At 40.2% G+C, this 70,608-nt stretch overlaps 5 protein-coding genes across 5 annotated transcripts in view; 1 reads left to right on the top strand and 4 right to left on the bottom strand.

The window, feature by feature from the left end:
- LOC103101444 (C-C motif chemokine 4-like) overlaps positions 1-5,628 on the top strand; it is an 11,514-nt gene extending 5,886 nt beyond the window's left edge. Inside the window, exons 2-4 of the mRNA XM_007485503.3 lie at positions 2,008-2,163; positions 3,999-4,143; positions 5,379-5,628. Of these exons, the coding sequence (XP_007485565.1) occupies positions 2,091-2,163; positions 3,999-4,143; positions 5,379-5,499 (339 nt within the window). The 5' untranslated portion in view covers positions 2,008-2,090 and the 3' untranslated portion in view covers positions 5,500-5,628. The remainder of the gene's footprint in view (positions 1-2,007; positions 2,164-3,998; positions 4,144-5,378) is intronic.
- An 11,020-nt stretch (positions 5,629-16,648) lies between these two features.
- On the bottom strand, positions 16,649-21,940 carry LOC107651025 (C-C motif chemokine 4-like). The gene is made up of 3 exons (XM_056819439.1): positions 21,725-21,940; positions 20,179-20,305; positions 16,649-16,828 (listed from the first exon to the last, which is right to left on the bottom strand). The coding sequence occupies exons 1-3, from the start codon at positions 21,792-21,794 to the stop codon at positions 16,729-16,731; spliced, it is 297 nt and encodes a 98-aa protein (XP_056675417.1). The 5' UTR covers positions 21,795-21,940; the 3' UTR covers positions 16,649-16,728.
- Positions 21,941-29,468: 7,528 nt separating this feature from the next.
- Positions 29,469-38,265, bottom strand: LOC103101147 (C-C motif chemokine 3-like). Its single transcript, XM_007485502.3, has 3 exons — positions 38,033-38,265; positions 30,415-30,514; positions 29,469-29,664 (listed from the first exon to the last, which is right to left on the bottom strand). Exons 1-3 carry the CDS (start codon positions 38,103-38,105, stop codon positions 29,568-29,570), a joined length of 270 nt encoding a protein of 89 aa, XP_007485564.1. The 5' UTR covers positions 38,106-38,265; the 3' UTR covers positions 29,469-29,567.
- A 3,700-nt stretch (positions 38,266-41,965) lies between these two features.
- On the bottom strand, positions 41,966-45,886 carry LOC103100967 (C-C motif chemokine 3-like). The gene is made up of 3 exons (XM_007485501.3): positions 45,239-45,886; positions 42,510-42,612; positions 41,966-42,162 (listed from the first exon to the last, which is right to left on the bottom strand). Exons 1-3 carry the CDS (start codon positions 45,306-45,308, stop codon positions 42,033-42,035), a joined length of 303 nt encoding a protein of 100 aa, XP_007485563.2. The 5' UTR covers positions 45,309-45,886; the 3' UTR covers positions 41,966-42,032.
- Positions 45,887-46,934: 1,048 nt separating this feature from the next.
- On the bottom strand, positions 46,935-51,067 carry LOC100020928 (C-C motif chemokine 4-like). Its single transcript, XM_007485500.3, has 3 exons — positions 50,896-51,067; positions 47,895-48,021; positions 46,935-47,123 (listed from the first exon to the last, which is right to left on the bottom strand). The coding sequence occupies exons 1-3, from the start codon at positions 50,963-50,965 to the stop codon at positions 47,024-47,026; spliced, it is 297 nt and encodes a 98-aa protein (XP_007485562.1). The 5' UTR covers positions 50,966-51,067; the 3' UTR covers positions 46,935-47,023.
- Positions 51,068-70,608: the final 19,541 nt, after the last annotated feature.

Below are 70,608 nucleotides of genomic sequence, written 5' to 3'. Positions count from 1 at the left end.
GTTGATACCTACAGGATATAATTATTAGAAATTTGAGGCATAAAAACAAAGAAACAGAGACTCTTGATCCAAAAGGCAAATTTTGGTCATGGTGGGAATGTCTAGCTTATTAGATTTGTATAAGACCAACAAACTGTCTCCAAGGTTGTCACACTGATGACCAGGCACATGGCTGATTGCTAATTTCAAAATGGTGCTGACTGATATTTGCAAACTCTTTCCTGAGGCTGCTGACCCTTGGGAAATAAAGACACAAGCCTGTGGAATGTCAGAAATACTGGTTCTCAGCTTTAAAAAGTTACATTTAGGGGGGCAGCTGGGTAGCTCAGTGGATTGAGAACCAGGCCTAGAGACGGGAGGTCCTAGGTTCAAATCCGGCCTCAGCCACTTCCTAGCTGTGTGACCCTGGGCAAGTCACTTGACCCCCATTGCCTAGCCCTTACCACTCTTCTGCCTTGGAGCCAATACACAGTATTGACTCCAAGACGGAAGGTAAGGGTTTAAAAAAAAAGTTACATTTAAAGGTACTTCAAAGAAGAGGATAGGCCTTGATCAAAATTGTTGGGTAGGTGAAGATCCATGTTCAGGGCTCCAGTTTCCTCTTTCTATGAGCTTCTCCTTCCTGAAAAATGTCTACCCCCAAGAGAAACCCTACATAGGATTATCTTCAGAATTATATACTTCCTTTGAAACCCCTATTCTTTCAGTAAGTTGTCCCAGGAAAAAAGCTGATAGATTAATACATACTCAAGTGTGAACCGACGATTCAAAATGACTTAACATTTAGCCTCCCAGGATGCTGGGATTTTCAAAAGAGAATGTCTGGAGAAAGCAAGGCTGCAAACATATCTGTTTGACGTTTGCAACCCAGACTCAACTTATTTTTTTAGCTTCATGATATAAATTGGCTTCTCGATTTTCCCAGCACACAGCCCTTGTATCTTTGCCCTGCCTGTCCTCTCTGTCTGGAAGGCATTCAGTCCTCAATTTTGCCCTTTAAAATCCTTCCTTTCCTTCAAAACTCAGCTTATTAACTCCTACATGAAGCCTTTCCTGATCTCTATAGCTGCTAGTGCTTTCCCCCCTGAAAATCACTTGTATTTGTTGTAGATATAACTACTTATGCATGTTTTCTCCTCTGATAGAACTCCTCAGTCAGAGTTAGTATGCTAACTCTTGAGAGATAATTCAGGAAGAATACCAGTGAGAGGTCTGTTGAGAGAGCTGGGTGAGTTCAAGGTCCACGCGCATGGCTGGTGGTCAAGTTGTATCCTGTGAGGGAATATGGGTACTGGGTCTGGAGACAAGAGCTGGCCATGGTGCCAGGAGGGTCTCTCCCTTGTGTGGAATTGAAATGGGAGGGCTGATGTCTCAGGTACCTCATGGCAAGCTCAGGAAGGTCTTGGTGTTATCTGAGTGAGATCTGGTCCTCCCTCTACTCTGTCTGCTTGCAGCTTCACAGAAAAAGATGTCTCTCTCTCCCAGGACTTGCTGACTCAAGCCTTGATTAACACCAGGTCTATTAGCCTTCTCTCTCATCTGATTGGAGGGCTGGAGTATCAAATTCTTCCTAATGGCTTTTTTTTTAGAGAGGGAAGAACCTGGGCTATCAATTCCTCACCTTTGGCTAGCCTGCTTGGTTTTTAACTCAATAGAACACCTCCCTTAGTTTTTTGTTCCAGCCAGTCCTGATGCTCCCACCTTTTCCTGCCTTTTTGTGTGTGTGTGTGTGTGCTGTATCTTCCTTTAAATTGTATGCACCTTGAGGTCAGGTACTATCTTTTAAAAAATGGTTTCTACAGTTCTTAGTACAGTGCCAGGTACTTAATCAATGTTTGTTGGATTGAATTTATTGCAGTGGCTTAGATGGCTCTATTCCCCAAAGCCCTAATTCATCTCTAAATCAAACTTCAGTTACTTTATTTTCAAAGCATGGTGGTCTGCTCAACTAAAGAATCAATTTTCTATGAATATTGATTCTGTTCCCTTCTCTTGTCATCCCTACAGAACTCACCCAAAACAAGAGTCCTAGTCACTAAGGAATCGAGCATCCCCACTTTTGCTAGGCTCCTAAACTTCTTGTTTTAACCATGAAGTTCTTGGTGGCTGCCCTCTCTGTCCTTCTTCTTGTTGACTTCTCCTTAATGATGGCAAATAAGTCAGGTAAGTTCTCTTTCCTTTAAAAAAAGTTGTTTTTTTTCAATTACAATGTAGAAACAATTTCTGACAAATGGTATCCAGCATTTTGTAATTCAGATTCTCTCCCTTCCTCCCTTCCCCTCCTCCCCAAGGTAATACATAATTTGGTAGGTTATTCCAGTGCTTCCCCCCCGCCCCATATGTATTTCCAAATTACTCATGCCACGAAAGAAGGCACGCATCATATATACAATAAAAAACTCAGGAAGGAAATAAAGTGAAGGATGATGTGTTTTGAATCTTTTTTTTTTTTAAATCAGGTATGGGGTTTATCTTAGAACTTTGTGAATAATAATTTAGTTCTTCACAATTGATCATCATATAATATTTCTTTATACAGTGTTCTCCTGATTTTGCTCACTTCACTTTACGTCAGTTCATATGTCTTTCCAGATTTTTCTAAATGCATCCTGTTCCTTCTTTTTTCTTTTCTTCTTCCCTCTCTCCCTCCCTCCCTCCCTCCCTCCCTCTCTCCCTCTCTCTCTTTTCTTTCTCTCCCCCTCTCCCCCTCCCTTCCTCCCTCCCTCCCTCCCTCTCTCTCTTTTCTTTCTCTCTCCCTCTCCCTCCCTCCCTCCCTCCCTCCCTCCCTCTCTCTTTCTCTCTTTCTTTCTTCCCTTATCTTCCATCTTGGAGTCAATACTGTGTATTGGTTCCAAGGCAGAAGAGTGGCAAGGGCTAGACAATGGGGGTTAAGTGACTTGCCCAGGGTCACACAGCTGGGAAGTGTCTGAGGCCAGATTTGAACCTAGGACCTCCTGTCTCTAGGCCTGGCTCTCAATCCATTGAGCTATCCAGCTGCGCCCCCCCCCCCCCCCCCCCCGTTCATTATTTCTTATGGCTCAGTAGTATTCCATTACAACCCTATACCACAATTTGTTCAGCCATTCTCCAGTTGGTGGACACTTCCTCAGTTTCTAGTTCTTTTCCACTACACACAAAGAGATGTTTAAAATATTTTTGTACAAGTAGGTCCTTTCCCCCTATCTCTGATGTCTTTGGGATACAATTTCCCAAATGGCATTCCTGGGTTAAAGAGTATGCCTAGTTTGATGACCTAGTTTGATGGGTGTTGTTTCATATTGCTTTCCAGAATGGTTGTATCAGTTCACAGTTATGCCAACAGCCTATTAATATTCCAATTTTCCCACACCCCCTTCAATATTTATCATTTTCCTTTTTGTTAATTTCCACTAATCTGATAGGTGTGAGGTGGTATCTCAGAGTTGTTTTAATTTGTATTTCTGTAATCAATAGTGATATGGAGCATTTTTCATAGGACTATAGATATTTTTATTTTCTTCATCTGAGAACTCCCTGTTCATATTCTTTGACTGTTTATCCATTGGAAATTCTTTCCATTCTTAAAGATTTGACTCGGTTCTCTATATATGTAATAAATGAAGTCTTTGTCAAAGATACTTGTTATAAAATCACTGCCCCCTATCCCCCAATTTGTTGTTTCTCTTCCAATCTGGGTTTTACATTGGTTTTGTTTGTATAAAACCATTTTAATTTAATGTAATCAAAATTACCCATTTCATGTCTCGTAATGTTCTCTATTTCTTATTTGTTCATAACCCCCCCCATCTATAAGTGTGACAGGCAAACTAATCTGTGTTCCTCTAATTTGTTTATGATATCATCCTCTATTTCTAGATCAAGTATCCTTTTTAACTTTATTTTGGTATAAGGTATGAATGAGATGTTGGCCTAGTCTCCATCGTGCTATTTTCCAGTTTTCCCAGAAGCTCTTGTCAATTCCATTTCTTTCCGTATTAACTTCAACGTTCCTCTTACAGGTCCTCTTTCAAGTCCTCCCTTTTCACAAGAGTTAGAGCCTGAGCCGCTGGCCTGCTGCAAAGACTTTGTTAGAAAGAGGATCCCACAATCTTTCATGCTTGGCTACACTAGATCCAACCCCCGGTGCTCTAAGCCTGCAATTATGTGAGTAGTTTCTGTGCTGACATTCTTTAAAAAAAAGAAAAGAAAAGAAAGAGGAGACAGTAAAGTACAACAGGGAATGAAGAATGGCCCCTGGCAAAGGCAGACTATTTCCAGGGGATCCAATGTGGAAGAAGATTTAGCTTGGCCTTCTCGATCCTATTCTATAGAATTAGAAGCAATAGGTAGAAATCTCAGAGGGGTAGATTCTTCATTCACTGAGCCACCTAGCTGCCTCCTCCTTTCACTTTCTTTGGGCCTTTTAGACTGGATGGCCTTCTAGGGTCCCTTCATAAATTTGCAATCCTGGGACTACATTATCTCTGACTTCCCTTCCAACTCTACATGGATGATTCTATAATCACAAATTAGAAACATTCCTAATTTAATGTTTAATTCTATATTTTGTTATAAATATTGATGATGGCTAAATATTTATGTTCTATAGGATAAATGTTTATAATATAGTGTTATAATTCAGTATACAAAAGCAAAACTTCGTGTCAATTATTCATATTGCATCACAGGTCACCTAACCTTTAGGGAAGAGCTATTTCATTTTTCAGAAGGGTTGAGATTATTCTGGAGGGAGGTAGGGGGGCACCTAAAGTGGGAGGAAAATGAAGTTTCCCTGAAAGTCCTTCCCCTAATGAAGGAACGAGGCATATTCCCCAGCCAGCTGAGAATTCTAGCAAAACTTGGGATGTGAATGTGTAGAAGGGGTGGGGAATAAGACTGGGAGAAAGAGGAGAACTTGGAGATCATCCAGACTAATTCCTTTATTTTATGGATAAGGGTTTCCCACAGTTCCTCAAGGGAAAGTAGCAAGAAGGTCTTCTGATTTTAGAGGTCTTCCTGTGAAACCACAATGCCTTGAGTTGGAGACTGTGTGGTGACAGGAGATAACGGATGAGGCTCTGAGATCTCCCAGCAGATTGAGTCAAGCTAGTTAGGGAACCTCCTTCCTGTACAGGACCCTGGTGGCTTCTGAAGTAGGAGCTGCTCCTGTTGAAAGCTGGAAGAGAAACCTTAGGGAGGACACCCAGCAGATACTGAAGCAGGAGAGGCTATTTTTATTTCTCAGAAGCCTTGAGAGATTATTCTGGGGAAGGGATAGGGAGTGATGACACCTGAGATGAAGGAGATGCAGGAAAAAGTCAGGGAGCAGAGAGGGAAAATGAGAAATGAAGAGCATTTCCTTTAAAAGCTTCTCTGAATGAAACCCATCTCTTTCTCAGGTTCGAAACCAATAAAGGAGTGAAAGTCTGCGCCAATCCACATACGCCCTGGGTGCGGAATTATGTGAGAAACCTGGGAGGGTCAGTGGGGACAGAGGAAGAGGAGGGGATTTTGGTCTAGGAAAGTCAGTTAGAGTGAGACTCCTGTGCTAATGGTGACCTGGTCCTGCTTCAAACCTGCTATTCACACCGCAGAGGGATGGATGGAAACAAGCCAAGCTGCTGTCCCAAGGGAAGAATCTGGGGTAGAATAAAGGCTTTTCAAAGTAACAGTCTTTGTTGGTTTTCTTGGAGATGTGGGTTGAATGGATGATGCTTCCCTTTCCTGTCTGCCTGGACCAATCCATTTCAGAGACTCTTCTCACTAGCCACACAGGGGACAGGAAGAGTGGATCCTGCAGAGGTTTTAGGTTTATGATGAGGAAGAGTTGGCATCTTCCTCCACCTCTCCGAGTCCAGAATTTCTCTTTCTACTTTCTATTCTTCTCTACAGAGCCAGCTTTCTTTATTTTTTCCTTTTCTCTACTCAATTATCCTCTCCTTATAATGGAAGCTGAGGCAGCTTATAATAAGAGTGCTGAATTTGGAATAAGTATGACCTTGGGCAAGTCCCTTTAGTCAGAGATTAAGAGGGAGCAGAGCATTTCATGCATGAGGGATAACCAGTGTCAAGGCTTAGGGATGGCAGATGGACTGTCCTGTTCGAGAGATTGTGCATAGGTCAATGTCACTGTATGTTAGAATATGTAGAGGAGAATAATGTGTAGAAAGCCTGGAAAGTGGGGAAGGGGTCAGGTTATGATGGGACAAACCTTTTTCTGTAAAGTAAGTCAGTCGGGAATATGGCCACCAGATGGCAGCTGCAACATTTTTCTGCTCTAATCAGTCAGTCAATAAGCATTTGATTAAACCCTGGGTCTTTGGTCCCATGATCCTCTAGCCCCTAAATCTGTGATCTTTTGTTCCTTTATAATCCTCAGTTTTCTCTCTTTCTCCCTTGTACCCACCCAGAGCACCAGCTCTAAGGCTTCTGGGAAGAACACTGGAGGTTATCATTTTTTTTTCTGGGGGCCCTGGCTTGCACCCCCTTAAATCACTTCTGCATGCTGAGACATTCTACAGTCCCAGTCATCCACCTGGTCCCACTGCTGGGCTGCTTCTCCCTCCCAAGTCCTTCTTGGCTTCTCCCCAGTCTCCTGGATTCCAATCCCTTGGATATAGGCAGTAGAAATGCACTGGCTGCTGCTCTCAAGGTAACTGATCATGAAGCTGTGTGGGACCCTGTGGACCACAGATGGGAAGCAGCAGGGCTGAGGCTTGATATTTTGAACTGGAGGGAAGAGGACAACAAGGAGGATCCAAGCCAGCCTCATTCTGATTCATCTGACCCTTCAGAGAGTTGACAAAGAAAAAGATGTTCTAGAGTATCTTTTTAAACTCTTACCATCCATCTTAGAATCAATATTATGTACTGATTCCAAGGCAGAAGACTGAGGAAGGGCTAAGTTTAAGAGACTTGCCCAGGGCCACACAGCTAGAAAGTATCTGAAGCCAGATTGAAGTCTCCTGTCTCTAAGTCTGGCTTATCCACTGAACCACCCAGCTGCCCCCAGAGTACTTTTGGGAATGAGTTTGGAAGACACCAGCCTATTCTTCCTCCTTTTCCTTTGCTCAAATCCATCTTTACCTTCATGTCTTCTCCCCACTCCAATTCTCTTCTTCTTCTTGTCTTTTCTACTAACACCCTCTATTTTCCTTCCCTCAGATGCTCCTCCAGGAAACTGAGTGCTCTGTATGTGCCTCTTGGTGTTGGCTGATGAGGGGCTCATTGTGAGCCATAACAGACCCAGGATCATAGAGCATTGAAAGAGAATGGTATATAAAAGCTTATTCCCATTCTGGGTGGGGTTAGTGGATGGAGTATCAGGCTTGGAGTCAGGAAGACTTATCTTCCTGGGTTCAAATATGGCTTTAGACCCCTTCAAAGTGGTTCCCTTGAGACACTATTGTGCTTACCCCGATGATTTGCATTTAAAAGTTTTCTCCTGTCATCAGTGCCTGTCATTCAAGCCATTTTCAATTCATACATTCTCCATTTATTCTCTCACTCCACTCTTACCTCACTAGCCTCTCTCTGAAACATGGGTGCCATCTAGAATGAACATTTCATTGAGGTTTAAAAAGATGATTGTATAATTGTTTAAAAATAAAATCACTCATTCCTTTAGAGTTAAACTTCACACAGGCTCTTTCTAGTTCTCTTCAGCTTCTTGTCTTATAGACACCATGGCTTTAACCACATAGATCAGAGACCCAATGATTGTCATGAAGACCCAGCTTATAGCCAGAACTCAGACTAGCTGTTTGACCTTGGGCAAGTCACTTAACCCTGTTTGCCTCCATTTCCTCATCTATAAAATGACCTAGAGAAGGAAATGACAAACCTCTCCAATACCTTTGCCTAGAAAATCCCAAATGGGGTCACAAAGAATCAGACATGAGTGAAATGACTGAACAACAATCCCCATTTTCATTCTATCACACAGAGAGGTCTTGGGCATTCTCTGAGAAGGACCAGACTCACTGGGCAAGATGAGAGAAGTTTTGCCACATCATAAGGGAACTGGAGGACTTGATTGGCATGTAGAAAAGCCAGGGTGACTTCTGTCCTTCCCTCAGGGCTGGGAGATCTTTAGCAAGTTACTTGCCCTCTCTGTTCCCCAAGCTGTGAAATAGGGATGATCCTCCTGGTCTCATTTCAGGATTGCCAGGAGTTCACTGAAGATAAGCCTGTATAGGGCAGGGTTTAAATGTCTGCTGGCAGTGGGAAACAGGGTACCACCTGACTTGGAGAGTGGTTATTGTCATTGGAAGGAGTGCTCCCATCAATGAAATTATATACTCAAGGAAAGGGGTTCAGGGGTTATATTGATACCTTTACGGCAGTTTTAAAGCTCATTCACATCTCATTTAGTCCTTATAACAACCTTATGAGATAACCTGGGTAGCTAAGTGGTGCAATGGAAAGAGTGCTGAGACTGAACTCAGGAAGTTTTGAGTTCAAATCTAGAATCAGATGCTCATTAGTTGGGCAAGTTACTTAACCCTGTTTACCTCAGCTTCTTCATCTTGTTAAAATTTTTGTGGTTTGACTGAATTATTATATTGGTGGTTTTATTAGGTGGTCACCAGGGATTTAATTTCTAAATCCCAAAATGAATTACTAAAGTAAAATGTAATTTATGATAGTTTTATTGACAATAGAGGGAAGATATTAAGAAATGAGAGAGAGAGAGAGAGAAAGAGAGAGAGAGAGAGAGAGAGAGAGAGAGAGAGAGAGAGAGAGAGAAAACTCCGGCTTCCTCTGAGCCAGGTAGAAATTCTAAGGCTCTAATCAGGGAAAAAAGTCTCAAGACACTGGGCCTTTCTGGGTGTGGGGGGTTGTAAATGGAGGTTTACCCCTCTGAGAAAGGCAGGATTACTAATTCAGCCTTTCATTCACCAACGGTGACCATCTAAAAGGAAAGTAGTTTGAAGTCTCCTTCACGAGCTCCTCCAGGGATGCTGTTCCACAGCCAAGTTGAGTGTTGGTCTTCCAGTCTCTCCTCCTAGTGAGTGTTCTTTGATAACTTGAATCGAATATATCCCTTCTTCTGGCCTCTGGTCCTCTTTTTAAAGATCATTTTCTCTTGTATTACCTCCCCTAAATTTCACATCTACCAATCACAGCAGATGCTCCTCTCCAGGACTGCCCACTCTTTAGTTCACACCTTCTTTGGTTAGATTATACCTTTTTTGGTTACTTAACACCTTTTTTGGTTAGTTCACCTTTTGTAGTTTGTTAACACCTTTTTGTAGTTAAAATGGGTAGATATACTTCAAATACTGAGTAACCACCTTTTGGAGATTAAAATCTAAAAATAGATTGTGGATTATAATTTAATCTTCACAATAAAGGAAGAGCTAAGTATCTTCATTGTTACAATCAGGAGATAGCTAAATCCAATCTTCACAATCTGTAAAATGAGAAGGAAATGGCAAACCACTATAATATCTTTGCCAAGAAAACCCCAAATGGAGTCATGCAGAATTACATATAACTGAAATGACTTAACAATAAAAAAATGAGGTTAGCCGGTCCAAGGGATTATTTTCCTCCTTTTACAGATGAGAAAAATCGAGATGTAGTGACTTGTTTAAGGTCCCTCAACTTGTAAGTAGTAGTGTGATTCAAACTCAGGTTCTTTGATTCTAAATCTAATTGGATTCCTTGTTTCCAAATATGGTGGAAACAGGTTGGACTGGGAGAAAAGGTCCTTTGGAACATACAGTCCAGTATTGTATAGTTCTCTCGTCATGACAAATGTCTCCATCTGACTTGATCTTTCCTGCATCCAGTTGGAGGAACTGTTCTCTCTCCACCCCAAGTAGGGGACTAAGCATTTATTAGACACCTACTATGTGTCAGGCACTGAGCTGATCTCACTGTAGTCACACCAACCAATAAGTCAATAAACATTCCTTAAGTGCCTAGTATGGAGTCACCAAGAGTCAGACAAGATTGAAAAAAAAAATGCATCAGTCATTGGGCCAAGTGCTAGAGATAACAAAGAAAGGCCAAAGACAGATCCTTGCAAAGCTTGTGATTTAATGGATGAGACAACATGTAAGCAGTGATGTGATACATAGCATATAAATTGGGAATAATTATAGAGAGAAGGTAGCAGAAATAAGGAGGATCCAGGAAAAAGCTGCCATAGAAGGTGAGATTTTAGCTAGGATTTAAAGGAAGTCAGGAGGCATTCTAGGTATGGGAGACAGTCAGCACAAACACCTGGATTTGGAAGATAGCTTGTCTTGTTCAAGGAATTAGTGTCATTGGATTAAAATGTGTGTGTGTATATGTGTGAGACAGAGACACACACACACAGACAGAAAGACAGACTGAGACAGAGAAAGAGAGAGAGACAGAGAAAGAGAGAAAGAGACAGATAGAGAGAGAAAGAGAGAGGGAATAGGGAAGTTAGGAAGAGGGGAAAGTCTGGAGTAGGAAAGATAATTCAGTTTTGGACATGTAGAATTCAAACTAGTACTTTCCCCAAAACCAAGGAAATGGGTTTAGCTATCCCAAGGGGAGCACTCTATATTGTTTGGTATATCGGTATATAGTTTCTTATGTAGACCTCTGATTTCTATTTTGCTTCGGTTTGGAATAACCTTTCTTTGCCATTATCTCTGTATGTTCATTGCCCTCCAAAATTGACAAAATTATCAGAAGTTAGATAATATTATATCTCCTAGACAAATAATATTTAAGGGAGCAAATGTATTTCTAGTCCAAATTGGATCCCTTTTTTTGAGGAGAGTTGAGTGGCCTCTTGCCCCAACCTTTTCCTTCTTTCCCCTTTGATTTTAGTTTGGTTTTTCGTGTTTCCAGGACCTAGTATATCATCTCACACACATATTCTTTTTTCATTTGAAGTTTTATTTTTATTGTCACACGAAACCGACTTCCATGTTGTTCAATGTTGTAAGAACACACTCATACATAACCAAAACCCCAAAATAAAACCAAAAATACACTGACATGAAAGATGACTCCCAACAGTTCTGTCTCTGGAGGTGGATACATTCGCTGTCATAAGTCTTTCAGGATTTCAGATCATTGCATTGCTTTTCACAGATGATCATTGCACCCATATATATTCTTAGTACATACTTGTTGACTGATTTCTCTATTCCTACCCTCTCATTCATTTAACTCCCATTAGCTCTCATTTCCTCTTTGCTTCTGGCCATCACACCCCAGCTCCCTTGCCCCTCTAGAAGAAGAATTGGTCACTAATTGTCCTTTCTCCTTTCATGCACCTGTCTGAACTCAGGCAAAACATTTCTCAAAGCCTTGATTTCCTTATCTGTAAAACAGAGGTATGATAGTGTCTCTCACTTACTTTGTAAGCTCATGCAGAAAAGGCAAATAAATGTGGGCTCCTTTCCCAGACAATGCATAGAATACCAACTCTGAGGGTAGGGATTGTTCTTAGACACTTGCAGAATGCTTGTCACATTGTGGACACTTCCTAAATGCTTGTTGATTTGTCGAGTTTTGTCTTGCTTTTTTCAATGGGTTGAGGAGGGTGGAGGGGGAGAGAGAATTTGTAACTAAGGATAAAATTGAATAAAAAATGAATAAATAAATGTTTTGTGAATGATGGAATGAACAAATGGACAAATAAATGACAAAGTTGGCTTTATGGTTACTCTGAGCAGATCAGATCAACAAAGACCAAATTATGAGCATGATCAGATAGATGAAGAAAATCGGGAAGTTCCAACTGATGGAATTCCTTGGAAGAGATGAACTTGGCTTCCTTCCACCCCCCACTCTTTCCTTCCCAAAGAATTTTTTGAGCTCAGGGAGTAAGCAGGAGAACCTTGGTCAATATGGATATCCATGGGGTACTCTCTTGTTCTCTGTCTTCTCAGTCCTTTTCCTATTTTATCTTATTTTAAATCTAGAATTCTCCCATCATAAAGCCAAAAAAGATTTGAGTTGGATAAGCCATCAAGTCACCCTCTTCTCATTTTTCTGGAGGAGGAAAGTGCTAGAGCAGTGTTGGGAATGGCTCAAGGCTACCCAGCTCAAAGATAGACTTGAAATCCAGGCTTCCTGAGGGCTACAAATAGAACTAGCAGCAGTGAATGAAAGCAGAAAGTGATAACTTTAATGAAGGGGCAAGTTTCTTAACCTTTGTCACTATCCCAAAGAAAAGGAGGATGCCTCAGAGAGAAAGGAGTTCATCCTCATCAGAGGTCTTCAAGCAAAGGCTGGAGGGGTTGGAGAGGAAGGAAGGAAGGAAAGAAGGGAGAAAGAGAGAAAGAGAAGGGAGGGGGCAAAGATAGGAGTGCTATGGGGGTACAGGGTCCCCTGGACACCCCAAGTCTCTAGAGAAATCCCAGGGCAAAAGAGCATGTGAGGAATTTCCCAATCCCGGGTCCCCTGGAGTGCGGGCACTGATGCAACTAAAGGGACAAACTGCATGATGAAAGGATTTTTTGAGAGACATTTCCTTCTGTTTTAGGAGCATTTCCCCTAGTGTTCTGATGAGAGTTGTTAGTACTTCCAAACATCACCAGATTTTCTGAGATATATAACTCACCTTCCTTTATGATTAAGGCTCTATATGTCACAATCAATGTATATCTGTGCTTTTACCCCAGATACCAAGACAGTTATCATGGGAATGCCACCTGGTCACATGGTCTCTGTTCCTTTAAGGTATAAAAATCCTGGACTCCTTCTATGCAGTGACAGTCAGGCAGTTTTATTGCCTAAGGAATTCTGGTATAGCAGAAAGGGTGCTAGATCTGGTCAGATGATCTGGGTTCAAATCCCAGCTCTCTACTTATTGCCTGAGTAACTTTGAAAAAAAAATCACTTTTTACTTCTCTGAGTCCTAATGTCCTATGTAAACCCTGGCTGGGGGGGTTTGGAGATCATGGCTTCTTAACCTTTTGTGTCATGGACTCCTTTGGCCCAAGAGTGTTTTGAAGCAAACTCAAGAGAGCTGATTGTTAAATTTTCAGTGTGATCATTTATACCTGAGAAATCTGGCAATGCTCCAAATCAGGGCTTGGTTTATTGTTTTATTAATTGTCTAGATTCCAGAAAATGGTGGAAAAATGTTAAAAAGTCCCAGACTAAACATAAAAATGTGTTATGTATTTTAAGAGAACTAATTTATCAGTTATCAGCACACCCCTGCTTTTGGCAACTTGATGAAGCCTATGGACTCCTTAAAATAATGTTTTTAAATGCATAAAATAAAATAATAGGATTACAAAGTAAACTAATTATAGCTAAAAGTAGTTATGAAGATAGTTGAAAAAAATAAATTCATGAACCCCAGATTAAGAACCTCTGGGTCAAATGATCTTAAAGATTTCTTACGATTCTAGTAAGATCCTATGGTCCATTCACATCCTCTTGGTCAAACACAAACATTTCCTCCCCACCCCCAGGGGTAGAAAAAGAGATATTCTTCTCTCTGTGAAATGGTACCTATCAGAAGACCTTCCCATTCATTTCCTTATATACCACATTCTATCTCTGACCTTTGTGATTTTACACAGGCTGTTCTCCCATGCCTGGAATTCTCTTTGTCCTCATTTCATCATCTTGGAATCTCCAAACTTCCTTCAACTTTAAACTCAAATATCACCCCCATTCAAGAGAATTTTGACTCCCCCAGTTGTTCATGTCCCTTCCACAAAATTACTTTGTTCATATTTTGAATGTTTCTAGGATTTACTTATCTGATTCTACATTGTATCTCCCAGTATTATGTAGGCTCCTTGAGAGCAGGGATTATACTGTTTTTGACTCTGTGTCTTCAGCATCGAGCACAGTGCCTAGCACAGATTCAATGATTAATAAATGCTGATAGACCGATTGGTTTCCAGTTTCAGTGGCAGAATGTTACAGCCTGACAATTGCTGACCACCCCAACAAAATTCCATTTTATTTTGAATAAGTCCCCAAATCTGAGCAATGTGACATCTGTGACCCTTCTACCTCCCCAAGGAGGGAATGGGAGAATTCAAGCCCTGCTTGATTTTTGTATTTTTCTTTAGACACTTTTGATTGTTTTGGTGTGTCAGTTTGCATTGACATGGTTGTAGTTATCATATATATTGTTTTCTTAACGCTATCTTCTTCAATCATCATCAGTTCCATATAGATCTTTTTCATGATTCTCTGTATTCATCATATACATAATTTCTTATGCCATTATAATATATATTGGAATATGTTATATATTTCAATATAATATATTCCATTATACTCATGTACCACAATGTTTTAGTCATTCCTAAATTAATGCCATATATTTTTTTCCCAAATCTTTGCTATCCCAAAAAGTACTGATATAAGTATTTTGGGGCATATGGAGACTTTCTTCTTATTGATGGCTTTCATGGGATATACTGATGCACTATTAGCTGCTTTTTGTAAGACTAAAAACATTATCAGCCTTTCTAGATATGGCAATGAAATCTAACAGAAAGAGAAAGAAAAATCAATTCCATAAACTACAGAATAAATAAACTACTTGGGGGTCTACTTACTGAGACATGCAAAGTAAATATATAAACAAAACAATGAAGCACTTTCTAGAAATAGAGGAAGACAAATAATAGTAGAGATATTAATTGCTTATGGTTGGATCATGCCAACATATGGAGAATTGTAATAATACCTAATTTAGTTATTGGTCTACTTCTTTGCCTACTTTTTGGAACCAGACACAAGAATAAAAGTCATTTATAAGGGCAAAATTATTTTATAGTAGAGCTTGTTTGTATTATAGTAAAGAACAGGAAAAAAGCGTTGTTACCTATCATCTTCAGAATGTTAAATTATGGAATGTGAATATAAGAGAATATTATGGTTTCATAAACATTATAAAAGATATGGATTTAGAGAATTATGGAAAGAATTCTATGAAATTCAGAGATGAGTGAGCAGAACCAGGAAAATGATTTATTCAATGACTTCAATAATATAGAGGAAAACAACTTTGAAAGAATTTGAAAGCATGCTTTAATCAATTCAATGATCATTTACCACTCTAGAAACTAGAGATGATGAAGGATGCTTTCCAAATCTCAACAATGAGGTAATACACTAGAAGTATAGAATAAAACATATACATTTTTATGTGTATATACACAAACCTAGCCTATATAAACCCAGAGTCTTTATTTAAGTTTATTATTCTTGAGTGAAAAAGGGGAATAAACTGGAGACAAGGAGACCAGTTAGGAATTACTACAAATTTTCAGGAGAAAGGGCATGAGGGCTTGAACTTCGAAAGTGACAGTGGAAGTGGAAATGAGAAGGTACCTGTGAGTGATAACGAAGAGCTAGAATCATTAGACATTTCCAGATGATTGAATATGGGGAAGAGTCAGAGATGATATCAAGGCTTCAAAACTGGTGTCTTGGAGAATTAAGTCATCAATAATAGGAAAGGTTGAGAAGCAGGGTTTCTAGGAGAAGATAATTAATTTATCACTGATAAAATTAAAGTCTTGAATTAGATAGCATCTTTCTGCAACTCAAAAATCTTGAGTCAATTTTTTTCCCTCTACTATTTGTAGCTCTTAAAATATAAATAAAGACAAAGACATTTGTTAGTAAATATTTTGTGGAAAGGTAAAAATTTGCCACAGATTGTCAGTTGGGCATTTGGATGAACAAATATCTAAATCTCTACTCTGTAGAAGTCACTAGTGATAAAGATACATTGTTGAGGTCTGCTCGACATATCATTTGTGGGTCAACAAACTAGGATGAGAAAAATGATTCTGGAATTACAGAAGGGCCAAGCTGACAGACTGACAGATGGACATGCAGATATCTTATTGCTGACCAGTGACAAAGTTAAATGATTTGGGGTACACACTTTATAGAGAAAATGACATAGGCTAAGGGGTTAGGTAAGCCTTTTGCAGGGACATGGTTAGTAATGATTTACAAGATGGAGACAATGGATTTAGATTACCTCAGTAGTTCTGAACAGAATTTTCTATAGGTCATAATTCAATATGTCAATGTGTAACCACCTAACAAAATTTTTTATAGAATCATTGCACCAATGATTTCTTGGAAGAACATCTAGTATTTGGGAATGTATTTGGATTAAGTTCTCATGCTGGGGAGAGGGGAGCTATGTGTCTGACTATTTCTAGGTCATGGCTATGATTTTACTGGGGCCTATTCTCATTACTGGGGGTTACAACACATAAAAATATAGTACTTGTTCCCAAGGAGCTTACATTCTACCAAGAAACTCTGTTACAGATCAGACTTTCTGAAGTGTCTGATAATGGAAATTTAGAGACAGACAGGACAGTGAAAAAGTCAGGATATGAGAGTGAAGAGAAACTTTAAAAATATTTTAAGTTCATCTTTTGTCTTTGCCTATTTTGTCTAGTGAAAAAAAAGCCATCCTATTTAGAACTAGTCTTGCTAGGTTAATGAGTGTTGCTAGGGAGTGTGAGACATTGGAGGTAGTCTTGGTAATCAAGTAGACTTTTACTCATTGGTAACAGGAACACGGTCAGTTTAGCCTTGGCATTGGATGAGAATTCTGGGTTGAAGAGGCACATAGAGCAGAAGCCACCTAGGTTGAAGTGAATCCAAAGCAGTAGAAAGGACAATGAAGACTGAAGGGAAGAAGGCAATCAAGAGCTCATAAGACAGCTTTATTTTTAGAAATCATTTTTATTTTTTAGGTAGAGAAAGTTGAGTGCTTTTGTAGAGATGTTCCAGGTAGGAGTAGCATTATTCAGTCCTTATTTTCTGTTTCAGAAGTAAGATGTACCTTTGTACCCACTCATATTTGGGGTTGGCACAGATCTGGCGACCTTTACTGGTGAGGAAGCTAGAGTGCAAGAAGCAGAAGAAAGGATAATAAATTTAGCACCAGGATTCCCTTCCCCAAGAGAGCTCACAGGTCTTACTACTTTCCATGACTATCATCTCTATGCAAAACTTTGAAGACCCTCCCTTAATCTTCAGAGAGCATAGTGTATAAAATGCTGGACAGAGAATTAGGAAGAACTATGTTCAAATTATGCTTTAGATACCTATGAGTCATGCGACCCTAGGGAAGTGACTCAACCTCTTTTAGCCTCAGTTTCCTCAACTGTAAAATGGGGAGAACCCACTTCCCAAATTCCCAAATTCCCAAATAATTATTAAATTAGAAGACATATGTAAATCATTTTGTAAACCTTAGAGAGCTACATAAATGCTAATTATCATTATCATCATTATCATATTTCTTTAAAGACTCCATGGGTGTCTTCTCAGAAAACCCTCTGGTCTTTATTTCCTCTGCTCCCACATCCTTCTCTTTCCAATGGGAGAGGCTCCTATGGGGAGTTGAGAAGCAGCTATAGAAGGAGGAAGAGGGTTGGATTTGAATGACAGAGGACCTCCTTTAAAATCCAAGCTATGATTCTTACTCTTTGAGTGACCTTGGGCAAGTTGAACTGTTTGGTTCTCTATCTCCATCTATAAATTGTTTCTTCTGTAAAATGAGGGAGTGGGGCAACATGGCTTTTAAGGTCCATTTTTATTCTAGATCAAGGATTCTCTGCAGAAACCATAGGAGATCCTACCCAGCTCTTTTTTTCTCTCTAATATCCAGTATTATCACCAGCCCCAATGCCCCTGAATGCAATAAATCACAAGCCCTGAGGCACAATAAGGAGAGAGAATTTTATCCAGGATGCATGCATATCACTTGTATCCTTTCTGTAACCCTTTTTGATTCTAATGCCTTGCCTCTGTTGATTATTTCCCATTTATTGTATAAATAGCTTCTTTATACATATTTATTTGCATGAATATTAAAATTATATCTTGCTCTGATCTCTTGGACCTCAGTCAGTCTAGCAGATTTTATAGGGAGGCAGTACAAAGGGGTAATAGCAGGAACTTTAGATAGCAAAGAGGGAACTTGAAAGTCATGTACAAACTGTTTCAAAGATCAAAAGTGCATAATTTAAAATTTTGTCATTGTCCTGGAGCAGTTAGGTGGCATAATAGATGGAGCATCAGCTCTGGAGTCAGAAGACTTGATTTCGAAGGTGGTCTCAGACACCAGCTATTTGCTTCAATTTCCTTATTTGCCAAATGAGTTGGAGAAGGAAATGGTAAACTACTCTAGCATCTTTGCCAAGAAAATCCAAAATGAGAGTCATGAAAAGTTAGACAACTAAAATGACTGAATAGCCATAATGAATCATGTAATAACTAAAATTCACATCCTAGCTACCTGATCCCAATCAGGGGGAAACCACTTCCATGGTTTCAAGGTTCTGATCATTTGATATATCAATTCTAGATAAAATTCAGACCTCCATATTCCAAACAAGTAGAAAGTCAAAAAGGTGTTGATAATGTTGAGATCTAACTTTGAAATTTTCTTGATAACTTTGAGATGATTTGGCTATGTCAAGGAAATAACCCCAATTTGGAGCAGGTAGAACTTGCTCTGTTTCCCTAAAAAGCCTATAAGAAAGGGATCAGCTAGGTGACTCAATGGACTGAGAGTCAGTCCTAGAAATGAGGAGGTCTTGAGTTCAAATTTGATCTCCAACACTTCCTAGCTCTGTGGACCCTAGCCAAGTCACTACCCTTAGTGCCTAGCCCTTACCATTCTTCTGCCTTGGAACCAATACATAGTATTGATTCTAAGTTGGAAGGGAAGGGTTTTTTTCTTTTTAAGCCTATGAGAAAGAATGAGACCCAACTCTTGCTCTTCAAGCCTTCTTCCCTCTCTATTGGTTCCATGTTGTTGAGTGCTCCCAACTCTCCTCTACATTGACTGCTTCTGGATCTCTTTTACTCCTTCCCTCTGCCTGTCTGCTTTTTGCCCCGTATAGCCCCCTCTGTTATAATAGAGTATGATAGTCACCCCCTGTTTCTAGTTGCCTATTGTGGTCTTTCCTAGAGAACCAGGTGTGTCTGCTTCTAATTTTCCCTTTCCTTTCCTTTCCTTTCCTTTCCTTTCCTTTCCTTTCCTTTCCTTTCCTTTCCTTTCCTTTCTTTCCTTTCCTTTCCTTTCCTTTCCTTTCCTTTCTCCTTTCCTTTCCTTTCCTTTCCTTTCCTTTCCTTTCCTTTCCTTTCCCTTTCCTTTCCTTTCCTTTCCTTTCCTTTCCTTTCCTTTCCTTTCCTTTTCCTTTCCTTTCCCTTTCCTTTCCTTCCTTTCCTTCCCTTCCCTTTCCTTCCCTTTCCTTCCCTTTCCTTCCCTTTCCTTTCCTTTCCTTTCCTTTCCTTTCCTTTCCTTTCCTTTCCTTTCCTTTCCTTTCCTTTCCTTTCCTTTCCTTTCCTTTCCTTTCTTTCCTTTCCTTTCCTTTCCTTTCCTTTCCTTTCCTTTCCTTTCCTTTCCTTTCCTTTCCTTTCCTTTCCCTTCCCTTCCTTTCCTTCCCTTTCCTTTCCTTCCTTTCCTTTCCTTTCCTTTCCTTTCCTTTCCTTTCCTTTCCTTTCCTTTCCTTTCCTTTCCTTTCCTTTCCTTTCCTTTCCTTTCCTTTCCTTTCCTTTTCCTTTCCTTTCCTTTCCTTTCCTTTCCTTTCCTTTCCTTTCCTTTCCTTTCCTTTCCTTTCCTTTCCTTTCCTTTCCTTTCCTTTTCCTTTCCTTTTCTTTTCTTTTCTTTTCTTTTCTTTTCTTTTCTTTTCTTTTCTTTCTTTTCTTTTCTTTTCTTTTCTTTTCTTTTCTTTTCTTTTCTTTTCTTTTCTCCTTTCTGCTTTAGATTCAATACTGTGTATTAATTCCAAGGCAGAAAAGTGATAAGCGCTAGGCAATGGGAGTTAAGTGACTTGCCCAGGATCCCATAGCTGTCTGATGCCAGACATAGAACCCAGGACCTCCAGCCTCTAGGCCTGGCTCTCATCTACTGAGCCACCTAGCTGCCCCCTATCTCATAATTTCATAAATTAATGATTAATTCAGCTTGTTTGCCTCCCCCATAAGACTGTGAGCTTCTCAGACACAGGATCTATATTTTGTATTTCTTTGCAGCTCCAGCTCTTAGCACAGAGCCTGGCATATAGTAGGGGTTTAATAAATGCTTAATTGACTGAATGAATTAGCAAGGACTAAGTTCAGTTTTAGTCAACCTCCAGCTTCCCTGATGGTCTGCTCCTCTCTCTTGAATTCTCCCTTGCTCCTCCCTGAACTCTCAGTCTCCTTTTCCCCAGATGGAGGTGTGGAAGTGTCACTCACACGATGGCTGGCTTGAGGCACAGGCTGCTGGTCTCATAGAAGTCTACTATGAGGTGGTATGGGAGCCGGTGATGGGTATAAGAGTGGCAGCAGGAAGTTGGAATGTCATATCCAAGGCCTTTAGTTCCTGAGACAGACAGTAAAAGAGTCAATGGCTTTGCATTTCTTCTAGGAAAGAATTTGGAGGACCAAGACTCACACTTCCTCCCCCTCTTCCCCTTTTTTCCCCTCTACCTCCTTCATCTCCTCCCTTTGTCCTTAATTCTATTTCCCCTTTCTTCCTCTTCCTCTCCCAATAATTCTTCTTTTCCTTCTCTGGAGATTGGTCTAGGATGTCCTGGTAAAGGGGGATGGAGGTTCATCATGGAACATAACAAGATTAGGATAATTCCCCTTGTTAGAGGAGGGGCCATCACCCAGAAGAACCTTGAATATCATGTTTATTTAAATGGCAGCTATTTAAACGATTTCCCTAAGAATCCAGTCTATATGCTTTATTAAGAGAAGAAAGCTCCCAGTACTCTTGGTGTACTCCTCTAAAGGGAGGACATGGACAAGAATCATGAAGGACAGGCAAGCATGGATGGATTGTGGTTTTCCTTATTAGAATGTGTTCGTATTATTGAGATCACAGATTTATTGGAACATTGAATATATATTTAAAGTTTTACAGTTTATGAAGTTCTTTCACACAAAAACTTCCTGGTCATCTCATGTCATACCTCTGAATGCTTTGTTCTCCTTTCTTGTTTCCTAGCTTACCTCTACTCTATGTGCTGACTTCTCTCATTGGTATATAAGCTCCTTGGGGACAAGGACTATCTTCCTTACTTGTGTTTTCCCCAGCACTTAGCTTTTTCTTAGCACCTCAGCTCTCTCTCTCTCTCTCTCTCTCTCTCTCTCTCTCTCTCTCTCTCTCTCTCTCTCTCTCTCTCTCTCTCTCTCTCTCTGTCTCTCTGTCTCTCTCTCCATCTCTCTCTCCTTCCCTTCCTCCCTCCCCCCTCTTTTTCTCCTTTCTATCTTACCTCATTTAATTTTTCCCACAATGCAATGAGGTATGTAGTATAGGGAATTATTATTACTCCCATTTTACAGATGAAGAAGTTGAGGCTCAGAGTGACTTATCATGGTTACACAGCTATTAAGTGGTGGTGTTGGGCCTCAGATTCAGTTTTTGTCAGCCCAGAGGAACCTGAGTCTGGACCCAAGAGATTTGTATTCCTGGTAAGAGTTTCCAGGGATTATACACACCCACCTTGGGAAATATGCTTTGGAAAGTCCTCTCACATACCCTAGGGTGGGTTGGACCATCTCCTATCACTTTCCCTAGTCTAAAGAGGTGTGTTTAGAGGTGGACAAGAGGAAAAACTCTGCCTTCCCAGAATAGAGAGGAGGGAATCCCTTGAGGACCCTAATTTCAGAGCATCCCAGATGGTCTTGTCAGTGATGATTGTCACAGGTGCCTTGTTCATCATTAGCCCCTGACCATTCTTGTTTCTTTCTTCACAAAGATTTGGTCAAAAGGAAAGAAAATAATTAGACTTACCAAACTTAGATTCAAAGCAGAAACCAGGTACTGAAATGATGAGGATGAAAAGGATAGCCAGAGGGACCATGGTTCTTGGAGGCAGGAGGAGAGAACTTTCAGCCTCACCCTCAAAGCTCAGGATGCCTGTTCTGATGGCTCTGCAATGCAGGCTGGGACCTTCCTTTTCTTTATAATCAATGAATGGCTGAGAAGGAACAGGATAAAAAAAACTTTCTCAAACTAGCTAGGAACAAAATATGGTCCTTTGGAAGTACTGATGATGGCACAATTTTTCTGAAATAAGGGAAGTGAGATGGGAACAAACAAGGAAGTTAAGGACTTAAGTGATGACTCTGGATTTCTAGATCTGGACTGTAGGTCAAATCATGGGGGAATGTGTGTGTGTGTGTGTGTGTGTGTGTGTGTGTGTGTGTGTACCCTTTCCTCCATCTTTAACATTTTAATCTCCTCAAAATGAAATCTTCCTCAGGAGTGGGCCATAAATAAAGAGGGCTGAGGCAGGGGTGTGCTGGTAAGTGTGTAATAGCTGGATTTCCATAAAAATGTATGAAGGACATATTAAAAAATTCAATCTACCTTATTAATATTTTTTCTATATTTTCTTCAATTTGAACATTAAAAAAATAAAGCTCTAATTTACAGCACTTGCCAATTTTTGAAGGTATAAATACTCATACTCATTGGCTCACACGGTTGCCCAGAATTGCTGGTTCTGTCATATTACTGGCTGAGGGTGACAGTCTCAATTTGAGGAGCTTAAAATAATCTGGATGTACTCTGGGGCTATTCTAGTGGGAGGCAGAGAAGGGTATGGGGTTCTAGATGCACTTAAAGGTTTGAATCAAGAATTCCTGAGTTGTAATCTTCCTTCAGTTATGTATTAGCTGTGAATTGTGCACCAGTCACTTAGTCCCTCTCAGACTCAGTTTGCTCATCAGAAAAATGGGGATAATAGGAATACATCTTCCTTAGCTCATATGGTTCTTATGAGGGAGAATGAAAAGAGACAATGTACACAAAATGCTTTACCAACCTTAAAAAGCTGTATGAAAATCAGCTACTACTAGTGGTGGTGCTAGCCTAACCTGTGGTCTAAATTAGAAGGCAACATGGCATACTGTTAGTCTTGGTGAAGAACACAGGAATATCTACAAAGTTTATAGGTATTCCTTGCCAAGATGGAATAACCTCAGCCCAATTGATGCTCTTTTAAGAAGTAGGTGGGGGGACCAGCTAGGTGACTGTGGATTGAGAGTCCGGCCTGGACACTTCCTAGCTGTGTGACCCTGGGAAAGTCACTTAACCCCATTGCCTAGACCTTATTGCTCTTCCACCTTATAACACTATAGATTCTAAGATGGAAGGCAATTATGAGTTAAAAAAAGTAGATTGGAGCAACTGAGGTTGAGTGAAGGGAGAGAAAAGGAATGCTGGTTAGTTGAAAAAATTTAAATTAATATTTTAAAAAAGAGCAAGTATGTGCCAGACCTGCTTCTGCTGGCACACCTGCCATGCCTGGCAAATTTCTCATGGTGTGAATTCACAGTGATCTTGCATCTTAATTCTTCCTCTGATCTCTTTAGCTTGGCTCACTCTTTTAATTCCTTTTAGCCTTAGTATGGACATTTTCTGACCTCTGTTTGAGTTGATCCTTTAACAAACTCAGTATGTTCAAAACGACCAATGTATTCTGCACCTTGATCCTTGTGGATTTCCCATTTCCATCAAGGGCACCATTATCCTTCTAATCCTTCAGGTTTTTAACTTCAGAGTCATCCTGGAATTTTCTCTCTTTGTCACTCTGCATATCTGATCAGTTACCAAGTCTTATCAATTCAATGTCCACCCCAACTTTCAAAACCATTTTTCTTTCAGGAAACATTGCCACATTGAAAAGGATTTAATCTTTTTCACAATGCAATGAGGTATGTAGTATAAGGAAATATTATTACTCCCATTTTATAGATGAAGAAGTTGAGGCTCAGAGTGACTTATCATGGTTACACAGCTATTAAGTGGTGGTGTTGGGCCTCAGATTCAGTTTTTGTCAGCCCAGAGGAGCCTGAGTCTGGACCCAAGAGATTTGTATTCCTGGTAAGAGTTTCCAGGGATTATACACACCCACCTTGGGAAATATGCTTTGGAAAGTCCTCTCACATACCCTAGGGTGGGCTGGACCATCTCCTATCACTTTCCCTAGTCTAAAGAGGTATATTTAGAGGTGGACAAGAGGAAAAACTCTGCCTTCCCAGAATAGAGAGGAGGGAATCCCTTGAGGACCCCTAATTTCAGAGCATCCCAGATGGTCTTGTCAGTGATGATTGTCACAGGTGCCTTGTTCATCATTAGCCCCTGACATTCTTGTTTCTTTATTCCCAAAGATTTGGTCAAAAGGAAAGAAAATAATTAGACTTACCAAACTTAGATTCAAAGCAGAAACCAGGTACTGAAATGATGAGGATGAAAAGGATGATGATGATGATGATGAATGTGACCAGACCTTTGGTGACCAATGAAGGAACACAAGAAATTGATGAGAACATCCAGACCAGTCTTGCAGGGGATCAGGAACTGAAGTTTGACAGGTAGCTGAGAGGGAGGGAACAGATAAAGAGGAACACCACTTCCCTCCCAGGCAGAGCTATCTAGAGAAATGGAGTTGGATCTAATGTAAGTGTTGAAGTGTAAGAGAAAATCCCCTTCAATCTCTGTTTCCTATTTTCTTCTTTAGTTGATTGTATCTATGATCCCCTTTAGGATATTGAAGATATCTGGTTTCTCAATTAGTTAAAATATCTATTTATTAGATAAAGGGCTTAGTATAATAGGTTAGGAAAGAGGGAACAGGAAATCCCTGAACTATATTCCTCCTGTAGTTTCTTCAGGGGTTTGAAGCTCAAGTCTAGGGACTAAGTCTTAGATGATCTTAGTATCTTTGTAGGTTCAAGATGATTGTATTATTGGCACAGAGATATAGTTTTGAAAGAGTCTTCTGAAGGATAGGCTATTTATCCTTCCCCAAAGGGAAAAAAGTCTATCTAATCACTATGAAGATAGATGGTTAGTCTGGATCTCTTCTGTTCAACAAGGGATTTTTATCTAGATAAGCTTAGTGGAAATTGCTCCTTCCTCTTCTTGGCTCAAAAGGGAAGAAACTGGATCCTCAACTGCTCCTCTCCTTTTCTTAGCTGGAGGTTCCATTCCCATCCCCCGTTGACAGCCAGAGTTCTATCTCCTTTTTTCATGAGATAACACTGCAAATACAGTCCTTGCATTTCCTTCAATATTTCTCTCTTTCACAACTGGTTAAATTTCCTGCCCTTTTCCCTTCTTTCTCAAAGAATCAGTTGTTCCTAAACTCAAAGGAGTCAGCAGGAGACCCTATGGAAATGTGGGCCCCTATTGTACAGTTCCTTGCTTTCTTAAGTTTTACTCAAGATTTTCCTTTCTCTATGTCATTTTATATTTCTGGAGCTTGGATCTCATTCTCTAGAACATAGGATGTATAAGTGAGGAGGACCATTAGGGACCAAGTGGACATATTTTATAGATGAGAAAAATGTGTTGCAAAGAGGCTTGTGACTTGTTCAGGGTCACATGGGGAATTGAGAGCTGGGTCTAGAATCCAAATTTCCCAGCTCATAGGTTTCCTGGTTTTCTTTGGGGTAGCAGTAAGAGTAGCATGTGAGAGTCATGTAAGAGTGTGGCTTATTTAGACTTCAACGAGATTGAAGGTCACAAGAAGCAGTTCCAAGGCACTGAAATATAAAGGGGAAGTCTTTTTAGATATGAAGGAAACATTCCACATCCTGGAGAAGGTCTGAGGCTTGGATTACTCAACTGTATGTGATCAAGATCAGCAAAGACAATGACTTGGGGACACTATCTAGCTGACTTCCATACCTTTGTCCCCAGATGCTCATCTACATGAAGCTTACTTGGAATCTGGAAAGGGGATGGGTATTGTGAATACCCTGAAGGAATCCTATCCTGGCCCAAATGGCAAGTTTTGAGCAGGAAGGTCAAAATAGCAGTTCTATCCAGGGCAAAGCTGCCTCCTTCAATGTAACTCAAGAAGTCCAGGAGAAGGGAAGGAAAGAAGACATAGAGAAATCCCAGGACCCAGGGAATGGGTTGGAGTCTTGATTGTCCCCGAGTTCATCTTTGTTGCCAACTGAAGTATACTGTATGTTGCATTTCCTCATAGTAAAGAATTCTGTGACAAGATGAGGCTTGACTTCTCCCATCTGCTGTCTAGAGGTGACAAACCTCAGTGATGTGGCCCAAGATTTCTGCCAATTCTAGGCTAAGTGTGATTGCTCTTACTGAAAAGGTAAAGTAGTACTCTAACTGAAAACACAGTATCTCTAACCTAGTTGGAGGATGGAAGGGGTAGAGCCTGCCCCTTGAAGAGTGAGCCCATGGAGATCAGTAGATCACTATCTGTCAGAGATACCTCTGAAGAGGTCCTAGGACTGCTCAGATCAGTGTGGTGCCTGTGAGTTAACAATCAAATGACCTACTGGGCCACATTAGCAGCAGTTCTGCTGAGAAGACACATGACTTCCCTGGTTTATCCCAGCAACAACATCAGAGCCTGGGCATGATCTGGCTCAACAGTTGGGTGATCTACTTGGGGCAGGCCAGTAAGTGAACTAATCAATCCATCTGGCCGAGACACTGTGCCCTGGGAAGAATTTTCCTAGCTTAGCAACAGAGTGACTTGTCCATCATTAATATCCTGCCTTGTAGTGAACTTTCTGGAGGAAGATTATCAAGGTCCTACCATTCCAGAATTGCGAGTCGCGTTTGACACATGTATTCTCCATGTGTGCTTCACTGCCATTGTACTTTAATTTTGTGACTACTTTTTTCAGTTGTACCCCTTGCTGACTTTGGGTGGAAGAATGCTCCTCAGATTTGTTATGCTTTGTAAATTCTTCTTGGTGCCATCTGAATAAATGTCTTTTTAAAAAACTTTTTAAGTCTATTGGCTGATTAAGGTGAAATACAATTATAGGGACTTATTAGCTATTAGGTTAGGAGTAGTCACCCATAGGGTTACCTCTAGAACATGGGGTGGTTATTGCCCTTCTAGGGATACAACCTTTCAGAACCAGGATGAGTCAAGGAAGAGATCCTGGAGCTGATACTGCAGTTGCAAGGTGATGAATTCATGTTTGATACAAGGGACAAGATTCCTAACAGTTGGAGCTATCCCAAAGTGGAGGGGATATCTCATAGAGTGGTGAGTTCCTCCTTGATGAAGGTCTTAAAAACAAAGCTTTAGAACTTATTGGGAATGTCATAGAGTTGGCACTTTGTGGAGGAAGGTTTGGACAAGATGATCGCTGAGATCCCTTAAAATTCTCAGATATTGTAATTATGCACCAGAGAAAAAAATTGGAGATAATCAACCAAGTGAAGGCACTACTGTTCAGGGGGATTAGAAAAGGTTTCTTGCCAAAGGTAGGATTTTAGCTGGCACTTGAAGGAAGCCAGGAGGGTAAGAGATGGAGATGAGGAGGAAAAGAATACTAGGAATGAAGGACAGCCAGTGAAATGGGATAGATAGTGCTCCTTAGTGGATAGAGAGCCAGACCTAGAGATGGGAGGTCCTGGTTCAAATCTGGTCTCACTTACTTCTTGGCTGTGTGTGTGTGTGTGTGTGTGTGCATGTGCCCAGATGTGACCCTGAGCAAGTCACCTAACCTTCACTGTCTAGCCCATACCACACTTATGCCTTGGAACCAATACTTAACATTGATTCTAAAATAGAAAATAAGAATTAAAAAAAAAAAGAAAATGCATGAAATTGGGAGGAGGTCCTTCCAACTCTGAGCCTGGCTCTCCATCCACTGTACTCCTTAGCTGTGCCCTGGTTTCTCTAAAGGAGAAGAATCGCTCTTTACCTGTGCCTACTAGTTTAAAGAAATTCTGGCTCCCCCAAATAGTGAATAGAAAGCCAACTCATTTACCCAAGTAAAGAGCAGACAGAAGTCATAGAAATTATGAAGACTAAAATAGAGTACCTACCTTACGAGACTGTTGTGCCAAATGGGTTAACATGGGGTAAGTGCGTTGTAAACCCAAAGTGCTATATAAATGCTTGTTGTTCCTCCTCCTCCTCCTCCTCTTCCTAACTCCTGGTAGCTATTAAATAAAAGCTACCACTACTAGTACAACTAATGCTACTACCACAACCACTAGTACAACTGTGGTTACTACTACTACCACAAGCACTACTACTACCACTAATGCTATTACTACTACTACTACTAGTACACCTAATTCTACTATTACCACTAGTACAACTAATGCAACTACTACTACCACTAGTGTAACTAATGCTACTACTACCACTAATACAACTAATGCAACTACTACTACCACTATTACTATCACTAATACTACTACTACCACTAGTGTAACTAATGCTACTACTACCACTAATACAACTAATACTACCACTATAACTACCACTACTACTACTACTACCACTAGTGTAACTAATGTTACTATTACCACTAATACAACTAATGCAACTACTACTACCACTATTACTACCACTAATACTACTACTACCACTAGTATAACTAATGCTATTACTACCACTAATACAACTAATGCAACTACTACTACCACTAGTATAACTAACGCTATTACCACTAGTACAACTAATGCAACTACTACTACTACTAGTACTAATAGTACAATTAATTCTACTGCTAATACCATAAGTACTATAACTACTGCTACTACTACTACCACCTCTGCCACTTATGCTACTACTACCACTATAACTCCTCCTCTTCCTCCCACATCAAACTCTCCTTCTTCCTCTTCCTTCTCCTCCTGCTGCTACCACTGTGGTTGCTGCTGCTATTGCTACCCCTGCCAGCAGATGCACCAGCCTGAAGGAGTTCTTTTCTGGGAGCCAGAGGAGCTTTGAGCTCAAAACAAGAGAGAGGATTCAATCAGATCCGAAGGGAAAGTCTCTGAAGCCTCTCATCTCTAGGGGGACAAGTTAGAGTCCGGGGCTTGTCCGCCGTCTGGCTTCCCCTACATGACTGCACTTTTAAGAGTGTTTTCTTCCCTGCCTGTGTCTCCCAAAGAGTCTCTGGAAACATCCATGCCTCCTTCCCAAGAAGCTCTGAGCCAATGCCACCCTTGACGCAGGCTTGAAGCATCAGCTCCACTTGGAGTCAGGCGCCATTCCATACACAACATGGAGCAAAGGCTACCCTCTCTTCGCCTAGTGAGGGGACCCTGGGATGCACAGGCACAGAGACTCAGGTCACAGGGCAGCTTGTCCAGGGACTCAGAATGCGCCTCCTTTTCCATCTGATTTTGTTTCCCAGGCTCAACTAATTCCTCCTAGAAGTCTTGATGTTTTTTTAGAAATACAGATGAAAAACCACATTGATATCTAGAATAATTCTGAGGACTTACGACAAAGCATGTTCTCCACCTCCAGAGAAAGAACTGTTGGAGTCGGGAATGCAGAGGAAAGCAGATGCTTTATCGCTTGTTTATTTGGGAATAGGATTTGGGATTTCCAAGATTATTCACTTACAAAAATGAATGATACGGAAATATGTTTGGCGTGATATTACATGCATAACCCAGGTGGAAGGGCTTGCCAGCTCTGGGAAGGGGGAGGGAGACCACATGAATCCTATAACATTGGAACATTTCTGTGGAAGTTTGTTATTAAAATAAAAAACCACACTGAATCCTATGAAGTCCATCACGTTTATTTTTAGAAATCATAAGTTCCCTAGATAAGGGATGATATCTTCACAGGGTGATGTTGTCTGTTGTCCAGGGGCTGTCCTCCCTAGGATTGGAGGATTTCCTTTGGTTTTAGGGAAGTGCCACAATTTTTGGCATTTCTTGGGTGGACACAGAACTGGTGTCCCATCTTGGTGATGACTCTGCAGTGCAAGAAGAAGAAGGGCAAAGGAGATGAGTTTAACCTTGCGCTTCTCTTTCTCAAGAGTACTCACACACCTCCCTGCTTTCTATGTCTGCCATCCCTGTACAGTGTTTCAAGACTCCCCCCAAATTCCTGCTTCTATTCTCTAGGTCTAATGGGGGTCCCTTGAGGAGAAAACCCTACTGGTTTCACCTTCTCCCTCCTCTTCCATGTTCTATACGAGCAGATTTGGAGGCTGAGTGGAAGATACGCCCTGGGAGAAAGAGCACTGGGTTTAGAATTAGAAAACCCGAGTTCAAATCCAGTTACTGAGTGACCTTGGCAAGATGTTTTCCTTTTCTGGGTCTCAGTGTCTTTATCTGTAAAATGACTAATTAGCCATTAAGGTTCTTTCTGGCTCTAAACCAATGATCTTGTGATTCTCCTTGGACCTATAGGTCAAAAGCCACAGGGATTCCTACTCAGCTCTCCTTTCCCAGTCCAAACACCAATCCCAAAGCCTCTGGGCTCAATAAATAGAACTTATTTTGTCTAGGAGTCCTGGTGTGTATTTATTCCTTCTACATAACTCCTGAACTTAGCAGGGACATGAAATTCTATGAATCATCTTTCTCTGGTCTCTATCAATCATCCAGCCTCCCTAAAGGGCAGACCTTCTTGGCTCCTCTCCAGAAGGAACTTTTCTCTTTCTCCCTAGATGTAGGAGAAACATCCGAGGCTGGATATAGATTGTGGAAAGATTACTCACATGACTCCTGGCTTGGGGCATTGGCTGCTGGTCTCATAACAAGCAACCACATTTCGGATTTTTCCAGAGTAATAGCGGAAGCAGCAGGCATGGGGAGTGTCTGTAGGAAAAGGAACAAAGTGAGAGTGCAATCATTTTGAATTTAGGCAATCTCCACATAATTCTTCTGAGAAAGTCATCAAAGGAAGAAATGGTTCTGTGATATTTGGGACATGGAATCTGGAAGATGTGAATCATCCATTCACTCAATCAACAAGCATTTATTTGCTTACTATATGCCAGGCACTAAATGGCAAAGATACAAAAATCCAAGCAAGGCAACCTCTGCCCTCAAGGAACTTATATTCTAATGTTGATCTATGGATTGTTAATGATGCTGTGGACTGTAAGGTCCATGGAGTTCTCTTGACAAAGATAATGCAGTGGTTTGCCATTTCTTCCTCCAATGGATTAAGATAAACAGAAGTTGAGTGACTTGCCCAAGGACACATAGCTAGTAAGTGTCTGAGGCTGGGTTTGAACTCAGGTACTCCTGATTCTAGACCCAGCACTCTATCCGCTAAGTTGTCTAGTAAGAAGGGCTACAAAATATTTATCTACAGATATGAATAAGATACAAGTTCATCTTAGAGGCAGGGGCATTAGCAGCTGGAGGGTGGATGAGGAGGTCTAGGGAAAGCATACTAGGCAATCCCCATGCAATTCTTCTGAGGAAGTCATCTCAGAAGTCATCATCGTGGGACGGAGTCAAGACGGCAGCTTAGCAAGCAACAAAAATTCAGACCTCATGGAAGACCCTTCCTTACCGATACAAACTGAATGCTCCTAGGGCACCGAAATTCAATCTGAACAACAGGACAGAAGCGGGGAACCCTCCTTCTGGACTCAAACAAAAGGTATGCCCCACCAAAAGCCAGAATCAGAGAATACTCAGGGCTAAGGGGAAGGCAGAGCGAAGGTCCCAGGACCCCTCCCCCACAACCCAGAGGGCTGAGCCCCCAGCAGCAGCGGGAACCTCTGAGCAGGCAAAGGTGCTGGTTTGCAGGGTCTACCTTGGGAGCAGCGGGGCGCCGGGCTTGGAGCATCCAGCTTGGACAGCGGGGAGGAAGCCAGGGAGAAATAGACCGTGGCTGGGTCCCTCCATTGGGCTCCAGTCTCACCCTTGCCTCAGGCACATCCAGACCAATCCAGTTGAACTAATCCCATCAGAACTCCTCAGAGTTTAGGAAGGTGGGCAAAGGCACTTGTGGACAGCAGAAAAGCAGCTGGAGAGAACTGGAGAGAGCCTGGGCACCCCAGCCTTCCAGGAGTCTTCAGAGCCTTAGAGCTTCATACCACATACAGCCCAACCCACTTGAACTCAATCCAATCAAAAGCCTCCAGAGGACAGGGAAGCTAACATTCCTCCCCTAGAGACTGTACCAAGAGACTTGACAAAGCTCCAAGAGGGGAGACTGACAGCCCTAAAACCAAAACAAAATGAGAGGAGCAAGAGCACAGCCAAATATGGGAAGCAAAGAAGGGGTAAACTCGAGCAAACAACAGAAAAAGAAGAAAGAAATTACAATAGACAGCTTCTGCACAGGTAATGAGCAAAGAGGGAATGAAATAGAGGGGGAGGACCCAGCAAAGAAAAAATCAGAAATCCCAGCGAATTGGATACAGGCTTTGGAAGAACTCAAAATGCAATTCAAAACACAATTAAGAGAGGCTGAAGACAATTGGGAAAAGAACTTAAAAACTAAGATAAGTCATCTGGAAACAGAAAATAGTGTCTTGAAAGCCAAAATCAACCAGCTGGAAAATGAGGCAAAGGAGATGAAAGATGAGGCAAAGCAGATGAGGTGAAGAAGATGAAAGATGATCTCCAAAGAAAATCCGACCAAAAGGAAAAGGATGACCAAAAAACTAAGGATGAAATCCAGTCTTTAAGAGCCAGAATACAACAACTTGAATTGAGCGACCTCACAAGGCAGCAAGACACTATAAAACAAAACCAAAAGAATGGAAAAATTGAGGAAAATACGAAGCATCTCATTCACAAAACAGAGGATTTAGAAAATCGTTTAAGGAGAGACAATTTAAGAATTATTGGCCTACCAGAAGATCATGACAAAAGAAAAAGCCTGGACATTATATTACAGGAAATTATTAAAGAAAACTACCCCGAAATCCTTGAACAAGAGGGAAAAGTGGAGATTAATAGAATCCACAGATCACCTCCTGTACTTAACCCCCAACTGACAACACCCAGGAATGTTATAGCCAAATTCAAGAACTATAAGACCAAAGAAAAGATATTACAAGCTGCCAAGAACAAGTCATTCAGATACCAAGGAACCACAGTGAGGATAACTCAGGATCTGGCTGCATCCACACTGAAGAAAAGAAAGGCATGGAATACGATATTCCGGAAAGCAAGGGAACTAGGCCTACAACCAAGAATCAACTACCCAGCAAAACTGACTATATTCTTACAGGGGAAAGTATGATCATTCAACAAAATAGAAGAATTTCAAGAATTCGTAAAGAAAAGACCAGACCTGAACAGAAAATTTGATGTCCAAGCACAGAACTCAAGAGAATCATCAAAAGGTAATTAAAAAAGAGGGGAAAAAAGAACAACAAAAAAAATTTTTAAAGAGACTCAATAAGTTAAAATGATATGTATCCCTATAAGAAAAGAGGTCATTGGTAACTCTTAAAAACTGTTGTTATTAGCTGGACAGCAAAAAGAAGTATACTTAGAGGGAACAGCAACAAACTGTATAGGATGAAAGGACAAGACATAAATAGGTATATAGATATATGCATGCAAAAATACATACACACACATATATATATATATATATATAACTAGAGCTTAAAAATAGGTTAATATTAAAAGAAATGGGAAAAGAAACAAATGGGGGTAAATTTATATGTCATAAAGAAGCTCATGGTGGGAGGGGGGAGAACATCAATACACTGGAAGGGTAAAGAGGTCAGAGACAGGAAATACTCAACTTTTACGTGCTTTGAAAGTGACTCAAAGAGGGAAAAACAATCCAATCCATTGGGGGCAGAGAATAGATTTGCACCCTATAGGGGAGTAGAAGGGTAACAAACGGTCTGGTGGGGAGGGAAGCAGTACAAGAGAGGGAGGGAGCGGGGGGTTAATTTTAGAAAGACTACAGGGAAAATAAAGGGGGGATAAATAGGGAGGGGGGTAGAAAGGGAAGTAAAATAAGGGTGGGAACAAGGGGGACTGTTCAAAAGCAAACATTGGTGTAGAAGGAAATAGTGAAAGAAGAAAAGGCAGGTAAAGGAGCAGAAATCAAAATGCTGGGAAATACACAGCTAGTAATCATAACTCTGAATGTGAATGGAATGAACTCACCCATAAAACGTAAGCGAATAGCAGAGTGGATTAGAATCCAAAACCCTACCATATGCTGTCTACAAGAAACACATATGAGAAAGGTAGATACACATAGGGTGAAAGTAAGAGGGTGGAGCCAAATCTATTGGGCATCAACTGACAAAAAGAAGGAAAAAATGCAAAGGAAGGTGTACTTGTAGTCCCAGATCTCAAACTATACTGTAAAGCAGTGGTTATCAAAACAATTTGGTACTAGCTAAGAGACAGAAAGGAGGATCAGTGGAATAGATTTGGTGTAAATGATCTCAGCAAGACAGTTTATGACAAACCCAAAGACCCCAGCTTTGGGGACAAAAATCCATTATTTGATAAAAACTGCTGGGAAAATTGGAAGACAGTGTGGGAGAGACTAGGTTTGGATCAACACCTCACACCCTACACCAAGATAAATTCAGAATGGGTGAATGACTTGAACATAAAGAAGGAAACTATAAGTAAATTAGGTGAACACAGAATAGTATACCTGTTAGACCTTTGGAAAGGGAAAGATTTTAAAACCAAGCAAGACTTAGAAAGAGTCACAAAATGTAAAATAAATAATTTTGACTACATCAAATTAAAAAGTTTTTGTACAAACAAAACCAATGTAACTAAAATCAGAAGGGTAGCAACAAATTGGGAAACAATCTTCATAAAAACCTCTGACAAAGGTCTAATTACTCAAATTTACAAAGAGCTAAATCAATTGTACAAAAAATCAAGCCATTCTCCAATTGATAAATGGGCAAGGGACATGAATAGGCAGTTCTCAGCCAATGAAATCAAAACTATTAATAAGCACATGAAAAAGTGTTCTACATCTCTTATAATCAGAGAGATGCAAATCAAAACCACTCTGAGGTATCACTTCACACCTAGCAGATTGGCTAACATAACAGCTGTGGAAAGTAATGAATGCTGGAGGGGATGTGGCAAAGTAGGGACACTAATTCATTGCTGGTGGAGTTGTGAACTGATCCAACCATTCTGGAGGGCAATTTGGAACTATGGCCAAAGGGCGATAAAAGACTGCTTTTTGATCCAGCTATAGCACTGCTGGGCTTGTACCCCAAAGAGATAATAAGGAAAAAGACTTGTACAAGAATATTCATAGCTGCACTCTTTGTGGTGGCCAAAAATTGGAAAATGAGGGGATGCCCTTCAATTGGGGAATGGCTGAACAAATTGTGATATATGTTGGTGATGGAATACTATTGTGCAAAAAGGAATAATAAAGTGGAGGAATTCTATGGAGACTGGAACGACCTCCAAGAAGTGATGCAGAGCGAAAGGAGCAGAACCAGGAAAACATTATACACAGAGATTGATACACTGTGGTTCAATCGAAGGTAATGGACTCGTCCACTAGGGACAATGCAATGTCCCTGAACAATCTGCAGGGATCTAAAAAACACTATCCACAAGCAGAAGATAAACTGTGGGAGTAAAAATACTGATGAAAAGCAACTGTTTGACTACAGGGGTGGAGGGGATATGACTGAGGAGAGACTCTAAATGAACACTCTAATGCAAATACCAACAACATGGAAATGGGTTTGAATCAAGAACACGTGTGATACCCAGTGGAATTGCGCGTGGGCTATGGGAGAGGTGGTGGGAGGGGGGGGAGGGAAGAAAAGAAAATGATTTTTGTTTCCAATGAATAATGTTTGGAAATGACCAAATAAAAATAAAAAAAATGAAATTAGCCAAAAAAAAAGTCATCATCATCTTTTAAAAAGGTGGCACTTTAATTGACACCCAAAGGAAACCAGGGTTTCTAAGACTTGGAGATCAGACAGGAACGCATTCCAGGTGTGAAAGATAGCCTTTGCTAAGGCATGGAGATGGGAACACTTCAAGTAGGATGCTATAAATGGATAATAGAGTTCTTGAAGAACAATATTTAAGAAGACTGGAAAGGGAGGAAGGAGCCAGGTTTTGAAGACCTTTGAATGCCAGTCAGAAGAATTTCTATTTGACTATAGAGTTAATAGGCAGCTACTGGCATGGCTTGAGCAGGACTTTAGGAAAATGACTGGCAATTGGAAGGAAAAGGAATTAAAGAGGGGACACTCAAGGCAGAAGGGTCAAGCAAGAAGCTCTCATGGTAGACGAGAGTCTGATCTGAGTGTAAACTAGAGAAACTAGCTTCCTCACTTCTTCCTGCTGTCCTTCTCCTTCATTTCCTTTTATTTTTTCCTTTTTTTTACTTTCTCTTATATCTCTTCCTCTCCTAACAATCCAAAGAACTCAGACCCAATAGGCAATGGAGCGATACATGATGGTGAAAAAATATATTTAAGTGAAATTTTAAAATATGAAATTGATTTTAAGACTTTGGGGAATCTTGTAGATACAGAATTAAACCATGTTGCAATTTCTGCAACTATACAAAAACCAAAAACGATGGTCCTATTGTTATCAATAATGAAATTGAAAGAAGTTTCAGTTTTTTAAAATATAAAGATATTTTCCCTTCATTCAGATGATTTCCCCAAGAGAATGGACTGTGCTGGTCCTGGGTGGGTTGATGAGAACACTCAGAATGGCTTAGGTTAATTGCCCTGCAAAAGCAAGTCTATCATGCAGAGACACCATGGACATTTCCTGAGAAGGACAAGAAGAAGTTTGGTCACACTCCTGAGAGAGAAAAGATTTGATCAGAAAGAAGATTAACCTAAGTTCCTTCTTGTCTATCGCTCAGATTCATAGGATCATCCTTAGTAAATTACTCAACTTCTCTGAACCTTGGTTTTCTCAGCTGTAAAATGGGATAATAATCAAAGCCTCATTCCAGTAATGTTATAAGAAAAAATTTGTACCCCATTGACTTTGAGTATTTGCTGTCCTTGGTAAACAAGCTTCCACTTGCCATTTATGGAAAATATCTTATAAAAAATGGTTATCTTTTTCCATTTTCAACAATATTTTAAAAAATCTGACATTGCCTTGTTCTTATTCAACTGTTCTTTGAATACCTGGGAGTATAGTCCATCTGGGCATTTTTGGATTCTATTTGTGTCCCTAGCTTCCAGAACAGTCACTGGAACACAGTAGATGCTTAATATAGGTTAAAAAAATTTTTTTTGAGTTGACATTGGGTATTTTGTGGTCTTATATGATTTATCCATATATATATATATATATATATATATATATATATATATATAACACTAGTCTTCCATTTCTCTGATAAGTAGGGACATAGATGTAGGGATTTTAAAGACCATTTAATACATTTACTGTAAACCTTCTAAATCTAGAGCTAGGGCTCTTTCTACTCTACCAGGCTAAGTCTTCTTACTTCTCTCCCATAATTCCATACCATACCATGATATATTGCTGCTTTTTCTTTTTTACATTATATTCTTTATTTTAAATTTCATAGAGTCAATTGATTTTCACAAAATACTTTTTTTTATTTTTGCTGAACTCTTATATTAGGCTACCTATGGCTATAATTAGCCAGGATGTGATGAATGGAATTCTGTCTCAACTGTTAGGCCCTTTCTCAAAAAACCCAAAAACCTGTCAATAAATCCAATATGTAATCAACTGTCACCCTCATTCAAATTATATTAAAAAAACCCTGAAATCTCTTTTGATTTCATTCTTGATGACAATAGAACTATCTTTTTTGGGTTTTGTATAGTTGCAGAGATTGGAACATGGTTTGATTCTGTATCTACAAGATCCCCCAAAGTCTTAAAATCAACTTCATATTTTAAAATTTCACTTAAACATATTTTTTTGCCATCATGTATCGCTCCATGGCCTCCATGTTGGGTCGGAGTTCTTTGGATACTTTAGTGTTACATGTCTCACAGACAGGCAACATGATTAGAAGAATGGGTTTTTGGGTTGGAATCCTTCAACTGTGGTACAGACAACCCAAAGGAAGTGTGAAAACTTCCTTTATCTAGGCAAAATCAATACCAATCCCTCTTAGATTCTTAGAGGGTTGCCAAGGTAACTGAGAAGTTAAATTTGTTGTTTATGGGTGTACAATCAGAAATAGGATTCAAACAGTATTTCAGTTCAAATCTGGCCTCAGATACTTCCTAGCTGTGTGACTTTGGACAAGTTACTTAACTTCAACGATCTAGTCCTTGCTTTTTTGTCTTAGAGTTTTTACTCTATAAAAAAAGGATAAAGAGCTCGCAGTAACACCATCCTTTAACTTGGGTCCAAAGGAAAGAAAATAATTTGACTCACCATAATAATTTTCTTCAGAACAGAGGCCAGGTACCAAAATGATAAGGATGGAGAAGACAACCAAGGAGACCATAGTCTTTGGATATGAGAGAAGAACACTTTCAGGAATAGAGTTTGTAGGGTGCCTACTGCCTGGGAGTCCTGAGTGTGGACCCTCCTTTTATATGCAGTTGATGACTGAGAAGGACGAAAGATGAGAAAACATCCTCAGCTTGGATACAAAGACATTCTTGAAAATGAATGTTGAGTTGCACAATCTGTCTGAAATAAGGGAACTAAAATTTGAACAAAACAGGAAACAGAGGACGGAATTATGACTCAAGATTTACTGACCTAGAGAATATCTGGTGTTTTGTACCCAAACGCCTCCCCTCATAAACACACACTTATTTCTGGTGATAATAGATAATTGTGTAATTCCCTAAATATGAGGGTTTTTCAGGAAGGCAGGGCTGAAGGTCTTAGAAGCTCTATTTTAGAATTCGGATGTGTTCTTACTCTATTCCTCTGTTGTACTGTAGCCGAGGGGATGGTGGGGTGGTAGAGGGATGAGCTGGAGTCAAGAAGACCCAGGTTGGAATCTTCTTAGATGTCTAGTAGTTGGGATTTCCTGTGCAACTTATTTTACCCCTTGAACATCAGTTTCCTCCTCTGCAAAATGAGAATAATCGCCATACTACTTATCTCATCAGTTTCTTCTTTGTTTCTTTCTTCCTTTCTTTTTTTGGAGATGTGAATTATCTTTTGGAAGTCATGCAAAACTTATTTCCATAATAGTGGTGATGCAAAAGAAGAACACATTTCTTTCCTTTTCTTTTCTATCACAACATTGCTGAAGGGGAAATAATGGCATGTGTTGCTAGCTAGTATTTTCTATCAGTTTATCAAACACTAATCTTTCAAACACATTAGGATGAACAACTAATTTACCTATTCTGTTTGATTGATTGATATGTTTGTTTGTGGTTTTAAAAATTTTTTTTTTTACTCAGTACCAGGTGGTTTTAAGGGAATTGCTTTTGTAATTAAAAAAAAATCTTATTTCAAATTTAAAACTTAAAAAAAAAAACTATCCTCTCCCTATCCCTTCTCGTTTACCCCTGATCTTACTAGAAAGATGTCCAGTGTTTCTCTATTGCATATCAATCAATTAATCAACACTTATTATACACTATGTGCCAGGCACTATTCTAATATAATATAGATTCTTGGTTTTAGAGAGATACTATTGATCATTGAAGTTCATTTATTCCTCCATAGGAATTGTGTTGTAATGGAGAGGAGAATACCCTCAGAGTTATTCAGGTCTGAATTCAAATTCTGCCTTCCTGTGTGAATCTGGGCAAGTCCCTCCCTTAGTGTTAATCTCTTTCTTGAGAGAAAAAGAATATAATCAGTACTTATGATTGACAATTGAAGCAACCTGTTTCTAATTCATTGATTCTTTTCTTTTTCATCCCCTGAGCCCAATCAGTAATTCTTATCTATTCTTTCCTTCCTCTTAATTTTCTCCAGACAAGCCTGTATCCTATTGAATTTAATGTATTTCTTTCCCTATTCAACTCTTTGAGAGTATGTATCCAACTGAACAGGCAGCTAGGTGGCAATGTGGATAGAGTGCTGGGCCTGGAGTCAGGAAAACTCATCTTCCTAAGTTCAAATCTGGCTTCAGACCTTTATTAGCTGTGTGACCCTGGGCAAGTCATTTAACCCCGTTTGCCTCAATTTAAACCATTCTAGCATCTTTGCCAAGAAAACCTCAAATGGGGTCACAAAGAGTCTGAAATGGCTGAATTATAACAAATTTAACCTCCAGTTGCCCATTTTGAATAAGTGTAAAGTTCACCACACCTTTGTAATGAGTTATTTGTTAATTAGGTAAGCAAAAAAAGATTCTTGATAATTTAGGAATATGTGGATAAAGAGATGAGTTTGAGTGAGCTGGATTTTTTAAATTCAGAGTGGATCCCTCAAAGAGGATGATGGGAAAAAGGAATTTCCCAGAGGTCCTTGGGAAAGACAATTAGACCAAAGATCTTTGGATACCCTTCCACTCTGAATTAAAGAAATCCAGCTCACTCAAACTTATCTCTTATTGCTTATCTAATTAACAAATAACTCATTACACCTTCCTCTGCATTTGTATATTTTTTTCTTCTTGAATTCTCTAGCTTTTAGAAATAGGAAATTCTACATCCTTCTTCCTCATTTCATTCCTAGTATCCTCTTTTGTTGTTCTCTTTTCTTTCCTCCTGTAACATCAAAAACAAAAAAGAAAAAAAACCATATAAGAAAATCAAGCCTTGTCTCCAAGTTGCCATTGATGGACAAATCTCTTAGCCTCTCTAGTTCTTTATTTCTTCCACTATAGAAGGAAGGTGTTGGATTAAATATACTAGGATAGTCTTATGTGCATATATATAGGTTATCCAAAAAGTTGTAGAGTAGTTTAAGCTTTTAATAACAAAAAACTCTAAGACTTTTTGTGACTCTCTCTCTCTCTCTATCACTCTCTCTCTCTGTCTCTCTGTCTCTCTGTCTCCCTATCTCTCTCTTTGTTTATTGACTCTTCTGAAATGGAAATGAATCTATGATTCTAACAGACAATTTTAATAAGCTGAGTCCAGAGATGATAACTGACTCAACAGAGACCACACAGAGGGTCCCTAGCAGAGCCAGACATCTTAAAAGGTAGTTGTTAAAGTGGATTTCTTTGGAGTCAAAGGACATGGGGTCAAATGTTTCCTCTGATGCCTCCTCCACATGTGACCTTAGGAAACTCACTTCACTAGCCCCAGTAACTGGTATCCATTTCCTTATTTGTAAAATGAGGAGGGAGCACGCCTTCAGATTACGCTAGAATGTTTTCTGGAGTGCTGGATTGCATCCCCCATTCTGGGGACTGTTCTAAAGTTTCATAGAATTCTTACAATTCAATAGAAACATTATATTCTTTGAATACCTTCTGTAGTGACAAATATCCCATAAAAAATCCATGGCAGTGTGTAAAGGCTAGCATGTGGTTCTTCTCTATGGCTCAGGGTTGCTTTCCTGTCCATTTTCCATTCTCCCTTTCCTTCCTTTGGAGACTCATTCTTCTCCCAACAAATCCTTCCTTCCTTCCTCACTCTTAGATCTGGCTTTCTCCTCCCCTATCTTCATCGTCAAATTCTCTCCTTCCTCTTCTCTCATGTGAAAACCTCTAGGTTTGGATTCATAAAACCCGAGTTAAAATCTAGAAAGGTAGGAGGACCTAGATTCTGTAGGGTTTTCAATGCCAGAATTTGCCAGATTTGCTTCTAGGGACAGTGCTTTAGGAAATCACTTTAGCAGCTAAATGAAGGATAGACTGGGTAGGAAGACTTGAGGCAGACAGACCTACCCCAAGGCTATTGGAATAGTCCAGGTGGGAGGTGATGAGGGCTTGCACTGGAAAGGTGGCAGTGTCAGGGGAGAAGGGGATGGTTTTGAAAGATGCTGCAAAGGAGACACCAGCAGGGCTTGGCCACAGCTTGAATATGGCGGGCTGTGGGAGTGTGAATGCCGACTGGTTTCTCTCAGGGAATGTCCCTGGCTCTCTGGGAAATGGATCCTCCTTTTGCAGGAGTGTACAGTCTTTGGTCCTTTAGAGCCCACATTGAGTCTTCTTAGTCCAGGTCACCATAGACTAATCCCCTGGGGTAATATCTGAGGGAAGGAAAAGAAGGACTCAAGAGAGAGAAGAAAGGAGGGAAAAATTGGAGTGGGAAGAGAAAACATGAGAGGGAGAAAAGATGGACAGAGATCTTCCAGATCCTTTCCACAGGAAATGTTGAGCTATCTCTTTATTTGCTGACTGAAAGATAAGATCAGAAAAATCAGGTGAGGTAGGGCTGGGGGAGGGAGGAACATATTGGGGAAAATTGAGAGTTGTAGGTGATATAAAAACAAAACTTATCAAGAAATATTTATTTTCAAAGCCGATGCCTTAATAAATCCAATACAGTTTTATTCTATTCTCCTATGGATAAATTTCCAAGTGTTCATATTCCTCAGACTCTTTCTTCAGAGGTAGGGAAGACACCATATTCTGGACCCACTGTTCTTCGGGGTTGGCACAGATCTGGTGATGGCCCCTCCTGGTGAAGAAGCTAAAACATAAGAACATAAACATGAAGAGTGAGGATTTGGGGATCAGGCTTCTTATCTCCTTTCTGTTCTGTCCCTCTCCCCTATACCTAGGCAGACGTCTGGGTCCAACAGATATACATTTGTTTAATTTTTTTTTCTGGGAACCCTGGCATTCTCTCCTCTTAACATCTCTCTTTCACTTAGAAGAGGCACAGAGGTGTGAGACCCTCTCTTCTGTAGTCTCAGTCATCCATCCATCCATCCAAGTTCCCTTTGGGCTGTTTCTGCCAGCCAAGTCCTTTCCATTTTTCCCTCTTTCCCTATGTCTTCTTTTCCCTAGATGTGATCTGTGGACCTCTTTACTCACATGACTCCTGGTGTAGGACATGACTGGCTGGTATACTTATAGTTAATCAGAACCGTTCTGGGAATCCTTCCAATATAGGAAAAGCAGCAGACAGTGTTTTCATCTGTAAGAAAAGGAAGAGAATGAGGACTAGGAACTCTGAATCAGCCTCACTTCATTTATCTGATCCCAGGGAGGTCAGTGAAGAATGAGATACTTTAATATTTCTTATGGGGAGGAATCTAGAGGATGTAGGCCCATTCCTCTTCCCTTGTTTTTTTCTCTACCTTTTCCTATTTCCTCCCTTTCCTTCTCTTACTTCTTCCCTTCTTATTCAAGTTATCCTGTCCCCTCTTCCTCCTTTTTCTCTTCTCTCCCAATAATTCCTTTTTTCTTGACACAGATGCTACCTTAGGGTTTGGGCTCTGAGTGTCTGGGCAAGGAAGGTTCAGTATGAACTACAATAGATTTGGGATCTTACCCCCATGGAAGAGAGGAGTCCAAGGCCTTGGGCATTCCCAGAGAGGGACCACATGTATGACACAGGATGGGAAAGCTTTGGTCAGATCCCAAGGGGCCCTAAAGAATTTGACTGAGAAATAGGAAAACCAAGGTTCCTTCTTCTCTGTCTCTCCCTCCTGCCTAGGAGATCTCCAATAAATTACTTAGCTCTTTTGCAGCTCCGTCCCCTAGCTGTGAAATAAATCCTTCTGGTCTCTTTTCAGGGTTTCTATGAGGTCACTAAAGACGAGTCTGTATAATTGCTGAGTTTGAATGCCTCCTGCCAAGGCAACTGCCACCTGATTTGGACCAAAAGTGTTTTTTTTTTTTAATATATTTTTTTATTTTTTAAAAATTGGATTTTATTTTTATTTTGAGTTCTGTATTCAAAAGTTCTTTTTAAAAGCAACAATCCCTTACTTCTACTTACTTTCCCCACTTTGTCTTAAATACATTTCTTTGATGCCAACAGGGGAAAGACTGAGAACTGGAAGAGAATTTTAAGGTCTTCTGCTTGTAAAAGCTCTCCCTTTTTCAGACAAAGAAACTGAGATTCAGATAAAGAAACTGAGGGAGAAATGACTTGCTCCAGTTAATTTAGGGAGAAAGTAAGAGAGTGAGGATCTAATTGCAGGCTCTTCTCTGATGCCTAATCCAGCACTCTCCCCATAGTCCCAGGCTTCCTCTCCTTTCTTCTCCAGAATAAATTTGTATTTGCAACAGGCTGCCTCAAACCCCCAGACTCCTCTTTGGTCCCTGCTGGGTCATCTTTCCCTTTAGTTCTCCAGAGATGATGATGATGGTCCATGACCCTCAGCCATAGTCACCAGGAGAAGGGTCTTCTTTTGGGGGAATAGCTGTCTGGATCTTTGAGTTAATCATGGTTAGGAGATCTTGATGTGAAGACTCCCTCCACTGATACAGTCTACCAACTGTCTCACTTGATATGTTAGAGAGGTTACTGTGGGCAAAATACTGTACCCACAATTACATAGCTCCTATGAGTCATAAGCAGGACTGGAACTCAGAGTTTCAGGAGGGATATTGACACTGATTTAAAATTTGGAATTTCAGGAGGGGATTGGTGGATTCTTTCAATTTCTATTTCCCCTTCTTATTCAAGGACAACAAATGTAGTGTCTAGATTCTTTTTTTAAAATATGGCTTTCAGGCAGTTCAATGATTTGTAAGTTATCTCTCCAGGTGAGTTGTTTTTCCCGTGACCCATTTTAGATTTTCTTTTCTTTTCTTTTTTTTATTCTTCTGACTTTGTTTTATTTTTCCTGCTATCTTATGGAGGCATTCGCTTCTATTTGTCCAAATTTTAATTTTTGGGAAGTTATTTTCTTACTTGAGTTTTTTTTTTTAAATCCTTACCTTCTGTCTTGGAGTCAATACTGTGTATTGGCTCCAAGGCAGAAGAGTCGTAAGGGCTAGGCAATGGGGGTCAAGTGACTTGCCCAGGGTCACACAGCTAGGAAGTGTCTGAGGCCAGATTTGAACCTAGGACCTCCCGTCTCTAGGACTAGCTCTCCATCCACTGAGCTACCCAGCTGCCCCCTTACTTGAGGTTTTTAACACTTGCATAGAGAGTATCTCATTAAATTGAGGTAGGAACCACAGAAATTTTAATTCCCATTTTATAAATGAGGAAATTGAAGCTCTGAAAAGTTGCTTATAGTTCCCAAAGTGGGACTGGGATTTAAACTCAGGCAGAGTCTTTGATTTTGAATCCTTTGAATTTGTCTCTATATGTAAGAAAAATAGTCTCAGCTAGTATGGATAAAATCTTGGGGAAAACAGAGCCTCTTTTAGCCAATTTCTCTGCTTGTGCCCTTCTCACCGTTAGCCCAACTGTCTTTTGCCTCTAGCCAAGGGAAAGCATTTCAACCATGTCTCTGCTGTTCCCCTTCTTCTTTTGCTAGGACACATAGTAGCTGGACCCTGACCCTAGGAAGGCCTTGGTCCATGTCAGAGTATCCACAGCCTTTGCCCTCCCACATAGCCTAACAATTGATTGATCTATCTCTTGCAACTCTCTTGAAAGCCAAAGATTTGGAGTTAGAGGATAATAGAAGTATTCCTCACCTTTTCCCCAAACAGAAAGGAAGGAGTGGTTGGTATAGGGACATCTCCATTTATGAAGTAGGTCAGGAACTGTTGTCAGAAATAATTAATTGCTATAGCTCCTAATGATAGATCCTGACTCTTTCCACCCAATTCAAAAGGAAAAAAATAATTTTACTTACCATATGGAGTTCCCAAACAGATGCTAGATAGGGAAATGAAAAAGATGGTGAGCACAGTCAAGGAGACCATGGTGCTTGGAGACGGGAAGACACACGGAGCCCCAGAGCTCTCGGGATGCCTGTCCTGACTATCCTGATTCTCACACTGAGACCCTCCCTTTATGGGCTGAATAAGGTCGAGAAGGAAAAAAGAGTAAACAACTTCTTAGAACAGATTCAAACTCGAGTCTTCAGAAGTGCTGATGATGGCACAATCTTCTTGAAATAGCAGAAGTGAAGTTGGAATGAAAAGGAAGTGATGAAATGAGTTCTCTTCTATCCATGTCCCAACTGTCCAATCCCCATTCTCCCTGCTTCTAGTGGGGCACAACTCAAGCCAGAAGCTCCCTCTGGCACAGGTAATTTAGGGAGTGACTTACATAAAATCAATTTATTGCTCAATTGTGTATCATGAATGTTGTTACTTATTAATCTATTCTGCCCCCTTTTATCAATGGAGAAAAAATCAAATGGTTGTTAAATCATTGTCTGCTGGGATCAATGAGAGAAATAGAGTGAGACTGGGGAGGGGGGCGGGGATCCCTTTTGCTCTTTATTAAAAGAAGATGAAATTTCCCCTCTCTCTGTGTGGGTTTCAAAATATTGTGGCCTGGAGACCCGCATCCCCCAGTGTGCCCCAGAGGTCCCGCCCCCCTACTTCCTGGTGTGTGATTGGTCTTGAATGGACCAATACTGTGCTGGGGTGGGACCATGCACCCTACTTCCTGGTGTGGGATTGGTCTTGAATGGACCAATACTGTGCTGGGGTGGGACCATGCACCCTACTTCCTGGTGTGGGATTGGTCTTGAATGGACCAATACTGTGCTGGGGTGGGACCATGCACCCTACTTCCTGGTGTGGGATTGGTCTTGAATTGCATGGAATAAATCTGTGCAATGAGCAAAAGGAGTAGCTTGATAAGTCCTATGTCGACCAGAGCCAAGTGAAGGAAAAAACAAAACTCAACCATTATAAGTGATCCAACAACTGGCTCCAAAGAAGAGAGATGTGAAGGCCCTTACTAGAGACTAGGGGTTTGGAGAATTTACCCTCTGGCTTTCTCTGTATATAGACTGAGTTTTCTGAAATGCTTTCTCCTCTTTTTGATTCTTTGTTATAAAGGAAAACTCTGGGAGAGGAGACAAGAAGGAGCCTTGTATTTCCTAGTGCTCAGTCAAGTTCTTGAGTCCCTCTTGGGTTATAAGCAAAACTCTAATCTTGTTTTGTGTATCTGTTTTCTCTCAGGGAATGCCCAAGCGTGTCTGAATGGTGGATCTTCCACTTAAGATGTGTATAATCCTGGGTCTGTTATAATTCACACTGAATCTTCTTTACTCAGATCTTCATAGCCCAATCCCCCAGGTAGAATCGGAGGGAAGGGAAAGGAGGATTGTTGGGGCAAGAATAGAGAAAGGAAGTAAGAGGAGAGGGAGGGAAGGCCTGGGAAAAGTAGAGAAAAAGCAAATGGAGGAGGGAGAGATAGATGAAATTGCCTTGAGCCTAGGTCCGCCAAGTTCTTCCTCAAAAGAAATGCATCATCATCTCTTCCTTCCTTGTCCCTCATGAGATTGGAGAAATGACGTAAGACAAGGAGGGAAGGATATATTGGCATTGAGAATTGTAGGTGAGGTAAATGCAAGACATATCAACAAATAATTATTTTGAGAATAATTGTTTTAATAAGTTCAAAACAGTTTCATTTTTGAAATCATTTCTATTTTTCTCATCGGTAAATTTCAAAGAATTCAGCTTCCTCTGACTTTTGCTTCAAGGGAAGCCACATAAGTCTGGACCCATCGGCTGGAGGGGTCGGCACAGATTTGTAAACCTTTCCTGGTGATGAAGCTAAAACAGGAGAAGTAGGAAATAAAAGGTGAAAATATCAATCCAAGACTGCTCACCTCCAGGGTGACCCTTCAGATTTCTTGCTTTCTGTGCCCATCCTCCCCATGACCATTAATCCCAGACCATAGTCTCCAGGTAGATTTTTCAAAACCCCTGTCAATCCCTTTCACTGCTCCCTCTAAGACTTCCCAGCGTTGCCCTTAGAACACTTTCCCGAGTTCTCTTTCCTTATCATTTGTTTCTTTTAGAAAGAAGTCTAGGAGACAACTGAAGAGGGAGAGATTAGATTTGGAGTCAGAGAACATGGGTTCAAATCCAAGCTTTTCCCTTATTTCTTCTTACTCTCTGTATGGTCTTATATAAGTCACTTTTCTTTCCTGTACCTCAATTTCCTCCTCCATAAAAAAAGGTGAGGGAAGGGGGCAAGAGGGCGTCTGCAGTCCTTCCTATCTTTAAATCTGAGATCACAGGTGATCCTGCCTGTATCTCTGCAGGATGCAGCCCACTTCCTTGGCCAAAGTCCATTACTTCTGGGCAAAACCACTTTGGATTTTTTTTTTTTTTGAGACTTGGATTGCCATACTCTTGAATCTCTTTCCTTCCCTGAACTTAGAAAAGCCACAAAGTTGAGACATTTCCTTTGGTAGCCTTATTCTCCTGTGGAAATCTCCAGCCTCCCTGAAAGGCTGCTTCTCAATGGCAGACCCCCTCTTGCTCCTCTCCCCTTTCTCTTTTTTCCTTTAGATGTGGTCCATGCACCCATTTACTCACATGACTCCTGGCTGAGAGCACATCTCACTGGTATAAGTATAATCAACCACATGTCTCTTTGGAATCTTTAACTTTGTATAGGAGAAACAGCAGGTATGATTCTTTCTTGGACTCTCTACTCCTTCACCTGTAAGGAAAGGAGTAACATGACAATAAGGCTACTTCATCTGATTTGTCTGATCCTAGAGAGACCAGTGATAGAAGAGATGATTCTTATATCTGGAGGACCAAGGCTCATGCTTCCTCCTCTCCTTTTCCTCTATCTCCCTTATTTCTTCCTCCTGTGTCTTCCCTTTCCACCCTAGTTATTCTCTCCCCATTTCCGCCTTTTCTCTCCTTTCCCAACAATTCCTCTTTTTGTTTACTCAGAGGCTACCCCAGGGGATTGGTCAATGAGGATCTGGGCAGGGATGTTTCAATATGAGTTACAAGAAACCCAGGATATTACCCCTTAGAAAAGGAAGATCCATCACCCTCCTAGATATTCCCTTACATATTTCCTTGAGAGGGACCTGATGCATGAAAGAGAAAGGGAAGGCTTTGGTCTCACCCCAAAAGGACCTAAAGAACTTGACTGAGAAGTAGGAAAACCAGAGCTCCTTCTTTCTGTTTCTCAAGGCTAGGAGATCTTGAATAAATTATGCAGTCCCTCTGAAGCTCTATTCCCCAAGCTGTGAAATAAAGATGATTCTTCTGGTCTCATTTCAGAGTTGTTATTGATGTGGGAGTGGTGAAGTTAGGGTCTCATCTTGAAAATTTGAAGGCTCAGGCTGACTCCATAACAAGGGAACAAGCTTTATTATAAAAGAGTATAATAAGAGTATAAAGGTAGAGGGTTAGTTAGTGGGGAGTGGAAGGAAGGAAGGAAGGAAAATGGGAAAGACAGTGAGTATCCAAGGGGTTTTCAGGAATGTTTTTTATCTTGATTAGTTACTAAGGGAAGGGGTCTTTTGTTTGGGCTGTTGTTGCCCTGTCCAAGGAACTGATTTCACTTTACCCATCGTTCATCTTCGTCTGTGTGGCCCTACTCAAGATTCACTCTATTTGTCCAGTTGTGGGGATAAACCGCAATGTCAATGGGATACTAATGACATATGGGGATTGGTACTGTTTGAACCTAGTCCTATGGCACTGGGAAACTGAACCACCCATCCAGGACCTCCAACCAAGAGCCTAGGTTATGTCTAAAGACTGATATGAGGAGTTTTCTCATAATTGTAAACATAAGCAATCCATATGTCTTCCCTGAAAGGTGGCCCCATACTGATCAACTAGTTGTTGTTTCCATGTTCTTTTGATTGTACCTACTTGTCAGGGTTAGTGGGACACTTCAGCCCACATCATTATGAGGTCATTAAAGACAAACCTGTATGTTTCTGGGTTAGAATGCCTCCTGTCAGTGGGAAAACAGCTGTCATCTGCCTTGGGCTAAAAAGTATTTTTAGAAAGCAATAATCCTTTGATTTCCCTGCCTTTTCTTCATACATTTCTTTGATGCCATCAGGGGACAGAGTGAGGCCTGGGACTTTTAAGGTTTTCTGTCTGTAAAAGTCCTCTCTTTTATAGATTAAAATACTGAAGCCCAGAGTGGAAAAATAACCAGGGAGTGAGTAATGGAGTAACAGAGCCAGGTTCTCTTCTGATTCGTAAGCGAGCATCCTTGTGATAGTCCCAGCTGTCTCTCCTTGATTCTCCAAAATTCTCCAAAATAATTTTGTATTTGTAACAAAGTGAGGACTGCCCCAATCCCCCAGCCTCCTCTCTGGTCCCTGATGGGTCGTCTTTCACTTCAGTTTTTCAGCTATGATGGTGGTCCATGACTCTCAGTCAGAGTGACCAGGAGAAGGGTCTTCTTTTGGAGAGGGACTGTCTGGAGTTTTGAGTTTATCATGATTGGGAGCTCCTGATGTGAAGACTCCCTCAACTGATATAGTGTAGCAACTATCTCACTTGTTATGTTAGAGAGATTGCTGGGGGCAAAACAATGTACCCATGGTCCCATAGCTAGTATAAACCAGAAGCAGGACTGGAACTCAAAGCTTTAGGATGAGTATGACTGAAAATATGGACTCTTCTTTTCTGAGAGAGGCTTGGGATCCCAAAGGTAATCTGTGAGTTTCATCTTTATTCAGCAGAAGAAGGTTTCTAATACTCTGAATGGACTCTTCATGGTGGACTTTTGGGAAGGCATGGATGGACAAGAGTCTTACAGAATAGGGATACATGAATGGGTGGGTATCACTGTTATTAGATAGTGTTCCCCTATCAGGAAGATCACAGATCCAGTAGGATCCAGGATAACACTTTCATAGAGAGCATCTAATTTGCTCCTTATCACAAACCCATGAGATAGCTATCACAGAAATTTTTATTCCCATTTTACAGAAGAAATCTAAGTTCTGAGAGGTTGTTTATAGTTACACAGTGATGGGACTAGGATGCAAATTCACACAAAGCCTTTAATTCTAAAGCCTCTGGCTTAGTCTCTATATATGATAAGAATAGTCTCAAGTAGTGAATAAAATCCTGATGAAAACAGAGTCCATTTTGGCCCATTTCTTTGACTCTGTTATGTTAAGCATCAACCCAATCATCCTAGTCTCTAGCCAAGGGAAAGCATTTCAATCACCTGTACCTGCTGTACTCTTCTTTTCCCTATTTATAATTCTACTAGAACACAGAGCAGCCTGAACCTGTCCCCAGGAAGCTCCTGCCCCCTGATCAGAGTATCTATAGCCTATGCCCTCCCACATATCTTAAGAATTGACTGGTCCATTTCTTGTCACTTTCTTGAAAACCAAAGATTTGAATTTAGAGGATAATGGGAGAAATATCCCCCCCCCCTTCCCCAAATGGAAATGACAGCATAGTCCCTACAGGAACATCCCTACTTATGAAGTAGACCCAGAACTCCAGAGGAATAATTGATTGCTACAGTTCTCATTGATAGCTCTCACATTCCTGATTTCCTACAATTCAAAAGGAAAAAAAAATTACTCACTATTTGGAGATCCCAAACAGATGCCAGATATGGAAAGGAAAAAGATGGCGAGGACCGTCAAGGAGGCCATGGTCCTTGGAGATGGGAAGACAAACACTTTCAGGAAGAGACCCAGAGCTCTAAGGATGCCTGTTCTGACTGCCTTGACCCCAGGCTCAGACTCTCTCTTTAAGGGCAGGAGATGACTAAGAAGGAACAATACTAAGCAATTTCTCAAAATAGACTCAAACTTGATTCTTCAGAAATGCCAATGGTGGCACAATCTTCTTGGAATAGGAGAAGTGAGATTGGAATGAAGAGGAAGCAATGAACTGAATTATTTTCTATCCATCCTCCCAACCCAATTCCCATCCTCTCTGTAGTGGGGCAGAACTCAAGCCAAAGAGTTCTTGCTGAGTAAGCATTTCAGTAAACTCTTTGTTTAAAAGAAATCTCTTGCTCAATTGTGTGCCATGAATGTTATTAATCACTAATGTATTCTGCCACTTTCATAAACAAGAAAAAATAAAGAACCAAATGGTTGTTAAATCATTGTCTGGTGGGATGATTGAGAGCAACAGAATGAGAGAGACTGAGGTCCTTTTTTGCTCTTTATTAAAAGGAGGCTCTAGTTGTATGAGTGGAATAAGGAGAAGGGTCCCCTATTTGGGTGCCCAAGAGGGAGATTCTAAGCAATCCAGTTGATAGATGCTCAGTCGCCACTCAGGAGAGCATCAACCTCAATCAGGGATGAAGCTGGCTTTGCAGTTACTGAATCAGATTTCTGGTTTCAACTGGAAGGATTTTTTGCATCCCAAACCAGACCTTACCAGTTCTGGCCTTTGGCATTTGATAACTATGATGCTATGAGCTAGGCATAGGATGCACCCCTTGGACCGTTATTTCACAAACTGCCAGGCATAGTCTCTCTGTTTGTTTATTTTTATTTATTTATTTTTCCAATGTGAACATGTTACAGATAGTGCCCAATAGGACTTAGCTCCAAATTTCTTTATACAGGAGAGGTGGGTGCTCTGCCTGCCTTATAGTGGTCTATGAAAGTTGCCCCCACCCCTTTACATTTGGGAACACTCATAACATTCACTTGTGGGACACTTGCATTAGATATTGTCGTAGTAGAATTGGAGTGGTACGAACCGTAGAAGCAATTCTGGGAATAGATGAAGAATTAGAAGAATGAATAGGAGTAGTACTGGGGTGAGCCCAAAGAATGTAAGAATGTCAAGGACTGGTATCAGTTTTGGTGAAGAGCCCAGGCTTACTGGCAGAGTTCGTGATTATTCTAAACAAGGCAATCCCGGCTGACTTTCTGGTCCCATGTCTATCCTGCCACACTGACTGTGCTTCCCCCAGGTTTCCGCCTTCCATCCTGGGGCCATGATTTCTTGGATTTTGAGAGTTCAGGTCTGGAAGGCTCCAGATTCATCAGGCTGTGTACTCAGGCTATCTTCTTGCCTTGGTGCATTGCTTGTCCACCATGCATTTCCACCTCATGATCTGAGAACAGTAATATTTAATACTACCATTTCTGTAAATATTTAACAACTGGTTGGAGTGGGGAGGGTGGGCATAAGAACTTTTAACCTTAAATCTACATTAACATTTTCTCTAGCACATTCTTAAATCTAGATAATCAAGAGAACAAGAAAGCAAGCCCTAATTCATAGCATTTTGCTGATTTCTTAGGTATAAAAGCTGACTTGAAAATTTAACAATCAGCTGTCTAGCAGGAAGTCTGGACGACTGCTTGTTGGGTAGGATGTAAATGGGACTTTTTTTCTGACTAACTAGATATCTACTCTGAGGTCCCTTACAACTATGCTTCTTTATATTTTCCAGTTGTCAAGTACTGTGCTCCTTTAGTCAAGATCATCATACTTTTGATATCTCAGTGGAGCCGGGATCTTATTGAGGGGAACATCCTCTAAAGTGATAAAGCCTGCAAACATTCCCATCTTGGTCTTGTGTCTGTATCCTTCCAAAAAATCTTCAATACATGACATCCAACCAATGTGGAAATACATTCAAAGAATTATAAAACTTTTGAACCAGTAATCCTGCTATTAAATTTATTTTCTAAGGTGATCAAAGAAAAAGGAAAAGAAAGCCTATGTTCTAAAATATTAGTAACATCTCTCTTTGTGGTTCAAAAGAAGTAGAAATTGAAGGGATGTCAATCAATTGGAGAATGGCTGAACAAGTGTGATGGAATTCTATTGTGCCAACAGAAATGACAAACAAGATCACAAAAATACCTGGAAAGACTTAAATCAAGTGATGTAAAGTAAAATGAGCAAAACCAGGTGAGCACTGTACACAAAAATAGCAATAATGTCTGATCAACTGTGAATGAATCAACTATTATCAACAAGGCAAGGATTCAGGATCATTCCAAAGAACTCATGATGAAAAAGGATACCCACCACCACAGAAGGAATAGATGGAGTCTGAATGCAGATGGAAATGTGCCATTCTTCACTTTATTTCATCTGTAAATTTTTCTCTAGTATAAGGAATACCTGGCTTATTTCATGTCATGACAAATAGGGAAATATGTATTATATGATCATATATGTACAGCCTATATCATATTACTTGTTTTCTTGGGGAGGGAAAATGGGGGAAGGGAGGGAGAAAAAATTCCTCTATCCATACAATTTGTGGAAGCAGCTGGTGGTTTTCCTCTATTCTTTTAACACTTTATAGGCACCATCCATTATTTCTCATGACAGGAACAGGATCCTTTCCCAATCACATATCTCTTTGTTGATGTCTTTTTTATATTTCAAGTAACAAATATTTTAAAATTAATCTATTCTTCCTATTGCCTGTCTCCTCACTGAACAAATCCAAACAAATCCATAAAATAAATCTCTTAATATATAACTGGACAAACTATTTGCCATTTAGCCATGTTTGAAAGTGTATGTATATTTCTGAATTTTGAATTCAGATAGTGAGTGATCATGATCTTCATTTTTTTGGAGCTGTGGTTTACATTGTGTATTAAACTCTGGAGATACAAAGACAAAGAATGAAAAAACCTCTATCTTCAGGAAGTTTAAACATTCTATCAGGCGAGACAACAAATGCATATTTTAAGATGTGCAGAATAAATATAATGTATTGGCTGTGTGTTCCTGGGCAAGTCACTTTACCTGCCAATGCCCTGGGCAATTGATAACATAGTGGAAAGAGTCTACTCTGAAGTCAGAGAACTATGGTTCAAATCCCAGCTCTGCCACTTACTGAGTATCCCTGGGAAAATCATTTAGTCTATCTAGCCTAATCCTCATCAGCAAAATGAGGAATTGGACTGGTTGGTTGCTGAGGTCTCTTCCAGGTTTCAAGCTTCAAGTCTTATGATTCCAATTTGGAGAGTAGTTGCCTGAGGAAGTTCCTTCACTGGCAATTCCCAGAAGTGATTTTCAGTGCCCAGGCAAACAAATCCATCTTCTGCAATGTCTGAGTGTACGTCATTGTCGGTCACAGGCTCCAGACTATTTAACTTCCTTTTATTAAATTTTAGATCACTTATAGTTGATCTGAGTCAAGCCTGGCCTTCAGCACCTGAATACAGATAAGAACAGTCAAAGGCAGAAGGTGTCGGATGCTGAAAGAGAGAGAGAGGAAATGTACAACTTTTCCCGTTGGATTCTCTCTCACCAGTGGCAGATGGATGGATAAAGAGGGTAGAGAACTCCATCTAGATAGATACTGGTTGCAGATAAGTTGCTCTGAATTTTAGGCAGCCAGGCAATCACCCTCACCCCCCTTAGGGGTTGGAAAGGCAATTCAATTCAACAAATTATATTCAAAAACTCCCTAGAAGGTCCTCAGGCTGAGGCTGCTAAGTGGTATAATGAATAGAGTACTGGGACTGGAAGCAGGAAGGCTTGAGTTCAAATTCAGCTCCAGATACTTACTAGCTATGTGACCTTGGATGAGCCTTTTAATCTTTGTTTACTTTAGTTTCCTCATCTATAAAATGAGGATAGTAATAGTATCTGCTTCCCAGGGTTGCTATACGAAGCAAGAGAAATAATAATTGTAAAGTACTTAGCACAGTGTCTGACACATAGCAAGCATTATATAAATGCTTTCCTTCTCTTATCTCTTTCTTTTTTTACTATCTTCATTTAATTTCTGACAGGGAAGGGTCCTGACTTTTCATCAAAACTAGAATCAAACTCAAGTTTATTTTAGAAACTAGACATATGATGATTGGGCATGTTGACTCTAAACAATCACCCTAGTGCAAATATCAATAATATGGAAATGGTTCTTGATCAATGACACACACATGTAAAACCCAGTGTAATTACTCATTGGATATGGGAGGGTGGTGGGAGTTGGTCAGGGAAAGAACATGACTCTTGTAATCATGTAAAAACATTCTAAATTAATTAATTAAATAAACTTAATTATGGGGAAGCTAGGTAGCACAGTGAATAGTGTCAGGTTTGAAGTTGGAAGGACTTGGGTTCAAATCTGCTCAGATCCTTCTTACCTGTGTGATTCTGGGCAAGTCACTTAACCCTAATTGTCTAGACCTTACTATTCTTCTGCCTTATTAAAAAATCCAGATTTCTTCTGCATAACATTTAACATTTGTGTAGAGTTGCTTTTTTGGGGGGGGGTTGAGGAGTGGGGGGAAGTGGAGGGGCTGAGTGCATACCTTAGAGTTGTACTGGTTTTCCTGTTTTAGCTAAATGGCAATCTTTGGACCCAGGTCTCTCTAGGGTTGGCTAAGCACTGGCTGACTTCTTTGGAAGATGGAGTTCTTGAAGCAGAAACACACTGTAATGTCTGGTTCTGGCTCCGATTCCATCGAGGACACACACACATGGTAATGCAACACACAAGAGGTACTTTATTAACCAAACTATAGCTTGGGGCTCAGCACCAAGAGTGCTGGCTCTGAGTCTGTGATTTGCAGGCTTTTTATACACTTTTAGGGTAGCGGGAATACAGAGGAATTCCTGGGGTGGGTGGGGGAGTGAACAGGAACTCCTGGGGCTGGGGTCCTTATCAGTTCCTGGCATATGTCAGGAAGGGGAAGGACAAGAACTCCTGGAGTCAGGGTCTTTATGGTTCCTTTTAATATGGTCTGGCTGATGACCTAAGTCAGGTCAGGGAAACCTGTGACAACATATCCTTGTGAACCTACATAAATAAGGATATGTCATTTTTAGATCTTGGGATAAGGGGCCCATTATGGTATCATCTGGAGGGCAAGTTCCCATAATATCAATCTGTTTCTTCATCCCCCACTTCTTTTAGGACCATGAGTAATCTTACTCATGGGTACAGTATTCTCAAAGGGGCATGGATGTCGTTTAGGGGCAGGTATTGCTACCTTAGGACCATGAGTGGACAAAGCCACAAGTCCACGTGGATTTGTGAAAGAGCTGAATCCCTAACTAGACCTTTGTGATCTGCATAAAAACAGTATCCTTCTCCTAGAGCAGCACAGAGTCCACCCTGCTGGAGGGCACACAACCATTGGGCACCTTTGGGTGGGAGGAGGTATTTACTGTTGCTAGGAGTCACAAGGATGTAAGGGATCAGAAGAATTTCCCTGAAAATAGTCTGCCCAAGTTTCTGGGGATACAATCCCCATGTCATCTCCCCTCTCTCCAAATATCTAAGGGAAAAGGGATGATGGTCTCGGTATTCTGTAGCTTCTTCACAGCTGAGAATGGGTTGTAGAGTTGTCCCTGCTTACTGTTAGGAGAGAGAGGTATTGACTAAAGGCAATGTCCAGGGTTTCAGGGGCTTCTCCTCAGTGAATGCCTGGGTCCTAGGTAGGTGGGGATCAGCTTGGAGATCTGAAGGATGTCCAGCCACTGCTTCCTCTGATTGGCAGACAGGTCACAAGGGGAAGAATCAGTACATATTTGCATCTTAGCCAACAGACTTCTTCAGAAATCATTTTCTGACAGGAACAGATCCCTTTAGAATTTGGATTCTTGAGTTGATTGCAGAGTTGGTATGTGATGTTTCTATTAAAGAAAAATCCTTTTGCAAAGTACACATTAACTATAGGCACCTATAAACACTTGAGTAACAATATTTTACAGATGTATTCCTTTATCCCAGATTCTGGGGGAAATTCAAGAAATCTTTGAGCTATATTTCCAAGCTCAAGATCCAAACTTCAACTGCGGTAAATTAAGGCTACAAATACAAGCCATCTATGAATAAACTTCACCTAATTTTCAAATTATGTTCCCTAACAATTTATGAATTTTCAATTATTAAGGTTGTTTGAGGAAATGGAAACTTTAATTTCACAATTTGCATTATGTGCTGATTATGGGAATTAGTCACCAAGCAGAATATTTCCTCATGTCCCAAAGGACACAGTGAGTGGCTTCACATGTAGGTCAAAGCTATCACCGGCTCATGCCATCATTGTAATTAATAGCCTGAATGGTCAGAAAAGGTTCATTTCCAGGTGAGACCAGAACATGACTCTGTAACCATCCCAGGACTTTCTCTGTCCTTGGTATGCTTTGTCACCATAAAATCCCAGAAGCCTTCTTAGCTTTTAAAGACAAGTCTCACCCACTTTGGCTGAGAGAGATTCTGCTTATCAGCAATAAGAATTTCCATAGATCTCAAACAAGCTTTTCTGGTCATTTACCCTCTCTAGGGATTCCTTAAAGCCTATGAGTCTACATTATAGTAGTTATTCTTACATATTTTGACAATAATTTACATATCACACTTTAGTCACAAAACCTGAAATAAAGAACATGGAGTGCTGAATTGAGTAGATCGATAGGAATATAAATCAGGGTTGTATCATCTCTTGGACCTAGGCCATCTGAGAGACTAAGACAAGGCCATACAAGAATCACTTCAGGGTAACTGTCCAGAGAAATTAAAGAATCATTATGTGATTTTTCCACAAAACCTACATCAATTCTATATATTATCCCTAAGTTAAGGATCCAATTATGAGAGCAGAACATCTATCTGTTCTCTTTTATCTCCCTATGTGTCTCCTTCTTCCTCCCTCCCTCCCTCCATCCATCCCTCTCTCTCCCTCCCTCCCTCCTCCCTCTCTTCCTCTCTCTCTCTCTCTCTCTCTCTCTCTCTCTCTCTCTCTCTCTCTCTCTCTAACAAAATCAATGGTACAGGTTTATAATGAGCTTATGTTTACATCCAAACAATACTTAAACACATATTTTAGCAGCATCTCACATAAAATTCTGAGCAAGCATATTTCACATATATGCCATTTTTAACATCCTACCCACTCCTTGGCTACTATGTGCCACAAATATCTTTATACAGATCAAAAATGTAATCAGAATATCAACCAACATATTCCCAAAGTTCATGTGATATATAACTTATCAATTACATATCACTCAACTCATTTTATCACTCTGGACCTGGAATGTTTGCATTAAGATTCCACAGCTTCAAACAAGCTTTTTGGTCAGACAAGGCTGGCAATATTTGCTTGCTTGAACACCTTAAAGCCTCCAATTTAGTTTTCTTTTAGCTCAAAATATTGCTATATTCCTGATTAAATTCCATCAACATTATTACAATTATATCTATTTCATACTAGAATTTATAGTATCAGTTGGTATCTCTATTCATTACTATTATTGCAGTGGAGCACTTCATAAAACAAATCCAGACACCCCAAAATTCAATGATTAACTTATATAGATAGGTTATAAGATATAAAGTTATTTCCTTTCACATACAGGATCTTATTTGACAATCAAACAAACCTTATCCCAAACATAGTTAGGTGAGGTCAGTGATGAGTGGACAATCCTTAGGTTATTCAGGGATTGGTTACTTTCACATGTACTCAATCACTTCTCCCTAGTTAGCTACCTGTTACCTGGCATTCCAGCCTGACCTCTTTGATATTCCTGAAGTTCCTTTTGTTTCCCGACCTTCCTAATTCTCATCCTTCAGCTAATTAGAGTCTAGTCTGTGGCCTGCAAAAACTGCTTGACCTCCTGAGGGGGAGGGGGCTGGGTCTGTTTCCTAAAAAAAACCTAGGAAGGGATAGATCTGCTTTATCTACTTCAATTTAATTATTTTCTCTTATTGGGACTACTTCATTATTTCTTCTGGCTTCCCCTCTTTACCATTATTGTAAGTAGAGGAAAGGCACTATTTGGAATTGTATTTAATCCTCATGACAAGCCCTCTTGATTTCAGGGCTGGTTAAATTTGTCTTGTTAAGGACATACAGTGTGTATATCATATACTCTTAAATTATTTTAGATGGAAAACTTAATTCTCTCTAAAATACAAATGCACACATAATTTGTATTCACTCCATTACTCATTTCCAGCATTTGGTATCTGAATACATGTTCATCTCTAGATCACAAATTCCTTTCTATGCATTTTGCACATTAAAAAAAATAATTCATATAACTTTGATCAAAGACAACACTATTTAAAAATTTCCTCCTTTGTAAAATACTCAATTATTAAATCCCATGCACAGATTAACCACTTTAAAAACTTCCTGTGTGCCACGATTTCTAGTTCTGACAGCACACACGTTAAAATAACATCTGGTTTGAAAAATCACACGTTTTAAATTCTAGAATAAGTTCCTTTCAACAACATAACAACTTTTTTTTAAAAGACTTTTACATCTATAAAGTAGCCAGTACAATTTCTGTCCTTATAGAATAAACATTTCCTCCCTGGGTCAGGCTGGCTATCAATCACATTTAGACAATTCTCAAATTCACTGAAACCATTATGCATTGCAAGACCTAACAAAACAAACCTGTAACCATGAGCTTTTGTGCTCAATAAAAATCTGGCAACATTTCACATTTAACTGACAAATAGTAATACATGAAATTACATTTGTACCATATCAAAATCATTAGCAATCCTCCCAAGTTGCATACATCAACCCTAAGAATTAGTTTTAAGTGAAAATTGCTAATTGAGGAGTAAAAATCTCCCCTTTTGTGCTCTGGATTTTTCTTTTTCACTCCCTTGGGGGCCCATCCAAAGGAAGAAAGAGGAAAAAAAATCATTGAACAGGTAATTGCTTTTGTCCTCTGTTGAGGATTTTTGGAAGTTTAATCTTGCATCTCCTCCATTTTTACATAGAGAAGAGACTGTGACAGAAACATACAACTTTGTGGCAAGCATGCTTTGAAAGGAAAAAAAATCAGTGTTTTAGGATCCATTCTTAAGAAGAAATATTTGCAGGAAGAAAATTCATTAAAACAGTTTCAGTGTACTTGGGGAAGCTGTGATGAGCTAAGCTATCTGATTGGCTGAGCTGACATTCTTGTTCCCTAGCTATCTCTGAACTGATCTATCAAAAACTGACTATTTAAAAAAATTATAATTTCTAACAAAATGCTCTTATAGTATCCGGACAAAACTATCTGCTCCCAATAGGGTTGGAGGTGAGCTTTCCTGAGACTGGCTGGTTTTCTCAAGGAAGGAACTTGTAAATCCCATCCTATTCAGACTCTCTCTCCTGCTTAGGAGCTTGCCCAGCCCTTCCCCCATAGTCTGCCCCATTGGGAAGCAATTGAGGGAGCAGGGAACAGCCACTACAAAAGAAATTCCCCTCTGCATCTTAAACTATTTTTGCCTCTTTCTTTGTTTCATTTAGCCACATAAAAACAACAAAGACTCAACAGAGACCTATAGGACACACTCTCTCACACATTCATACAGTTTTGTCCAAATACAGAAAGACACACGAGACAAACAGTAAAAGCCAGAAGACAAACAACAGAGACAGGGACTTTCAATAGGTCTCGGGGCAGGCAAGAGTACACCCCCCCCTTCTTTACCTAAAATTCTTCTCAAAAGGAATTTAAACTTTGCAATTTAAATAATGATATTTTTTACATTCCCCCTTTAAGAGGGTGATTAAAAAAAAAGGATCACTTAGGGATGCATGGCTGAGGTATGAGGTATATGAGATATTAAAAAGATATCAGAAAAATAAAAAAAGAAAGATTTCTGGATGAAAATATAGACTATCAAAGTCTTATGTGTAAAAATTCCAAGTAAAAAGAAAAATAAATGTATAACAGGTCCTTCAATCAGGGCCCAATTAAAATGATCGAAGCAATGATGCATTGACCCAGTCAGTGGCCAGGACTACAGAAAGGTACCACATTATGGAAGGCAGAAAAGGGAACCAGATTATAGAAGCCAAGTAGGAGCCAAGTTTGCGGATACTAGTCTGTGAGTATCTTCAGGGTGAGTGTGGACACAAGGAAGGCCTACATCTTAACATAAGTCAAGTGTCGCAACCCCAAGTCTCACACTAGGTTCAAGACCTTTGTATTGGCCAAAAGTGCATCAATCCATCCTGGATTGGCTTTTCTTTGGCTCTGTGCAATGGCTCTTGTGTGTATATCTTGTCCTGGAATCAGACAGAATCATTAAGCAAAGTCCCATAATTTATTTAAATAATTAGTGGCATCGTTTTTATAGTCACAAGCTTTTTAGGGCATGCATTAGCAAATGTATCTTAAACTTGTAGTACTGCAAAAATCAAAAAGTTAAAGAAAATCTTAATGCTGGTGACATGTGCTTCAAATATAAAAAGGAGAGAAAAATAAAAAAAAAACCTGAAAAAGTATATTGCACATGCAAGAAAAATATAATAATAAAAGAGCTTTAAAAAATAAAAATGTAGTTTATAATCATTGACACTCTGTGTCAGCTAAGAAAATATAGAATACAAGGCTTTCTCACCAAAAATGAGATCCATTTCCTCTTAATATCTGGCCATGATCACTGTGAGTAGAAGGCAAATGAATTGAACAAGGTTAACAATTTTTCATTTCTAAAAATACAGTAGTACAAATATGTAGATATCAATATCCCCAAAATTCTCAATAGCCCAATTAATTACAATAGCAAACAAACACACTATCATATTTCACATAAGTTGCTGTATGGCATTTTATTTTATTTTATTTTATTTTTTTTAATTTTAAACATTATTTTTTAAATTTTAAACATTATGCTGTATGGCATTTTAAAAACCTATGAATTGATGGATATTTGTTACAGTTTTTACAAACGTAGTAATCTTTCAACCTTGGTATTTAAACATATTTTAAACAAAGTAAAACTCATCTTGGGTTAAGAACATAATCAAGAAATCTATATGTCATTTTTCTTGTGCAAGTAAAGTAGTGAGCTGAAGAGTATAAATGAAGGGTGCTCCTTTTTTTGGAGGCTTTTTAGGGATACAAATGCCCTGAGATTAACTGCCCAACTTCCATTCACATATTTAGAAATGCGGGAAGGTTGGGGGTTATAAAATGTATTTCACTTCAGCTAGAATTGTCCTTACATCATGGTAGGGGCAGGCAAAAATGACTAGATTGTTAAAAAATTCCAAAAAATCATATTTAAAAACCCCTTAAAATCAGTTGAGATATTTAGCACATTAATTTTCCAAAGGTTGTTCTACAATTGGAACCAGTCCTGAAGTCCATCTATCCTCTATGTGATAATTTAATAGAAAGGCTGGTTTTTTTTTCATATGGGCTTAATTACAATAATATTTTTTCAGCACAGTTATAGGGGAAAAACAACAGAATTTCTAAAACTCAGTACATTAAATGAACAGTATAACAGAGTAATATTGAATCCAGTAATATATGAATTTAAAATCACAAAGTTATATCTTAAACCAAGCAAATATAAAAATGCAATAGAAATACAGAGATTTTTAAAAAATAAACCATTGGAGTCTGAAATGCCTTAGAATATAGCCTCTAGTCTTTAAAGTTCCTTAGGTTTGTTTATCCATTTAAATGTCTATTGTCGAAAGGCAGAATAGTAAGGGCTAGGCAATGGGGTTTAAGGGACCCATCCAGGGCCCCACAGCTGGGGAGTATCTGAGGCCAGATTTTAACCCAGGACCACATGTCTGTAGGCCTGGCTCTCAGTTTGCTGAGCCACCCATTTGCCTTTTCAAAGTTGAATCTTTGGGCTGAATCTTTCTTCTGGCACACAGGTAAAATCAGTGAAATTACCAGAACAGCCAAAAGGTTTCCTTTTAAATAGCCCATTGCTTAAAAGTCTGTTTCTTCTCCTCTCCCTTTTCTCTCTCCCCTGCTACCATCCACCCATGTGGCCAATAGTTACCAGCTGGTAGAAAGGAGTCCTGAGTGGTCTGCTCCAAGGATCTGGGTGATGAGCTGGCTGGGGTCGCGCTCGTGGGTCTGGGGTGCAGAAACAGGCAGTCAGGGCCAGGAGATCGGGCACCAGGTGAGAGGCCAGGAGCAGGAGCCAGAGCCCGAGCGGGCTGCCGGGATGGGCAGGGCCGGGACCAGGTGAGGACGGAGAGAGGTCAGTAGCAGCAGGCAGGCAGAACAAAGTAGCCGGGAACCAGGTGAGAGGCAAATGGCAAACAGGTAGGCAGGGCCTGGAACTAATGGCTGGAACGAGCAGCAGCTTTGCGAGGGTAAAAAAAAAAAAACAACACCTTAGCCAGAGAAACGTGGCTCAAAAAATTTCTAGGTAGTAGCTATTAAAGATTAACTAAAGATCAGAAAAGAAACCAGAAGATTGAGATATTTCATTGTCCCTTCGTGGTCGCCAACAGTAAAGATGAAAATTTAGGGGAGACTGAGGCAGGTAGAAATTAGTTTCTCTTTGCAAGGAGTATTATATTTTATGAGGTTTATTAAAGGTTGAGAATTTAAGAATATACAAGTAAGAAAAAACATGTGCCTAGGCCAGAGGCCTAGACAAGACCTCACCTACATTATGGAAAGAGCCACGTCTGCCCCAAAACAGAAGTCCAAAAAGAGACCACAAAAGCCTTTGCAATCAGGTTAAATCCCTTCTTGATCTTGGCCCACCTCCGAATTCCCGTGAGATTACAAAGCATTTTGGGGAAGTGGAGCAAGGGCTTGTGGGGATTGAAGTCCAGAGTTCGAGTCTATTTTTACAGTCTGTGATTTGCAGGCCTTTTATACATTTTTAGGGTAGGGGGAATACAGAGGAATTCCTGGGGTGGGGGGAGTGAACAGGAACGCCTGGGGCTGGGGTCCTTATCAGTTCCTGGCATATGTCAGGAAGGGGAAGGACAAGAACTCCTGGAGTCAGGGTCTTTATGGCTCCTTTTAACATATGGTCTGGCCGATGACACAAGTCAGGTCAAGGAACCCTGGGACAACATATCCTTGTGAACCTACATAAATAAGGATATGTCATTTTTAGATCTTGGGATAAGGGGCTCATTAGGGTATCATATGGAGGGCAAGTTCCCATAATATCAATCTGTTTCTTCAACACCAAGGTGAGCAATACATCCCCTTCTTAGTTTTTCTTTCCCTGGATAGCCCATAGAATTTCCTTCTTTCCATGTTCATCATTCCTTCAAATTTCAAGACCTGTTCTCAGCCTCTATATCCACGCTCTGTGTGATCCATAGGGATATCCTCACAAAATGCCCCCAACCTCATTGCATCTTCTTCTCTAACTCTTCTGCCCCCTTTTAGAGGCAGCAGTTCCATTTGGAAGATTAGAGGCAGCTGCAGAGAGAGGAAGAGGGCTGGATATGAAGTTAGAAAATCTAGGTTCAAAACCAGTCTCTCCTACCTGCTCCCCATGTGACATTAGGCAAGTCACTTTACCCTTTTCTGGACCTCTGTTTCCTTCTTTGTAAATTGAGGTGATTGCACTAGATGACCTCTGAGGTTCTTTTCAGCTCTAGATCCCATCAGACGTATCCCAGGATCCCATCAGACTCATCCCTTTCTTTCTGCAATCCCCATCCCAGACCAGATCATAGTGGCTCCTCCTCAACTCTCTTCCTCTCCTCTGTGTCCAGCCAGAACATTATCCCCCAGGATCTTAGGGAAAAAAACATTCAGAAACTCTTTTTTATGGGAATCCTGGTGTGCAATCCTCTTAAATCACTCTTGCACCAAAAAGGAGCCACTTAGATTTGAAAACCCCTTTCTCTAGTCTGTTCACCGTCTAGATGCTTCTCTTTCTTAAGCCCTTTCTGGCTTCTTCCTGACATTCCTTAGCTCCTTTCCACCATGTGTAAATAGTGGAAATGCTACTCCCATGGATCTTGGTTTGAGGCACAGGCTGCTGGTCTCATCCACCATGTTGGGGATCTTGTGGAAGACAAAGGAGAAACAGAGGGCATTTGGGGTGTTATATGGGTAGTGATAGGGCTATGGGCCTCAGAAGTGTGGTGAGGACTCCGCATATAAGGAGAGGGACGTCTGTTTGTAAAGTATGGGTCAAAAGGAGACAGAATAGACATCTGTAGCCTCTTCTTCCCTCATTCTTCTCCGAAGGTGACTCATTTCTGTCAGAAGGGGAAGCAGATTGAGGAGAGAAATCACTACTGTTCTCTTCAGAGTGAGAAAGGCTACCAGACAGAATTCTATCTGTTCCCTTAAGTAATGTTTGTCTAGGGGATATGATTAGATTCCATCTAGCTTTTGATCATTTTGTTATTTTGGGGAGAAGAAGAGACTTCAACTTCTATATCCAAAGCTTGATTCTTTCCCCATCCAATATATACCAATTCCACAAAGAACACACAAAGAAACCTATTTATCTAATTCAGAGCAAAACACAGAGGAGAATGTATACTTACTAGACTACAGAATGAAGGAGTTCTCTCGACGGGTTTGAGCTAACTCACCTTGATCTCATCCCAGGGGAAACTCCCTGATTTCTCTGGAGTAGCAATCTAGGAATAGGGACATGATGGAGACTGCCTAATCCTCTCATGTCTTCCCAGAGTTTTTTTCTTTTATCAGTTTGGAGTAGAATTGACCTCTTCCACCTTCTCTCTCAAAACTGGGAGCCTGCTCAATGTTCCCATAGGAGGACTCCTACTAGAAGAGACCCCAAAGTGGGAAGATTGTCTGAGAACTGAAGTTTGAACCTCAACTATTCTGACTCAACCTTTATGCAGAGCAGAGCCTTCATCTACAGTAGTAAAGAGTGAGTTCCATACTCCTGGTCTTTGGGACCATATGTAGCTTGGAGGTAAGTGGTAGCATGAGGACACTGGCTTTGAATCCAGGTGAGCCCCATCTGATTCTTCTGACACCAGAGAACATCAGTGAAGAAAGACATGACTCTGTATTTTGGAGGGAAGGTGCTTGAAGTGTTGGTCCTAGAGGTACACTGGAAGCAATTCTTTTTTTTTTTTACTTTTGAAAATTTTATTTAATTAGTTAATTTAGAATATTTTTTTCCATGCTAACAAGATTCATGTTCTTTCCTTCCTCTCCTGCCAATCCCCTCCTGTAGCTGAAGCACAATTCTACTGGGTTTTACATGATCATTTAGAGTCTACATCCCCAATCATATCCCCATTGACCCATGTGATCAAGTTGTTGTTTTTCTTCTGTGTTTCTACTCCCACAGTTCTTTCTCTGGATGTGGATAACGTTCTTTCTCATAAGTTCTTCTGCATTGTCCTGGATCATGGCATTGCAGCTAGTAGAGAAGTCAATTATATTCGATTGTACCATAATGTATCAGTCTCTGTGGACAAGGTTCTCCTGGTTCTTCTCCCTTCACTCTGTATCAATTCCTGGAGCTCATTCCAGTTCACATGGAATTTCTCCAGTTCATTATTCCTTTGGGCACAATAGTATTCCTTTGGGCACCAGAATATACCACAATTTGTTCAGCCATTCCCCTGTTGGAGGGCATCCCCTCATTTTCCAATTTTCTGATACCCCAAAGAGTGCGGCTATGGACTGGAAGTAATTCTTATTGCTTCTTAAGAGCTAAGATATGATTGTTAAAATTTTCAGTATAAACATTTATACCCTAGAAATTGTCAAATGTGACAAATCAGGGCCTTGATTTCTTGTTTTGTTGATTGTCTAGATTTAAGAAAATGATGGAGAAAATGTATATATAATGTAGATTAAAAATAATGTAGATTGAACTTAAAAATGGTCATTTTTTACCTTTTTTCTTTGAAAAGTGTTACAATCTATTTATACTCAGTCTCCTCTTTCCACAATGACCTTGGGATTCTATTACTTCCATTCTTTTTTTAAACCCTTACCTTCCATCTTAGAATCAATATTATGTATTAGTTCCAAGGCAGAAGAGTGTTAAGGGCTAAGTAATGGGGGTTAAGTGAATTGTCCAGAGTCACACAATTCAGAAGTATCTGGGGCCATATTTGAATCTAGGACCTCCTATCTCTAGGGCTGTTTCTCAATCCACTGAGCCACCTACCTGCCCCAACTTCCATTCTTTGGAGACAAGTATTCCATGACTCTCATACATGCAACAGACAACCACAGAATGGCCTTTGCTCTTTGAGGGGTTGAGTCTAGACCTGGGGTGGGGACAGTCTAGTATGGTAAGTACATTCACTGAGGCAGGTTGGCAACTATATGTAATTTATAGTATTAGAATGCTCTTGGCAGTACTGAAGAGCTGAATCAATTTTACATGTTCATGAAGCTAATATGTGTCAGAGGCAGGAAGCTTTCTGGGGCATTTTTGATGTTCTAAAAATGGGCCTTTGTTTCAGGGAAATTTGTGGGGTCACTAAAAGAATTGTATAATTTCCCAAAGGTAATAGATTCTGAGTGCTGGAACAGTAGCATCAGAGGGAGGCTCTCAGAACTTTGAGTGGACCTTCTGTGATTGCTTTATCAGAAGATGTGGGCAGGAATCATACAGGACTGGCCAACATGAATGACTTGTGAGCATAGGATCATAGATTACAAAAGAGGAAGAATTCCAAGAAAGGGAAGAGGAAGGAAATAAGTACTTATTCAGCACCTACTATATGCTAGCCACTATGCTAAGCCCTATGCAAACATTATCTTAAATGATCCTCACTACAACCCTGTGAGGGAAGGGCTATTATGACCTTCACTTTACAGTTGGGGAGACTGAGGCAAGCCAAGATTAAATGATTTTTCCACAGTCACAAGTCTCTGAAGCTGGATTTGAATTTGGACCTTCCTGAATCTAGGCCCAGTGCTCAAAAGTGAGATTCAGGGAATGCTTTAAATGACTTGCTCAGGGACATAAATCTAGCACGTATCTGATATGGGATTTGAATCCAGGTCTTAAATCCATTGCTCTATTCAGTTCTCCACTCTGCCTTTATGATATTTGTCATGAAAGCAATACACATCAATAAAAATGGAAATTTTTTGGAGCATTTCATTTTTACCACTTTTTTGTTTTGTTGAGTTATGTCTAACTCTATGTGACCCCATAGATTTTGTTCATGGGTTTTTCTTGGCAAAGATACTGGAGTGGTTTGCCATTTCCTTCCTCAATGACCACTTCTTAAAGCTCACAAAATACTTTTGCAAATGTGACCTCATTTGGTCTTTATTACAATTCCCTGAAGCAGATAGTGCAGAAATCATTATTCCCTCTTTATACATGAGGAAAATGAGGTTCATAAAGGTGAATTTGCCAAAGTTGTTAAGTTAGAGAGCCTTAGATTCTGAATGTTTGGTTTTCCCACTCTCTGTGCATGGGAGAAATAATCAAAACTGTAGTAGGAAATTCTAGGGAAATCATAGCTCTAGAACATTTCCGTTCTCCTTTTGTGCCAGCCTCTCCATCACACTGTGCTGGGAGCCATCAAAGACCATGCTGTTTGACATGGTCATATGTGGAAACAGAGGACTGCAAAGTAGCCTCCAGGAATGATAGAACTATCCACTGAAATACTCCTAAGTGACTTTCCTTATTAACATCCCCTTATTATTGGAATTGCTATGATTATTATTCTTACTTAACCCCAGGAAAAATAGATGAAAGTAACATGCTTGTAGGGTTAATACAGATGTCCCACTCTGTCTCTCCCCCCTCCCCCCCCCAGAATATTACCAGGATATCCCACTTACAAAATTAAACCTAAGGATTCTTATATGCCCACTTAGGTAGGACCCTCTTTTATAGGAATAAAAACTTCTGGCAAATCTGTACTCTGAATTCCCCAACCTATATCTGGGTCATGTTGATTCTACACTCTGACCCTGCACTTAGCAACAATGTTTTGTTGACTATCTCCTTAGGCTTCGTGTATGTTGTTAGGTTCTATGGAAACATGTATGTTGAGATTAAAACTGTGTGCCAAGTAGATGTGTGATCATGAGGGTATAAAATAAAGACAAGCCTCAGTCAAGGTGGTACAATTTCTCTGTGAAACCCTGTGTTGCTGGTTGAATAGGAAAGCTGTCTCCCATTCATCATTATTTTGCCTAAGTCACCGCACCCAGTCAGGAGGAACCCTCAGTTTCGAAGTCTGCAGGTCAGCTTGCAAAAACACTAATCCACCTTGTGTCCAGCTGGGGGAAGTCATTTCAACTTTGCCTCTACTATTCCCCTGCTTCCCCTGATCTTGAATGTGACAGGGCACAGGTTGAAAATGCAGCCCTGAGCTGCCTGAGTCTGACTGTTCCCTGATATTCAGGGGTAATACCCTTCCACTCCTGGGAAACCAACACAGAGGTAGTCCTTCTATGTAACCCAGAATGATTCAAGCCATTTTCCCCAAGAGCCAAAGAAACAGATTTGGTGAGGGTCAGAAGAACCTTCTGTCCTTTCTCGGATGGAAGGTAAGGAGAAAATCTCCTGAGAATGCTCAGGATAACAAGTAGTACTCCCACATCCCTCATCAGATTCTATTGTTTCTCACTCTGGGACCTGGTCAAAAATAAGGAAAGTCATTAGACTCAACAAATGTCAGTGACAAAACAGAGGTCACATACCAAAAGGAGAAGACAGCTGAGGAAATCATTATCTTTGATAGGAAATTTCCAGGAGCAGACCCAGAGCTCCCAATATGCCCCAAACCTAGACTGGGACTTTCCCTTTCCTTATAGCCAATAGATGACTGAGAAGTAACAAAGATAAGAAAACATTCTCAGAATAGATACAAATATGTTTCTCCAGAATACTATCAGGTGACACAATCTTCCTAAAATAAAGAAAATGAGATTAGAATAAATAGGGGAGTAGAGATTAAATTATGACTCAGGACATCTTATGTAGATTATGTGGAATAGAGTATTCTTCCCTGACCCATTGTTAATAGGGAGTCTGGTTTAATCCCTTAAAAATGAGGTGCTTCTCTGGAAAGGGCATTGAGGAGGGAGGGCTGAGAGTCACTATTTCAGTCTTTGGACCTCAAAGATATGTCAAATTTAGCCAGTAAAAGAAAGAGAAGGAGTTGTCGTAGTGGTTTGGGTAGTTTTTTTTTTAACCAGAGTTACATCATTTATTTCATTAATTTATCATTTAATTCTGAGTCCCAGCCCCAAGTTATGAATATTATTTATTACCTTTTTCCTTATAAGGGTTTGCCTTTCTCCATACATGAAGAACTCCATAATCCCTTAAACTTAAATAAATAACACTCTTACTAGCCAAGCTATCTATAAACAGTGAAACCAGAAACATAAGCTATGATTATTGAATGTCTAGATTTTCCAGGAGGAATATCATGGCCAAAGGCATCTTTAACCAGGACTACAACTATTGGCTTCTCAATTCTGGATTAATGGCCTCAACACTCAATTCTCTCAGGCTGCCTTTGAGTCTCTACAAGATAAGGGTAACTCAGTTCTCTGAGGAAACATGGTCTTAGTCCTTCTTTGTCCTATCTTTAGCCACAATAGTTAGAAAATGTGTGTGGTTCATTTCCAGGAACTCCTAATGAAAGCAAAAGAATTTGTA

The sequence above is a fragment of the Monodelphis domestica genome, chromosome 2 (assembly GCF_027887165.1).
Source record: "Monodelphis domestica isolate mMonDom1 chromosome 2, mMonDom1.pri, whole genome shotgun sequence".
NCBI lineage: Eukaryota > Metazoa > Chordata > Mammalia > Didelphimorphia > Didelphidae > Monodelphis > Monodelphis domestica.
The sequence above is the reverse complement of the archived record's forward strand: the minus strand, read 5'-3'. Positions and strand labels throughout refer to the sequence as shown.

Coding starts and splice junctions, on each gene's coding strand:
- LOC100020928 (XM_007485500.3), bottom strand. CDS start 50,965: ATGGCCTCCTTGACGGTCCTCGCCATCTTTTTCCTTTCCATATCTGGC. Junction 48,022..50,895: donor CTGTTTGGGATCTCCAAATA/GTGAGTAATTTT, acceptor CTTTCCTTACAG/GTGAAGGAGTAGAGAGTCCA. Junction 47,124..47,894: donor TGCTCTCAGCCAGGAGTCAT/GTGAGTAAATGG, acceptor CTCCTGTTTTAG/CTTCATCACCAGGAAAGGTT.
- LOC107651025 (XM_056819439.1), bottom strand. CDS start 21,794: ATGGTCCCTCTGGCTATCCTTTTCATCCTCATCATTTCAGTACCTGGT. Junction 20,306..21,724: donor CTGCTTTGAATCTAAGTTTG/GTAAGTCTAATT, acceptor TGTCTGTCTCAG/GAACTAAAGGCCTTGGATAT. Junction 16,829..20,178: donor TGCCTCAAGCCAGCCATCGT/GTGAGTGACACT, acceptor CTTGCACTCTAG/CTTCCTCACCAGTAAAGGTC.
- LOC103101147 (XM_007485502.3), bottom strand. CDS start 38,105: ATGGTCTCCTTGGTTGTCTTCTCCATCCTTATCATTTTGGTACCTGGC. Junction 30,515..38,032: donor TTCTGAAGAAAATTATTATG/GTGAGTCAAATT, acceptor CTTTTCCTACAG/ACACTCCCCATGCCTGCTGC. Junction 29,665..30,414: donor TGCCCCAAGCCAGGAGTCAT/GTGAGTAATCTT, acceptor CTTGCACTGCAG/AGTCATCACCAAGATGGGAC.
- LOC103100967 (XM_007485501.3), bottom strand. CDS start 45,308: ATGGTCTCCTTGACTGTGCTCACCATCTTTTTCATTTCCCTATCTAGC. Junction 42,613..45,238: donor CTGTTTGGGAACTCCATATG/GTAAGTAAAATT, acceptor CTTTTCTTACAG/ATGAAAACACTGTCTGCTGC. Junction 42,163..42,509: donor TGTCCTACACCAGGAGTCAT/GTGAGTAAAGAG, acceptor CTTATGTTTTAG/CTTCTTCACCAGGAGGGGCC.